This window comes from Pristis pectinata, chromosome 9, assembly GCF_009764475.1.
Source record: "Pristis pectinata isolate sPriPec2 chromosome 9, sPriPec2.1.pri, whole genome shotgun sequence".
In the NCBI taxonomy this organism is placed as follows: domain Eukaryota; kingdom Metazoa; phylum Chordata; class Chondrichthyes; order Rhinopristiformes; family Pristidae; genus Pristis; species Pristis pectinata.
Window position 1 is genome coordinate 10477356 of NC_067413.1, and position 62948 is coordinate 10540303.

Sequence of the window (62948 nt, forward strand, 5' to 3'; positions counted from 1 at the left end):
TCACATACACTTCAGACTACTAAAGCAAGTTCAGTATACAAGGGAAACAATCTGAAACCAAAAATCTGTAATAAAAATTGAAAATACTGTAAATACTCGGCCGATCGGGCAGCGGCTGTGGAGAGAGAACCAGATGACGTTGACACTTCATGACAGGGCGGTGGTGCAGTGTCACCATCTGGTCCCGCGGGTGGCGCTGCAGCGTCCGCGGTGGGCGGGGCTCCGCCTTCCCGCGGGCTTTATCTTCCCGCCCGCCTCCAATTGTTCGGTGCGGTTGGTGCGATGGGAGCTGCGCGGCGGCCGGGGGAAGTGACGACAGCAGGGAGCGGCGCGGAGGCTGTGAGAGACGGTTAGGACCGTTGGATTTGGCGGGAAGGGGAGCTTGCTGCTGGTGTGAATTGACAGGCGTTCTGTGGACCTGGATTAAATTGCTGAACAGATTCTCTTAGATGATAAAACCCTTAGATACTCAGTGGCTTCTTATTATAGTTTAATGCTATAATTCTAAAATGCATTTAAGAAGTTATAGCATCCATGCATTATAACATCCAACCAAAAAACACGTTTTGATGTTAATTTCATTGTTGGCCACTTTTTTTTGGCTACAAATAGCTGGTTTCCTTTTTAAAACCATATTTTGGGTGTGGATACTGAATGCACAAGGCCAATGTGTTAATAAATAACTTTGTGCTGTATGAAGGGTCTAGCTGCAATTTTAAAAGCAAGGATTTATTGCAAAAGAGCATTGACTTCAGGAAGATTCACCTTGGATCCCAGTTGGCTTTGGATTGTAGAGCACCCATGAGTGATAACCAAGACCCAGGTTAAACTCATCTCAATTTTTTTTTAATTTCTCCTGTTTTTCAATGTTGTGGTGACTCCAGGATTTCACTTGCGATGCAGGGAGTTGTACACTTTATGAATTTTTTTGTGTTGTGCATAGTGTTTATTTGGGTGTGGATGCTCTATGGAGATCTCAGTTTTGTCATTTGGAACTGGAAGTTTCTCATGTCCTACTTAAAGTTTGAAAGGTTATTCAGTTTGAGTGTTTTTTTTGCTTTAAACAACCGGAAAAAGCATGTCAATTCCTGTCAAGCTTTCCAGATATTCCAAACTAATTGTCTCCCATGTTTTCTCTGCCTAATAAAGTTTTGTATTTCTAATCTAAAAGATTGTGGTCACAAATTTGCATTCCTGGAATTTTCAAATCTTCGATTATTTTCACTTGAGTTATAGAGTCATACAGCACAGAAACAAGCCCTTTGGACCAACTCGTCCATTGCTGACCAAATTGCCTGTCTAAACTAGTCTCACTTGCTTGTGTCTGGTCCATATCCCTCTAAAACCTTTCTTAGCCATGTACCTGTCCAAAATATCTTTAAATGTTGTTCCTGTACCTGCCTCAACCACTTCATCTGGCAGCTCATTCCATATACACACCACCCTTAGTGAGGAAGTTGCCCCTCCTTTTAAATTTTCCCCTCTCACCTTAAATTTGTGCCCTCTACTTGATTCCCTTCCCTGGGGAAAAAGACTGTGTGTGTATTCACCCTATCTATACCCCTCACGATTCTATACACCTCTATAAGGTTAATTAATTCAGTTTAACTGAGATTAGTCATCCTTCACTTCTGGGAACAGTTTAGAAAAGGATAACTGTGTTCATTTAATTGTAATGAAATGTCTGTTTACCTGAGTTTTATAGTGGGCGTGGATATACTAGCATAAAGAACAGGGCAGCCCTGATCTCTGTACTTAATTTACCTTGAGTAAGAGGTTAGTGTTCTTAATTGTATATTGGTTGCTCACAGTTGTAATGGCTGAGCAGCTAATTGTAGTGGCAGCTGCTGCAGTAGTTTATTGGCCTGAAGAGATTACCTTTAGAATTTTTATATAACTAAATATCAAGGCTTTTTATAAGGATCTGCAGAGCTGTTTAATTCTGACTTGGAGAATTCAGGATTCTGGGAAATTAAATATAAACAGACATTAAAAATTTGCGACAGGAGTAGGCCACTAAAGTGTAAAAGCAAAGGAATAGGAGTAGCTAGATGGCTGTACCACTTGCTGGAATATTGAGTAATTTTTTTGCCAGACAGATCAAATTGTCACTGGTCGTGCAACTATGCATTGGCTGCTGATTTTGCATGTATAACAATATTGTGATGCTTAAAATATAAATAGATATTATACGTACTGAAGCCTGCTAGAGGTGCAACAGGTGCTACCTAAATGCAAGTCTTTGTCTATGATAATACAGAGGGGAAAGGAACTGAGGTTGCATCTGCAGTATTGAATTAAGCCAGCAGGAAGTTGAGCGATGCAGTCCCAAGGGTGCCAGGTTTTAGTAGCTTTTTTCTCAAACATATACTACATGTATTGCATTCATAAAAAATTTCCAAATTATGTCACTGTTCATACATCAAGACTGATATTCATTCTGCACAGTACAAAAAGGGTGCCTTATTCCACTTGCAAAATTAATTTTACACCAACATGTGTTACTTGCTTAGCATGTACTCCTCTATCCTCTATTTCTTCCCCTCCCAACACCCTCTTTCTTCAACCCTCCCACCCCAGGTGTTTGCAGCACCTCATTGTGCGATGGCAGGAGGATCTAAAGCTGTGTATTTTCACCATTTATTTAATGTGTCCATTATCAATAGCCCATAGTCCTCGGTTGTGGGATATACCACTCTGTAGCACAGTTTGGTCTGGAAAAGCAGCAAGTAACGGGCAGAGCAGAGAATGCCCTTCATAGTAATAATTCTCCAACAGCATTTGATGTTTGTCTTGGTGTGTGTCCTTAGGAACAGCTTATGCAGTGTGTAATTGTTGAGGAAGAACCTTGCCAAGGCACCATCTATTTCCAGCCCTCACTTGGCAAACACACACTCAATGAGGGTCGATGGTTTCAGTTACACTGGGGCTGCCCTGGAGACAGCAACGATGGTATTGAATTCTAGTCGGGCTGAAGAATTTAAGGGGGGTGGGAGGCTGTTCTCGTCACCAGCCAAGCCAAGTCTTTCTGCTTGTTTGACAGCTCTGAGGCATTCTGCCAATAACTCTGACAATCTGCTCAAGGAAGATCTAACAGGATCCACCATCTCCTTTTCCCACAAGGGCAAGAGGACATTCAGTGCAGACCTTGCATGATTGACTTGTCATCAAAGGTGTGTTGCTCTGCAAACTTTACTTCAAGGAACAGTGGGGCAACATTCTGGCAAAATGACTGAATTTATCCTTTCCGACACTAGGGATACAGAGAACCTCAGCCTGTTGTGCATGCAAACAGTTTCATACAAAGTAGCTGTCAGAATAAGGGGTCAGACTGGGTGCATTTTCACTAGCAAAATCTGGAAATTTTACACAATTCATTTTGTATCTCCAGATGAAGTAGAAGATGGCTTGCAACAGTGTGGGATATTGCTGCATATACAACAGAAACCACTCTACAAACCCGATGACCAGGTTCTTTCCTGCAACTGAGAGGGTATTCCACCCCCACAATCCCTACTTCTGCTTTACTTTGGTTTTTTGTCCCACCAGTGCTTGATGCATTTGGGCTCCTCCAAATTCTCAGCTCCTTTCAGTCGTTGGACCTGACGTAGTGGATTAAAGGATCAGTTGGCTCTTGGCCTTGTTTTTCCTTGATTAACTTGTGGCCGCAAGGTTTATTCAAACCGGTTGCTGGTCTTCAGTCTGCAGACCAGTAGTGGATCCAAGCAGAAGATGACCAAATCATTTATTTACAGGAAGGCTTTAACCTGCTGCATGGGATCATTGCTTTCTATGCCTTTGTCCTTCCTGGCGGCCTTGGCAAAAAGCTCAAAACGGCACACAAGAAAGACAGATATAGAGAGCAGCCTTGCTCAACTCCAGGCTTGATTGAGAAGCTTTCTGACTTTAGTTTTCACCTAGTGATTAGGATTTGTGACTGATGTCTTTGTAGAGCATTTGTATTGAATTGAAGATTTGCTCCTCAAACCCTAATTTGGAGAAAATGTTCATATTTGAGTGTGACATTCCATCAAAAGTCTTCACCTGGTTGAAGCTGATTAATCAAAGTGTCCACCCCACCTAGAATAGAATATATCTAATGTGCTGAGAAATTGAAAGAGGTTTTTTTGTTTAGAGGGACCTAGGTGTTTTAGTCACTGAAAGTTAATATGCGGGTTCAACAAGCAGTTGGGAAGATCGGCAGTATGTTGGTCTTTCATTGCAAGAGGATTTGAGTACAAATGGGTGTCTTACTGCATTTACCTTGAACCCTGGGAAACTGCATCTGAAATATTATGTACAAGTCCCTACTTGCAATTGAGGGAATGCTGTGAAGGTCAAAAAGGATTTCTGGCGTGATGGGTAGGTTGTATGAGGAGTTTAAGCAGACTAGGCCCATTCTCCTTTGGTTAGAAGAATGTGAGATGATCTTATTAAAATATACAGAATTTTAATGGGGCTTGATAGAATAATGTGGGAATTGAGTTTGGCACAGATGTTGTGGGCCAAAGGGCCTGTTCCTGTGCTATACTTTTCTATGTTCTACGATGTACTCCCCTTCACTTAAATTTGAGGAAGTCTGGAGTCCATTTATTCAGTATTTCCATATGATATAACCAGACCATTTTTGAATCCCTTTCAATAACCTTTGAATATAGAGGAGCGGAGCTGACGACATAATATTTTTTTTAACCGAAGAAATATCAGTCCAGCTTTTTCTTTGAAGTTTTTGGTTTACTTTTGTTTATTTTTGTTTTAATTTGGGAGTTCTCTTTTCATATAATTAAATTTCTTTTCAAATTCTTTTGTATCATCTTCACTTAGTAAGAGATTGGGAGGTTCAGATTGTATATTTTACTCCCTGTGAGTGTATATATTAACAGTTATTATTGTTATCCAGATCTCTTCACTAATGTTATGTATATTAATTTGAAATTAATTTGAAACTTAATAAAAAGATTGAAAAGAAACATGTTACTCCCCTGTCTGAGGTATCTAGGACTATGAATCACAGTCTCAAAATGAGAACCATTCAGTACAAAGATGAAGAGAATTTTTTTTTCTCTCCAGAGCTCCCTTTATGAACCTTCTAGAAGTCTAGGTCTTGCCCTGCTTCATGGAGCAGAACATGGATCTTGCAGCATAGTCTTGTTATTTCCCTAGGATCACTTCCCAGCAGGGAATCGGTGCTTTCAGTTATTCGGCAACCACAATCCCAAGTTTTCTGGGATCATCAGAAAAATCGTCCATGTCCTGTCTGCCAATAGCTAACAGGCAATCAACGTCAGGCAGTGGTCTGAGAAGATCTGACTGCAGACATTTGGAATACAGAATTGGAAGTCTATCTTGCAATGGACTGCTCTATCAGGTCTGACCAGGTGAACTGCCATGGTGTTCCATCTACAGGATTACTGAAGATTTTGCATAATTTGGCATCATTTCTAACAGGAGTCTGACAGTGTCCAGTTTGATTATCCAGTTGTATCAATGAACCCAGGTATACATCTTGATGAGCTGGAATGGAGTATTTTTGTACATGGTGTTTGCTATGAGGAGATAGCCAACAGCATCTTTGACTTCAGTGATGAAGATGCCTCCCTCCAACCAAATCCTCAAAAGAACTGCAATTATTCTTTCCTGAGCAGATGAATTGCCTGTGGGACCACCATTGCAATTAACCTTTTCCAGCTGATGTCAAGGTTGTCTTTGGATTGCAACAGATGGCCTCCTTTCTGTTGGGTGGGGAAGGATGTCTCCACCCTGATTAATTTTTCCAGGATTTACTGAGGGACGTACCTGATTACATGTATAAATGCAGTTTATTTCAAAACACTTAAACTATAGTGCCATAAAATAAATATACAATCTATTACTGATTTTTGCTTCCATACAGTTTACAACGTACTAAAGACACCAAACCTCAACCAGGCTATCTATCAAACTAGAAGATCTGCATCGACTGATCCAAATGATACAGAAGACTTTGATTCATTTTCATCTTCCCTTGGAATGAGTCTTTGTTCAGAAAGGTATTTGCACAATCAGAAGTAGCAGTTCAAAATTTAGAATTGGAATAATTGTTAATCATTTGTTTATGTAAATTTGTTGAATTCAGTTCAAATCTGGGGAACTTTTTGTTTGGTCTCATTAGAACTATTCTGTAAAATGATCTGATTCTTTGTTTTTTTTTCGTTGCAGTGTGCTTGGAACTTCAGAAAGGGATCCTCTCGATGCCATGTTGGATGCTCATCCAATGAGAGAACTACAAGGCTTTCCATCATTTTTGCATGCTTCAAATCAAGTACAAAACCAGTCACTGAAACCAAGGTCATGGACAGTGCAGCCTGAGCATTTAATTCTTACTGTACCATCAGTGGGTGAGTAATGGGCCAATGTGGTTTTCTTGGTTAAACATGGAAAAGTGCACTATTTGGAGACTTCTGATGTTAACAAGCATCACTTAACAACTCGTTATTGAATACATTCTTCAATATTCATAAAACACACCTTCCCCTTCCAAGCAAAATTAAGGAGAAAGTACTCCAGGTTCTGTGAATCTGAAATGATCAGAGAGTATCTGTGCTCAGATGGTTAACATTTTGGCTCAAAAGACTTTCATTGGAATATTTCTTTTGAAGGGAGTTCAAAAGTGGGGAAATTGTAGAATGGAGTAAAACAAAGAAAAAGATGATGAAAGGCAAGGAGGGATTGAATGACTAAAGGGGAATGATCATAAAACACAAGTTTAGGGTTTGGGTGGGGTGGGGGAAGATGAGCCTGGTCTAACTGTAAATTTCAACAGCAGTGTGATGACTAGTGTTGGGAGGGTGGAGTTGAAATGGCCAAGTCCATTGTTTGTCATTTATCTCATCAAAAGATGTGCTGCTCTTTGAGCTTCTGAGTTTCAATAGGACGAGGCTGAAAACTGATTGGGGCAAAGAATTAAAAAGGCAAGTAATGGGAAGTTCAAGATCACACATGGTAACTGAATTAAAGTGTTATTAAAAGTGATCACTTGATCTTCAATTGAAACACTAAATGCTTGGGATACTCAGCAGGTCAGGCAGCAGCTGGGGAGAGAGATGGTTAATATTTCAGGATATCTGTAATGTTTTAAATTGTGGAGAATGGGGTGAACACAAGGAATGTCTCTGATAAAGTGGAAGCCAAGAGAAAGTGGATGATGCAGGTGGAGAGAGAGCTTGTTAATGGCAGCTCATCTGTCTAGAGAAAGAATAAATAGAGGGACAGCGACTCTAAAACGTAATCTGTACTGGATCGTAGAATACAGAACACAATAGTTGGTGGAAATCTGAGCAAGTGCTGGGAAGCCCAACAAGTCAGGTAGCATCGTAGAGGTGGAGAAACTACAATTTAATGTCTCTTGGTCTTGCTTCTATTACAAACATTCCCTTTTTTTTTCTCCACCTATTCTCCTATTTGTATACAGCTTAAAACATTTTTGATTTCTAACAACTTTTTATCTTTGAAGTTATCAACTGGAAATGTTATCTGTTTCTCTTTCCACAGCTGCTGCCTGCCCTGAGCATCCCTGATTTTATTTCTGATCTCTAGTATCTGCACTTTTTGGTTTTGATTGCAAATCGGCTACTTAATTAAATCCCCTCACATTTAATCCCATATGTATTCTGAACTCTCATGAAGCTTGTAAGCATCGATTGTCCTGCAATGGTGGCCCAAAAATATAACTTGTTAGGCAAAGTTTGTGACCTTTAATTCTTCAATTAGCAAAAGGAAATTCCTTATTGTAGCCCAGATTAGAAATTCTGACAAAATGCGCACATTGATTAAAATATCATCCATTCTTGTGGATTTGATAGCTACATTGACCATGATAAGTGACTCTTTGGAAATTGCACAATCTCTCCACTTGTTCTCCAAGAGAACTATTGTACCAAGTACATAGATTTCAGTTAAGAACTGACAATCTTAACTACAGTAGATTGATAGAGCTAATAGGATGTTGCAAATGTGAACGACAGCTTACTTTGGAAAGTAATGTAATTCTAGGCATTCCTTCTGTGTTAAATACATATGCTTGTGTGAGCACTAAGACATTCTAGCGGTGTAAGATTGAGAACTGGATACAAAACATTTTAATAACCTTTTTTCTGTAATTATTTTCTCTATTTATAGACGGATCTGCAGAGAGGGTACAGATTATAAATCACTCCACTCGATCTTTGTCTTTTGAACTTTCCTGGCCAGCACACTCATTAACAGTGACACCTCAGCATGGAGTTCTTGATCCAGAGTATGTATAAGGTCATTTATTTACCAATGAAATGCATCTTAAAAGGTTTATCTTTCTAGTTTATGATATTAATCAATACTAATGATTAATATCATAAACTCCTTTCCCCCATAGTATCTCTGTGTTCTTTTATCAACTACTTCAGACTATTTCTAGCAGTGGTTGAGTGGATTTAAAATAAAAGTATACTATGTACTATATTCACAAAACTGAGATTAAAGATGTTGAGAAACCAGGCACTGGGGAATGAAATATCCTTTTTATTTCGGGTTACATGCAACCATGTAACTACAACTGGATTGTTACTTCACCGATATCCTCAAGGGAAGGCAGTCTGCTGTTCTTTCCCTCTCTGCCTTTTATATGACTACAGCCACTGGAAGTTATCTGATTTACACCATAGTGTGAGCAAATCCTCATGGCCTCGATGCTTTTTCTATCTCAAAATCTGGTCCAGTGTTTAATTCCTGTTCTTTCAACAATAGGTTTACTTATTTGTATTTGGTCACAGCGACCTGTAGCCTTGGTTGAGTATTGTAATTATTATTTCTAGTATTCTATGTTCTTTGGCATCAATTTTTTAAATTTGATTTAAGTAAGCAACTGCAAAATGATTTTAAAAATGGCAAAATATATAAACTGAAACACTGATGATCAACATAAGGATTGTGAATTTTGTTTTCCTCTCTGCTTTGAAAACTTATCTCGTTTTTGAAGGCTACCATTCAATCTTTATCCATAACTTATTGTTATTCCATTTCAAATCCTAACCAGTCAAGTAAGAAATGGATTTTGTTCTTTAACCGCCTGATTTAAAAAGTTTGTCCCTAAATTGCACTGTTATTTTCTGCACCTATTAGCATATCAATCTACCTCGTCATACCCCTGCACTTTATTGTCTACCTGCACTGTATTTTCTGTAACTGTAGCACTATATTCTGCATTCTGTTATTGTTTTTCCTTTTGTACTACTTTATGTACTTGTGTATGGAATGATCTGACTGGATGGCATACAAACAAGCTTTTCACTGTATTTTAGTACATGTGATGACAATATAAATTTTGCATGAAGTTATGGATTAGTGCACATCAGAATTAATTTTCCCCAAAGATGTAGTTCCCAGTTCCTGTGGAAGCTATAATGCAGTGAGCTTCTCCCATAAAAGGGGGAAATTATCATTGGGAAGCTGTTTTGAGAGCTAAGCATGTACTGCAAGCAGATTTTTTTATTTGTCATTTACAGAGAAGGTCTAATATTATTTGTTGGGGAGGTTATTCATTGTCTGTGTCTCGTGCTGCGGTTGACCACACCATATATACATTGAAAGCAATTATTTGATGTTCCATTACTTAGAATTGTCAAAATTACTTAAAATTTGAACATCCTTTGATTTATTACAGTGGAAAATAAACTTTATTTTTCCATCAGGAGCCACTTGTTAATTCTTGTGATTCTAAAACCTCTGATTGCTAAAGCTTCTGTGCCACGGACTGGACACATTTATGTGCACTGTGATAACATGGAGGAGGTAGGAAATAATCTCATTTGGCTGTTAACAATGGTTTCAACTAGGATTTAATCTTGTAGGAAACCTTTTCCTGTAGACCGATGTCTGCTCAGGTTAAAGTTAGCAATTTGACTAGCTACGCACAAGCAGATTTGATGAGAACCTTAATGCTGTAGAGATTCCTGGCAGGTAATATGTTTGTATAAAAATCAATTGTATATTTACAAATGGTTACATATTGTTTTATTTAAATTGTATAAGAATTGCATGGTTCACCAGGATGTTGCCTGAATTAGGGTATTAGCAATAAGAAGAGGTTGGACAAACTTGGATTGTTTTCCCTCTAGTGTTGGAGGCTGAGGGGAGACCTGATAGAAGTTTATAAAATTGAGAGGCATAGATAGGGTAGACAGTCAATCTTTTTCCCAGAGTGGAGATGTCAAATACTAGAGGGCATAGTTTTAAGGTAAGAGGGGGAAAACTTAAAGGAGATATGTGGGGCATGTTTATTTTTACACAGAATAATAGGTGCCTGGAATGTGCTGCCAGGGGAGGTGGTAGATATTGCAGATATAATAACATTTAGGAGGCATTGGGCAGACACATGAACAGGTGGGGAATAGAGGGCATAAAACCAACAGCAGGTAGCTGGGATTAGTTAGACTTTGTTCTTTTTACTGTGGTCAGCGCAGATGTGGTGGTGAAGGGCATGTTCCTGTGCTGTATTGTTCTATATTCCCAGGTTATTTACAGGTGAGATATTACCTTTCCTGGGTAGCTTGTGCATCCCTGGAATTCTATCCCTTTCTTAAGAATCTCCTTAAAACAAACAACATGCAAAGTTTTTAGTCACCTCTCCTGATAATCTTTTTGTTTTGCCTGTTTTTATCTAATTACACACCAATGAAATACCTTGGGGTATTTTCCTATTGGTATTTCTACCTACAAGTGCAAGTAGTTATCAAGCAGTTTTGTCTACCTGAACAGGGGCATCAAAATTGGAATCAAGGATGTGACTAAATAGATATTTGCAGAAGTGACGATAACAGGATCAAAGGGTGAATAGTAGAAATTGCTGTTGTTGGTGACTTAGTGGAGATTTTCCTTTCTCATATAGTCGTAGAGCACTACAGCACAGAGACAGGCCCTTTGGCCCATCTAGTCCTGTTTTTTCTGCCTAGTCCCATCTACCTGCACCAGGACCATAGCCCTCCATACCCTTCTCCTGCATGCACCTATCCAAACTTCTCTTAAATATCACAATTGAACCTGCATCTACCATTTCTGCTGGCGACTCATTCCACACTTGCACCACCCTCTGAGTGAAGTAGCTCCCCCTCAGATTCCACTTATATGTCACCTTTCACCCTAAACCTTTGACGTCTAGTTCTAGTCTTGCCCAACCTGAGGGGGGATAAAGCCTGCATGCATTCACCCTGCCTATACCCCTCACAATTTTGTATACCTCAGGAGAATGAGGGGACATCTTACTGTGCTCCAGGTAATAAAGAGTTCCATTGAAAAGAGCTGGAAGGGAAATATGACAGAGGAATGTGTGGTAATGGTAGATAACAATGGGAGCAGGGAGGCTATGTAAGGTGGCAGAGTTGATGGGATGATTGTGAATACTGTATGAAATTTTTATTGAGGGCCAGAGGTTGGGAGGTTTGGAAAACATTGTAATGAAGATTGAAATCATCTGTCACAAAGGGTTCTCAATTCGGGGCAGATTAGATCACCTTGGAAATGAGAATGCTGAAGATTACAGATTAATGGCAGGAAAATAGGTGATCTATTGATTTTTTTTATTACTCAGTGCAGCAAAGATGTAAAGCAATAGATTTGAGAGAGATTTGTGGAAGTAATATTCCTAGTGAAAGGACAAGAGCCTGGGGTGTAATGTATAGAATTTTGAAATATGGACTAAAAATGTAGTAACATACATTTTAAATTTAAAATCAGAAGTAAAATTTAGTTCACTCAGCACATTGTGTGCACTCGTGCTGTTGTGGACACGCCAATGTTAGAAGAAAATTGGCATCTTTTTTCGAAGGCTCCATCAAGTTCCCAAAATTGGTAAAACTAAAGGGTTGTATAACTCCAAATGAGGACTCAAACAGTAGGGACTCTTTTCCTTCCTCCCCCATTTTCTTTCATCCACCCTGCCACCCGCCACCCCACCCCCCCAAACAAATTGGGTTAAGGTAAGAAAATGCATTTTTAATATTGAAGTATTTGCCTACTGTGTCCCAAGGGAAATGTGTGAAATGTGTAAATAAATCAAACTCCTCAGTTTTGACACATTACTAATGAGGTCAGTGACTCAGGATGAGCACTGAAGAAAGAGGGCCCTTGAAGTTTTTGTCACAAGTCATGGGGGCATGAGCTGCTTTGTAATAAGTAGTGGAGGCAAAGGTCTTAAAAGTTGGAAGAGTTCTTCGAAAGAAGGAGCAACAATGAAGAAAATAGATGGCTTCAGCTGCAGAATAGGTTAGAACAAATTTCATCCTTCTGCCATGCAAATCCAGATTTGAATATTGTGTGGAATGTACATTTTTTAAATTTGAGACAAATATCACTTGCATTTTCTCATTTTGGTACTTCTGTAAGGCTGAAACTTCCATATTTCTCAGAGTGAACACCATTAGTTCAGGTTGGTTATTGCTGTCTGTACTATCATTGCCAAATTGTTTCAGTTATGTTGTTTCTGTAAATCCAGTGTGGTTTTTCAATTGTATAGAAGGATTTTGCAGATACCAATATCTTTTATTACAGTATTAAATGTTACCTGATTTCGTAACTTGGTTTTCATTTTCTCTTCAGTTAATTAAAGTAGAAATTCAAGGTGCTGTGATGAACAATTGTACAGCTATACAAAGCCCAAAAACAGCACTATGCATGGAACCTTGGACACCTTATCGCCGTTCATCGAAGATTCCATTACAGTCTACACTTACCAAACTGAAGATAAAGAACAAAACTATAAAATTTCCCTCAATATCACCTGGGTCTAGTTCAGGTAACTTGAGGAGAATTTAATTATATTGTTATTTTTTTATTTGTATAATGTTTGTAGATAATTAAAAGACTGCAAGTTATCTCTTTACACATCATTCCATAATTTTATCTTCAAAATCTGACTTCAAAAAGTTAATTGTTTTTTTAATGTTGATTCAAAATATCCACACAGATGCATTAACTCATAAAGGTCTAAGATTTCCATTGCCATATGCTTTGGCAAGTTTAAAACTAAGTTTCATGTAAGATCAGCATGAGTTTGGGGATGTGCAAGAAATTGAAAGACTTTGGAGATAGGGTGTTAGTTTCTGAAGGTGGATTGGTGAAGTGTTAGTTTTTGAGATGAGGGTTCAAAAAGGAGATGTGCACATGTGAAAAGAGTTACTGATGTCTAACCTTGGATCTGGAAAGTGAAGTTGTCTGGTTAACAGCTCCATGGGAGAAGGGTTGAGAGAACAGGTAAGATCTCATCAGTAAAGTGAGCTTGAATGAGGCACGAGGGGGATCTAGAGGAGAAACACAAGAAAATGCAGACTCTGAGTACAAGACTAAAATGTCAGCCTAAATTTAAATACTCTGGAGCCTAGGCCAACATGGCAGGAAAGTTTTTTTTTGTTTTGGCTTGTTTTTAAATTTACAAATTGTACTTTTGTTGATCTCAACACAGAATCATTACTGGAAATTGAAAATGATGGCAAAGAAACTGTACAATGGTTTTTATCATTGGAATCTCCATATGTAAAGGTGAGCTGTAATGGTTTTTCAGACAACTAATGTTTGTGACCTTTATTGAAATGCTAGGTTTTGTCGTTTGAAATTTGTTGTAATTTTCATCTGTATGATCTTGAAAGTGCTGATATAGCCAATGGTTGAAGTGAGTGGGTTTTTTTTCTTCCCTGAGCAATTTTACCAAACCTTGTCTTTCTCTCTGGTAGCAGAACTAAAGCAAGTAACTTGCTGGGAAGGATAGTAATGTGTTGGCAAGGTGGTTCTTGCACACATCTGCATCCCTTGTTTGGAATGCATCTTCCTAAGGAGCTGGTATTAAGATAGTCTTCCACACATGCTGACCCATCAAACCTTTTCTGCTATTCAACACCAAGTTAGTGTCCTTCAAGTCTATTTCTGGCTTGACTGCCACGTCTCTTTTTAATGATCTATCTCCATCTCTGGTGCTTAGACATGGTTCCCCTCAGTGAACATTGTTGCAAAATATTTAATATTCTGGTGTAAGTAAGGACTCTTAATTTGGAGGACTGCTCTGGAATTAATGGCTATCATTTGAGGACAAAATCCTTTTTTGTTGCATCTGTTTTTTTTGTATTAACAACTGTTATATTTCCATTTATATATAGTGGGTGGATGGGAAAGAAGACATTTACGGAGCAGTTTATCCAGTCTTTAAATGCTCTAGGTTGTCTGGAACACTGCTAGGACACAGTAAAGAGGAGGTAAGAACTCATTTGAATACAAATGTTATTTGCTTGAATGCTTGCTTTTGTGATGGTAACTTAAAAATATGCCTACAAATTCTAGTGTACGTTAATGGGTGCTTTCAAAGGGTACAGCAGTAAACAATCAGCAAACCTGGGTGCTGACTTTCATTGATCCAAAAATGTGTGAATCAGTGTACCTTCCCGATGTCTTCAGCAGCTTGGGTTGGAGTGCCCTCCCTGGACCACGCAATCTTAATTGCACAACTTCAGATGAAGGTGATCAAATTTGCCTTTGAGTCCTGAGCAGCACCCAGATCGCCCATCCCTTAAACCATCGATGCCCATTGCGCCCTGTTTGGAAAAATCCTGTCTCCATCCCACTCCAACCAAATGCAGGATTCCAGTGCCTTCTGTCCCATCTCATCCAAATTTCAGGCTATCCTCAGAACAAAGCCCAAGTTTACTGCTAATGTTCTAAAGGGAGTATTATGTATTGAATAATGTCATCGTATGCACCCTGACAGAACCATAAAAAGCTACAGCATAGTAACAGGCCCTTTGGCCCATCAGGTCTGTGCCAACCATCAGGCATCCTGTTTTTTTAAATTAATCCTACCCTAACCCACTTTATTCTCTCCACATTCCGATCAACTTCTGTCGGATTCTATTGCTTATCTACACATTAGGAGCAAGTTACATTAGCTAATCCACCCGTCTTTGGGATGTGGGAGGAAACCAGTTCATCTGGGGAATCTCATGTGAATCTCACTGAGAATGTGCAAACTCCATGCAGAGAGCACCAGAAGTCAGGATCGAACCAGGGTCACCAGAGCTGTGAGGCAGTATCTCAGCAAGCAGCACCATTGTATTACTCTACAATGTGAAAATTTGATCAGGGTTGCAAGGATGACTGGCCTGAAATGTGGGGTTGACTTTCCGGAGTGATACAAATGGGTATCATTGTGTTTAATTTGGGGTGGAAAGGAGGAATCAATTCTGCATAATACTCCAGGTGGCATTTGCTTTTATGGAAGTCTTGAACCCCAGCATACATCTTTGAGAAGGGGTAGTGAAGTAAAAACTTCTGACTTCATTGGACCAGAGTGGCAGACACTAGACAGAAGTGGTTATTTTGTGAAGAAACATTTAAATATCAAGTGGGAATTGTCTCAACAGGATCAATTTATTTGAACATGCAACATACAGTATAATCTGCCTGGATCAAACTTTCCAATTTCTTATTTGCCATTGTCAGCACAAGAGTGCAATGGTGAAGGGCAAAGGCTGGCTGACTAACAGCCATTAATGTCTTGAGGAGGAAAGGGGAACTGAGATGTATCATTTTACCAATGTAATTTACCTGTGAATGTTCAGGGTGAGGAGGAGACATTGAGATCCCATATTGCTTGATTTAAAACTTGCTCTAATGAAACAACTTTGTATTATCTCTTGCAGTTGCCAATAATATTTATGCCAAGAGGTAGGGGAGAATATGTTCAATTCTGGGATCTGGAATATCATCTGTCTGCGCAGCCACACATGAAACACAAGATTCAGTTTCAACTTCACGGTGTGGTAAGAGCAATTTCCAGATTCATCTTGCAGTCTTAATTTATCTGGAAATTGGTGGGAGGGAAAGAACTAGCTGCTATAGCCAATGCAGCACTAAATTTTCTGCAGCAAGACGTACATGTCAACAATTTGAATAAAAGAACATGATGAATTGAAAGTGGATGAGTGGATAGATTTGAACAACATGCAAGTAAATATAAAGTAGTCAAGTTTGTCATAGGCTTATATACCCAGCATATAAAAGCTATTAAGTTAGCTTTTTGCAGCAGAGTATATTACAAAAGTTAAGAGACATAATTTTACATAACCTGCATGTTATGTAAACATAACGTTAGTGCAAGTTGAGAGGGGAAAAAAAAATGTAGTCCAAGGTAGTATTGGTTTGTCAGGTTGGTTCAAGAACCTGATGGCAGTGGGGAAGAAGCTGTTGTTGAACCTTGAGATGTGGGTCTTCAGGCTCCTGTACCTCCTGCCTGATGGCAGCAATGAGAAGAGGGCATGGCCTGGGTGATAGGGGTTCTTAATGATGGGTGTCACCTTTCTGAGACATCACCTCTTGTACAGTAGATGTCCTCAATGGTGGGGAGAGCTGTACCCATGATGGAACTGGCTGAATCTACAACCCTCTGCAGCCTTGTGTTCCTGTGCATTGGAGTTTCCATACCAGGCCATGATGCAACCAGTCAGAATGCTTTTCATCATACATCTGTAGAAGTTTGTCAGAGTCTGCTAAGAAAGTAGAGACACTGGAGTGCTGCCTTCATGGTTGCATTTATGTGCTGAGCCCAGGAATAGATCCTCCAACACGTTGACACCTGGGTGATTCCTTAGGAAAAGAACAAAATGGAAGTACTAATTTTGTGGTAAAAGTCTCACTGAAGAGAACTTTAGCAATGCAGATGTATCTTGAATCTCAGAAAACAAATATATTTGAGGTTTTATGGGCAGTAAACACCAAGCATAGAAACTTATTAATCTGTTTAAGACTTTGGTTAGATAGTGCTGTGGCAAAACTTCAGTATTTCAGCCTATCATATATAATTTGTTAAAGATGCTTGGAACTTGGAGATCTCAATCAATTGGCATACTCTGGATTGTCTTGTTCACTTCATTCTTACTGTTAGGAAACACAATGGGGAAATGCTGGTCAACCTGTGGTTTAAGAGAATGTTCAGTAATTAATGTATAGTAATCAATGTTTTTTTGGCTACTGGTTATAAATGTTTTATTATCGCATTACTGATTGAGACTTTCCTTAGTTGTGTGTCAATGATCAGCCTGTAAGGAGGTATTGGATGGTGGTGTTTAAAATGCAACCTAACAGAAGTGTTGGTGTGCTTGTCTGCTCATAAAAGCTGGACTTCAGATTTCCCTCTTGCCAATCTCCCCTTTATCCATCAATTATTCCTGTCTAAAGGGGAGAGAAAATGTAAGTGATTATGAATGTTCTCAAACAACCACTATATTACTTGTCATGCCAGCATTGTCCTGGGATGTTCAGAGGGGCCAAAATTCCTATTGAGTTGGTTTAAACTGAAAACAAAAAGAAAATGATTTAAATATAAAGAGGGGAAAAAGATGGAATAAAATATAATCTGCATACCTTTAATTTTCTATAAGCCAAGATGTGTTTTTGTTTCCTTGAAAATAATTGTGCAACAAATGCCACTCTTCTCTCTTCAGGGAACAATACCCACAGTGAACTCCAGGAGAACTGATTCGGCCACGGAACTGGTAACTTGGTCAGTAGGAAATGTTTGCAATGTTATTAAATCAGTGAAACAATTGCCACATGCAACCTTCTATGTTTTTGCTTAGTTGTGGCAATTTCTTTTTGCTCAATTCAAGATGCTGATATAGACCAGAAGTCGCTGGAAAAAGCTGTGGAAATCAGGAGCAATCTCTAGTGTCCTTTGAGAAAAGAAACCTTTCTTTCCTTTACTTGGTCTGACCTGTGTGTGAATCCAGGCCTTCAGCTCTGTAACTGAAATGAACTAGTAAGCCCCTAAGTTCAAGGCCAATTAGGGTTGAGTAATAAATTGCTTAGATGCTCACATCTCATGAATTGGAAAAAAAAATCTGTAGAGCGACTAATGTTTGATGTTTTGCATTGTTGACCAAGCATTTCAACTGAATTATTCTGAAACCTCAATATTTCTTCTCTCTCAACAGATGTTGCATGGCCTGCTAAGTATTTCCACTACATTCAGCTTTTATTACACATTTCCAGCATCCAATTTTGATTTTTGCAGTGATTTACATTGTAGATTTTGTGGTGAATTTGGATTCCTCAGGCAGTAGCAAAGTTCACTGCACAAGTGTGTGATCGTGTATGCAAATCATCTCTGCTCAAGTGGACATTATGACCGATTCTGATCTTATTTTTGCTGAAATTAAAGAATTACTTTTGCTTCCCCTTGGCTGTGACCTCTTCCTCGATCATGAGGGTCCCTGAGCACTAACTCAAAGTGGAGGTTCCCTGGTTCTTGTACTGTTGGTCATTGAATAAGCTCAATCAGGATTTTGATTTGGAAAATTACTGAAAGAATGCAGGGGAAAAAATATGTGAAGATTTATTTGAACTGATGTTGGGTCATTACAATGTAGCAGCTGTTACATTGGCCCAAGCCAAATCTATTCATGGCTAAGGTCAGTCAAGTTTTGGTTACAGGCAAGTGATAGTTCTGAGGTAGATGGACTTGGTTTAACCTAGCTACATTAAATTTTGTATGCAGAAAGCCTAAATTTAGAATAGGGATCTACATCTTAAATTTCCCTGCATTTCTACCCGAAGTGTTAACATTTTTCCCTATAACGTTAACAATCATCGTAAAGCCTGCTGAGTGGGGAAGTCTCTTCGTTCATCGGAATGTAGCTAAAAAATTTAAGAGCAATTGCTCTTAACCCAAAACCCAAGTGTCTTGGGGCAACAAATTGAAGTTGTTGGGCTAAGGAGAGCATTGCTGCTTCCATGATTCCTTCATGGATCAGACGTTTTAAATCCCTTTGAGATGAGCTTTTGAACAGTTCCATTCTGAAGAAGCAAGTTAGAAGGTAAAATTATCATGCAGAATTCTGCAAAGTTTTAATTGATGGCATCTCTTTGATCTCTAGGTTACATGTTTCCATAATGGAAATGCTGGAAATAGCAGATCAGGCAGCATCAGTGGAGAGAGGAATAGAATTAACAATGGTGTAGTTTGGCACTTCAACTTGAATTCTCAGCCACCATTCCATGAATGAAAAGAATCTTTCTGACTGCAGTGATTGCAACTGTATTTGTGAAAGTAGTGATCCAGAATGACAATTGAGTAGTTTGGAACCAGAGTATCTAATCCAAATTGACCACATTCAATTAAACTCAAATTTTAGGTACTTGCACCAGATTCTTCAAATGCAGTATAGTAAAGAATGTCATAATCTTTATGAAGTGTGTAAATAATTGGCTTGTTTAATTCAAGGTCTCATCAATGTCTAGAAGGGACAATGGCAATTTCAGAGAAAATACGTCCAGTAAGAATGATGCAATTAATCCATATGATGTGCATGTGGCTGATTCTGTGCTATAAGTGCAAGTCTGTTTTGAGGATGTTGCAAAATGAAACAATCCCAGTAGACAGGTGAAGATGAAACTAGAGAGATCTGGAATGCCCTTACCTACCTGCTTATCCTTTATGTCAGTGTATGGTGCATAACATAGAGGAGGAAATATTAAACTATTTTTTAATTGATAAGGACATTTTAAAATGCAGACTGGAAGCTTTTCCTGTTCAATTTGCTACATCCTTTAATTAAGGCAAAATTCTAACTGCTATTTCAGATAATTACATCTAACAGATTTAGTTTAGGCAAATTTGTGTTGTATTGACAAAATTTCCTAATTTGTTTTCTTTGAATCATAAAATATTTTAAACTGTAACCTAAATGGAGGAATAATTCATACCAATAATGTACATTTTGTTTTCAGTCAAGAAAAGGCATCCTACAATTGCGTGTTTGCAGCTGAAGATTTTTACCTATTCCCTGCCACTGCAGTGGGGCAAACCAGCACATTAAAGGTGAACTTGCGTAATAGTTCCTCTGTTGCACACAAGGTGAGATTTCTTTTCTGATTACATTGAATGTATTATGAATGAATCTGCAGATTTTTATATTCTCATGCTCTCAAAAGCTATCAAAAAATTCATTACATTCTATTTTATAAAATTAGAATTATAGTGCATTACACCACTTAATTATGAAGGCACTAAAGATCTAAGTACCATATTCAAGCATGGCAAAGTTGCTCTGTCCAATCAACCTTGCAGTTCTTCTTGCAAAATCCTCCTTGCAATCATCTGGGATTGGTACCTGAACTGGGGAGCTGTCCCACTGACTAGTCAAGCTAGGAGTAACAAATACGGTGCTTGAAGAACTCAGTGGATCGAGCAGCATCTGTGGGAGGAAAGGAATTGTCGACATTTCGAGTCAAAACCCTAATTTTGATGTAGGGTTTTGATCCCAGATGTCAATGATTCCTTTCCTCCTACAGATGCTGCTTGACCTGCTGAATTCTTCCAGCACATTGTTTGTTTGTTCCTCCAGATTCCAGCATCTATTGTCCCTTGTGTCTCCCTGATCAAGCCAAAGCTTGGCATGGCAATACTCATAGAATTGTACCTTGCAGTCAATGTGCTGGACTCTTCCATCGCAATCCCTGGGCACATTCTGGCCTATTGTCAGAACCCACACACAACAATAATAGTGGCCTGGTGGTATACAGGTGGGAGGGAATAGTCCTTGAAGTCCTTGGCATTGATTCCAGATGTCTCATGGCACCAGACTGGACATGGGTAAAGACATTTCTGCTTGATTATCACCTACTGTCCTCCTTGGTTAATGAATCCATGCTTCTTGTTGAACAACACTTGGAAGAAGCACTGAAAGCAGCAAGGGCTCAGAATATACTCTGGAAGACTTCAATATCTGTGACCAAGAGTGGCTTTGTAATACAATGGCTGACCAATGTGGTGAAATACTGAAAGATATAGCTTCAAGATCTGATCTGCAGCAGGAAGTGTGCAAACCACCTCAAGGGATAAACCTACCTGACCCCCACCTCACCAGTTTACCTGAAGCAGATTCATTTTTCAATGATGGCATTGGTAGAAGTAACCATAGTAGTGCCTTTGTGTCTTCATACAGAGGATGCCCTCCATCGTGCTGTGTTACTGTTCAGTTGTGCTAAATGGAATAAGCTCAGAGCAGGGAATGACAGTGGTGCAGTTACTAAATCTGCTGCCTTGGTTCTTGTGACCCATGTTCAATCCTGACCTCTGGTGCTGACTGTGTGGAGTCAGCACATTCTGTCTGCAACTGAGTGGGTTTCCCCTGGATGCTCCAGTTTCCTCCAACTTTCCAAAGATGTGCAGATTGGTAGGTTAATTGGCCATTAATTGGTAGAATCTTGCATGCTTGCACATTGAGACCTAGATCAATCATTGAAGTGTTCAGTCAAGCATGAGAGGATGCATTTTGCACCCAACATTTGCAAAATAACTATCCTCTTCCAACTGGCTTCTGTTGTTCCAACTGGCACCTTCTGACAATAAAGGTTTATGACAAGACCCTGGAAAAACAGGAACCACTTTCCATATTTTGAGAGCCACCTCTCAGCGAAGGCAGGCAGTGATAATGAAAGGCACCGTTGCCTTCAGTGCACCAGTAGTGTTTATTCAACCTAAGGGAAAAGGTGTTTGAAGGTCAAGTCCTCAAACTCAGCACAAAACTGAGACTTGTTAATGTAAAGCTGCTACTGTATATAAACAAAGTGATTGATGTGCAAAGGATTGTGTAGTTGAAGCTGGATATGATTGAATTGGTAAGTCTGTGTGTGAAGTAGAGGCATCTAGGTGTTCTAGTACATGAATCCTAAGGCAGGTCCAACAAGTAGTTTAGAAGGCAAATGGCATTTTGGCTTTCATTGCAAAGGGATTGGAGTTTAAAAATAAAAAGATTTTGTTGCAATTGTACAGGATGTTGTCAAGGCTGCACCTGAAATACTGTGTACAGTTTTTGTACCCCTATCTAAAAGAAAGATGGAGTAACGTTGGTGGCAGTACAAAAGAGATTCACCAGGATAATTCCTGGGACAAGAGGGTTGACCTACCAAGAGAGACTAAATAGTTTGGGTCTTGAAGAACCTTAATCAAACAAGAGGGCTTGACAGGGTAAATGTTTGCACTAGTGGGAGAGTCTTGAACAAAGGACGTAGCCACAAGAAAAGGGGCTGGATATTTAAGACATTTTCTTTTCATAGAGGGTGGTGAATCTCTAGAATTCTCTGCACCAGTGGGTGGTGGAAGCTGATCATTAGAAGTATTTAAAGTGGAGGTGGATGAATATTGGCGATGTTAGAATATAAATATTAGATTGAAGGATATGGAGAAATGACACAGGAATTGAGGCCAGCATAGATCAGCCATGATCATTTTAAAATGGGGGTGGGGGAGTGGGGGGGCAGGCTTGAAAGGCCTGATGACCTACTCCTATTTTGTGTTCTTGTGTGTGCTGCTAGGATATTTGTTCAGTTTTCAACTCTTGGTCTACAACTTCCACTGTTCTCGTACTGAATCTCAATCGTCATACCAGAAATTATGACATTTATTTGCAATATCTTCCAGAGAACACAATGGTATCATTTAAGAAGCACTTGGATGGTATATGCAGGGGCGGGGTTTAGAGGGAAATGGGCTAAACGCAGGAAATTGGGACTAGCCAGGTGGCACCTGGTCGGCATGGACTCGATGGGCCGAAGGGCAATGCAGGCTCTATGACTTTGTTTTTACTGTTCATATACCAGCAAGTGTAGCAGGAATTCGAACATTGGAGTAAAACCATGGAGAAACTTAAACAAGATGCTTTTTGACTCCCAGTTCCCCAATGCTTCAAAATCAATGTAATTTGATGGTTGAATAAGATGTGGGAGGTTGAGTTTAGAAGATTAGGAGCAGTGGAATAGTCAAGAGTGGCGAGGCAAAAAGGCATGTATTCTTGTTGTCACAATAGCAGTGACAGCAGCTGTTGTCATGGCAATTTCATGTGATTTAAAGTATTGCATAACACTTTAAATCAGCTTCTGGGACATGACAGAAGGTGAGGTTTTAGGCTTTCTATTATTGCTAATTCCTCTCCATTTTCTTTCCATTTCTTTCTCTGTTAAACTGAGTTGGCTGTGCAAACAGTGGGACACTCAGGATTTCTTTTGTTTTGGTGAAAGTGGTCTTCACCCCAATGAACACACTGTCAGACGTTTAGTAGAGGTAATACACTATTCAATGAATAAAAAAAATCAGGCAGATGATATGGAAAGCTGACCTTTCTATTTGTTGTGATGCCTTGGTTGGGAATATGATTGTGTATGAGCAGGTTTCCAATAGTGCTATAGAATTACAAATAGTTGTCATACACCACTAAATAAAGCCACATTAGGCAATGGCACACAACCTAAGAACATAAAAGCAGGTGCAGGCTCTTCAGCCCCTTGCTACCTCTGCCATTCAATAAGATCATAGCTGATTTTTTTAAATCTTGGCCCTACTTTTCTGCATTAAACCCATGCCCCTTGGTTGCTTTAACACTCAAAATTATCTATCTCGCGCGCAGAGGATTCCAAAGCTTCACCATTGCTCTATTGCTACTTCAGTCAAGACATGACACCAGCTGTTCTGAAAATGAAAGATTTTCAATCTGTAGAATATTTTGAGATGTTATAATATAATTGAAGCTAGATTTTTATTTCTAAGGTCTTGTTTTCTGCCTTTATTTATTTGACAATTTCCATACAGCTGCTATTTTTGCTTTTATCTCCATTTCCTTGAATTGATGATGCTCAAAAATCCATCTTGCAAATATTTGTACTTGTCAACTTGCCTTTCATAACTTTCTTGGGTGAAGAACGCCAAAGTTCACACTGAGGTGAAGCTTCTCGACCCAGTGCTAAATGGCTGATCTCCTATCTTGGTCATGGCCAGAGTTCCACACTTTGCTAGCACACAAAAACTGCTGGTCAGGCAGCATCTGTGGAGGCAGAGGGATAGTTGGTGTTTCGGGTTGAGAACTGGCATTGGGACTAAGAGTGTAGAGGGAAGATGGCAAGTATAGGGAGGGGTGATAGGTGGTGAAGAGCGGTAGAATTCAGAGGGGGAGCAGTGAGAAAGGGCCTTGCAGAACTCTTGTTAAAGGGAGGAGGAAGACTTCAGAATAGAACCATAGAACCATACAGCACAAAACAGGCCCTTCGGCCCACCATGTTGTGCTGGCCATCAAACCACCCTCATACTATCTAACCCTTTCCTCCCACATATCCCTCTATCTCACATTCCTCCATGTGCCTATCCAACAAACTCTTGAACCTGTCCAATGTATCTGCCTCCACCACCACCCCAGGCAGTGCATTCCATGCACCAACCACTCTCTGGGTGAAAAACCTCCCCCTGAACCTCCCACCCATAACCTTAAAGCCATGCCCTCTCGTCTTGAGCATTGGTGCCCTGGGAAAGAGGTGCTGGCTGTCAGAGTAGACTATCTATTCCTCTCAATATTTTATATACCTCTATCATGCCTCCTCTCATCCTCCTCCTTTCCAGTGAATAAAGCCCTAGCACCTTAAGCCTGTGCTCATATTCCATACGCTCTAATCCAGGCAGCATCCTGGTAAATCTCCTCTGCACCCTCTCCAATGCCTCCACATCCTTCCTATAATGCAGCGACCAAAACTGAACACAGTATTCTAAGTGTGGTCTAACTAGAGTTTTGTAAAGCTGCATCATCACTTCGCGGCTCTTAAACTCAATCCCACGACTTATGAAAGCTAACATCCCATAGGCCGCCTTAACTGCTCTATCCACCTGTGAGGCAACTTTCAGTGAACTGTGAATATGAACCCCCAGATCCCTCTGCTCCTCTACACTGCCAAGTACCTTGCCATTTACCTTGTACTCTGCCCCGGAGTTTGTCCTTCCAAAGTGTACCACCTCACACTTCTCCGGATTGAACTCCACCTGCCACTTGTCAGCCCAGCTCTGCATCCTATCAATATCCCTCTGTAAGCTCCAACAGCCCTCCACACTATCCACAACACCACCGATCTTAGTGTCGTCCGCAAACTTACTAACCCAGCCTTCCACCCCCTCATCCAAGTCATCTATAAATATCACAAAAAGTAGAGGTCCCAGAACCGATCCCTGCGGGACACCACTAGTCACTGCCCTCCAATCCGAGGGCACTCTTTCCACCGCAACCCTCTGCTTTCTACAGGCAAGCCAATTCCTAATCCACACAGCCAAGTTTCCCTGGATCCCTTGGCCTCTGACCTTCTGAGGAAGCCTACCATGAGGAACCTTATCAAACGCCTTACTAAAATCCATATAGACCACATCCACCGCACTACCCTCATCAATCTTCCTCGTCACCTCCTCAAAGAACTCTATCAGGCTTGTGAGGCAAGATCTTCCCTTCACAAAGCCATGCTGGCTGTCCCTAATCAGTCCATTATTCTCCAGATGTTCATAGATCCTATCCCTTAGAATCCTTTCTAACAGCTTACCCACCACAGATGTAAGGCTTACCGGTCTGTAATTCCCTGCACTATCCCTACTATCTTTTTTGAATAAGGGGACAACATTCGCCACCCTCCAATCCTCCAGCACCATCCCCGCGGACAACAAGGACTCAAAGATCCTTACCAGCGGTTCAACAATCTCCTCCCTCACCTCTCGAAGCAGCCTGGGGAAAATCCCGTCAGGCCCCGGAGATTTATCTGTCTTGATATTATTTAACAACTTCAACACATCCTCTCTTGATATCTACAACCTCGAGAACATTACCCTTACCAACACTCCCTTCTGCGTCATCAAGACCCCTCTCCTCGGTGAATACCGAAGAGAAGTATTCATTGAGAACTTCTCCCACTTCTGCCGCCTCCAGGCACACTCTCCCACCTTTGTCTTTAATCGGACCTACCTTTACCCTAGCCATCCTCCTACCCTTCACGTACATGAAAAAGGCCTTAGGATTTTCCTTAACCTTACTAGCCAATGCCTTTTCATGTCCCCTTCTAGCTCTCCTCAGCCCTTTCTTAAGTTCCTTCCTCGCTACTCTATATTCCTCACGGGCCCTGTCTGAACCTTGTTGCTTATGTATGCTACCACCTTCTCCCTAACTAGTCGTTCCACCTCTCTCGACACCTACGGCTCCTTCACCCTGCCATTCCTTCTCTGCCTCACCGGGACATATTTATCACTAACATCCTGTATAAGATCCCTGAACATCATCGACCACATCTCCATGGTACATTTCCCTTCAAAAAGGACTTCCCAATTTACACTCCCAAGTTCTCTCCTTATAGCCTCATAGTTCACCCTTCCCCAATTAAATATCTTCTTGTCCTCTCTGCACCTGTCCCTGTCCATGACAATTTTAAAGGTTATGGAGCAATGGTCACTGTCCCCCAAATGCTCATTCACTTGTCCCGGTTCATTTCCTAAAACTAGATCTAGCATGGCATTCCCTCTAGTCAGCCTGTCGACATACTGCGTCAGGAATCCCTCCTGGACACATTTAACAAATTCCGTCCCATCTAAACCTTTGGCACTAAGCAGGTTCCAATCTATATTTGGGAAGTTGAAGTCTCCCATTATAACAACCCTGTTATTTTTGCTTCTCTCCAAACACTGCCTGCCAATCTGCTCCTCTATATCTCTACTGCTACCGGAGGGCCTATAGAATACTCCTAGTAGAGTAACTGTTCCTTACTTCCACCCATACGGACTCTAGAGATGATCCTTCTACAACATCCATCCTTTCCACAGCCATAACGGTGTCCCTGACCAGTATCGCCACCCCTCCTCCTCTTCTCCCCCCTTCCCTATCCCTCTTAAAACACCGAAAACCAGGAATATTCAATATCCACTCCTGCCCTGACTTCAGCCACGTCTCAGTAATAGCCACGATATCATAGTCCCCCGTACTTATCCAAGCCCTCAGTTCATCTCCCTTATTCCTGACACTTCTTGCATTTAAGTAAACACACTTCAGTCCATCTACCTTACTACTTTTAAAGCCTGTATTCTGCTTCTCCTTCCCCAAAGCCTCTCTACCTGTTTGATCTAACTTTTCCCCATCCCCTTCTTCCTCTGACCTACTTCTCCGGTTCCCTTCCCCCTCACAAACTAGTTTAAACCCTCCCGAGCCACCCTAGCAAACCTAGCCGCAAGGATATTGGCCCCCTTCTGGTTCGGGTGTAACCCGTTCTCTCTGTACAGGTCCCACCTTCCCGAGAAGAGATCCCAATGATCCAGAAATCTAAAACCCTCCATCCTGCACCAACTTCTCAGCCACGCATTTATCTGCCACCTCCTCCTGTTCCTGCCTTCACTATCGCGTGGCACCGGCAGCAATCCCAAGATTGCTACCCTTGAGGTCCTGTTTCTCAGTCTTCTGCCTAGCTCCCTGAACTTGCTCTTCAGGACCTCATCCCCCTTCCTACCTATGTCATTGGTGCCAACATGAACCACAACTTCTGGCTGCTCTCCCTCCTGCTCAAGATTCCTGTGGACCCGATTAGTGACATCCCAGACCCTGGCACCTGGGAGGCAACATACCATCCGGGATTCATGCTCACTGCCATAGAACCTTCTATCTGTTTCCCTGACTATCGAGTCCCCTATCACTACCGCATGTCTCTTTCCCACCCTTCCCTTCTGAGCAGCAGTACCAGTCCCAGTGCCAGAGGCCTGGTTACTGCAGCTAGGCCCCTGCAGGTCATCCCCCTCAACGGCCTCCAAGGTGGAAAACCTGTTACTGAGGAGAACAGCCTCCAGGATTCCCTACTCTGTCTGCCTGCCTGACTTCTTCCTCTTCCCTCCCCTGACAGTCACCATTCTATCTGCATCCTGAACCTCAAATGTACCTGCTCTAAGAGGGGTGACTGCCTCCTGATGGACCGTGTCTACATAACTCTCTCCCACCCTCGCAGTGTTTGTAGCTGCGACTCCAGCTCATCAACTCTGAGCTGAAGTTCATCCAGCCTCAAGCACTTACTGCAGATGTGGCCATTGTGGACCGGAGCAAGGTCCACGAGTTCCCACATCAAACAGCTGCAGCATATGATCATGTCCTCCATCTACCTTGTTTTATTTTCCCCCTAGTTAATCCCACCTACAAATCTATAATAGACAACAGGTAAACCTTACCTTTACCTACTTACCAGCTACTTACCCTCCTTGCCCCTTTACGCCGAAGTCCCTTGAGCCAAAGCCCGACCACTCTGCTGCCTCTCACTCAGCTGCCCGCTCCGACACTGCCCAGTCTATAGGCTGTTTGCTTTTTTAAGCTGCCTGCACCGTGCCTGCGCAGTCCAGCCCCCACTCGACTAGTTAGAAAAAACTTTTAAAACACTTACTAAAGAAAGTTATAAAAATCTAATCATTACACTTAAAACCCTAATAAAGGTGATAAACAGAAGAAACTTAGCTGCTCCAAATGGGCATGCCTTGAAGAGACTAGCCAAGTTAATAGCCTTCCAACATCTACACTGTCAGACCTTTAGGAATATTACATTTTGATGAAATCTATTTTTTTCCTAAACTCCAGAGAATGTAGGTCCACTCTAATCCATGCCTTTTAGTGATGTATTGGACTGCGTCTAGTACTCTCTAAAGCTTTTTGCATTCCTGTGCATTTGAATTGCCATACCAGATCATGATGCAACCAGTCAGGATATTTTCAATGCACATCTGTAGAAGCTTTAGTGATCAGTGACAAGCCAAACCTCCTTAATCATCTAAGAAAGTAAAGATGCTGGCACACCTTCCTTGTGATCACATCTATGTGCTGGGCCCAGGACAGCTCATCTGATATGTTAATGCCCAGGAATTTAAAGCTGCTGACCCTCTCCACTGCTGATTCACCAATGTAGACAGGTGCATAGTTGCCAATTTCACCCCCCCCCCCCCCCCCCACCGCCCTCTGAAGTCAACAATCAGTTCTTTAGTTTTACTGATTGTCCAGCGAGAGGTTGTTGTTCTGACTAGTGGTGTACAATGGGAATTGGTGGTGGGACCCTTGTTGTTTGTGATATACTAGTGACATGGATATGAATATAGGGAGGTATGATTAGTAAGTTTGGTGTGTATAGTGATCAAGGCTACAGCAGGGTCAAGATTAGGTGGAAAGTTGGGCTAAGCATTGGCAGAGGGAATTTAATCCTGCTAAGGTTTAGGACATGTGCAGTAATGGTAGTTCGAACAACAACTTTCATGTTCAAATCCATAGTTCCCTGAAAGTTGCAACATGGGTAGATAGGCTCGTCTTGAGGCAGATGGCATGCTAAACCTAATAGGCTGGTGCATAGAATCTAAAAGTTGGGATGTTATGTTGCAAATTTACAAAACACTGGTTAGATCACACTTGGAGTTTTCTGCAGTTCTGGTAGTCACACTATAGGAAGGATGCAGTTGTGCTGGAGAGAGTAGAGATGTGACTAGATGTGGTCTAGATTGAAGGATACTTGTTATGGGGAGAGATTTGAATAACTGGGTTTGTTTTCCCTAGAGCAAAGAAGGTGAGGGGTGACCTGATTGAGAGGCATAGATAGGGTAGATGGTCAGAATCTTGTTTTTAATTCCCCTACTAAGGGGGGGGGGGGGAAAAGAGGGCATATCTTTAAGATGAAAGGTAGGAGATTTTAAAGGGGACTTGAGAGGAAAGTTATTGTTAGTGGCTGCTAGAGGAGGTGGTGCAATCAGATTTTTGTTTAAGAGACATTTAGACTCCTTCACAAGTAGGAAAGGCGTAGAAGGGTATGGACCTAATGCAGACAAATGGGGTTAGTGTGGATAGGCAAAATGGTCGGCATGGACATGGTGGGCCGAAGGGCCTGTTTGCACTGTATAAATCTGACAAAGATCAACTTGCCATCCCAGGAATTGATCTGGTGAGCCTTTTGTTACACATCCACTATCACAAGTGTGTACTTCCTTGGACGGAGAAAACAGATGTGTACCTAATATTCCAGATGTGGTTTTGCTGGGGCACTATATAATTAGAGCAAGGTGTATGTAATCGTTCGCTCTAATCCTCTTGCAATAGAGACCAACATACTGTTTGCTTTCCCAACTGCTTGCTGTACCACTGCAATAAAGAGTTTGGCATTACCCCTCTTGTATGTGCCAGAGAAGGGGCTAGGGAATTATTGTTGAAGGACTGGACCAGAGTGACACTGAACTGAGAGCATAAATAGCTGGACTTTCCAAGGCCCTTGCTCCTTCAATCCTCTACCCCACTCCTAAATCCTTGGCTGCTCATAGGATTCAAATGAACTTCATTTTGAAGAAAAGCATCTCACCTGTGCTAGAAATGCACTACAACTATTTACTTTTTGTGAGCAGTAAACAAATTTTTTTTAAAGCTGCATTAAGTAAACAACTTTTTTTTAAACAATGATTTTTAAACCATATTATTTTGTATCATACAGAACTGTACTTGGGTTAATGATAGACTATGTAAAAGTTCACTGGGTCTCATCACTTCCTCTTGAGTTTTTTCATCAGTGATTCGGGAAGAAAATCATGAAATGATATTACCTCATGCTGTTGACTTGAAATGGTTCTTGTGACTTGAAAATTGATCTTTGCTTCATGCCATAAGATAAAATAGTGGTTAAAATTTCTTCACTTATGTTTGAGTGAGTTGGTGGTGATTTAAGTGAGTTGGTGGTGATTTAAAAGTACTTTTCAATCCAGTAGCTTTAAAAGTAGATTTTTTTCACTTGCAAGCAGCTATACTAATGCTTTTGTTGTTGATTTGCAGCTAAAGTTTAGAAACCCTAAAGAGCCATTTTATATCAAGTATTCCTATTATGCACTACGGTGAGTGGTAAATAAGAATCTAATCAGAAGGCAAATTCTTGTGAATGGAATTACTGAGCAAACTAAATTTCAAACTTTGGGTAAATGAAAGCACAGGAACTTGGAGGGTATTCTATTTGATTGTAAACAGTGTCTTTACTCCATCTAATAAAACCAAGGTAGATGATCTTAAGCCCCTTTTTATTATCCTTTTCCATCTGTTTTAATAATTTCAGTTTATTTCCTCCAGCCTTTTTTGTGAGGGAGTTGGGCTGGTTGTGGATAAATGTTTCAGATTTTGACTATCTTTCTGTGATTTTTTTTTTTCTCTCTGTTTCCTACAGTCTAGCTCCAATACTGAAGTGCAGCTTGTTCTGACTCCATAGGAAAAGTCTCTGTCTCTGTCCTCCCCACCCCCTGTATAATGTTAAGGGACAAGTGTTTAGGTTTTATCACTGGGGAAAAAAAATTGAATCCAATTTGGTTCAAGTATCTTCACTGATGTCTGTCTTTGTTCTAGGTCTCAACACTACATCAATCTACCTGTCCAGTTCAAACCAGAATCAGAGGGAAGATTTGAGGAACTCCTGGTCATACAAACTGACATATGTGGGAGGCTTCCTATTAAACTTATTGGTGAAGCTATTAAAAAGAGCAAATAAAACTTGAACTGTTTTGTCATACGAAATGTTGTATTGAACCCTGGAGGAAAATTGAAAATTACCAGCTTTGTGTTGCAATCTTGCAGCATCTTTTCTGTACATTTTTTAATGTATACATTTTGCATATCAAGCCAGTTTGATTTGACACTTCCTCTTGGAGTAAAAAATATTGTAATATATATTTATACATATTGAGTAAGAAAACCACCTTACTGTGGAAAGGAATTGTATGTTTCTACCCTTCCCTGCAACATTATTTAACTTTTTGTGACTGTTTTATGTATATTAGAAATAAAGTTAATTTTGTATATTTCTGTTTTCAAGGCTTTTGTGACTTTTCCTAAATTTGATTTGATGTTGAGCAGTGAACAGTTCAGCAGCTGAAGCAGCTTCAGTGTGTTATTTTGTGGTGTAATAGACCTAATCAAAAGGTGTTGGATATAGCAGGGATGTTGTCCACTTGTACCGCTTCCTGGAAGAACAACAGATTGTTGGGTCAAACAATTGAGGTCAAAGTCCTAATGCTTTACATGGGTTAGAATCCATGCTGTAGATCTTGGCCCAAAAAAAATGGTAGATGCTGGAAATGTGAAATAAAACAGAAAACGCTGGAGGTCGTGCTGCTTTTTTGAAGACAGTTAATGTTTTGGCTCCCTTGCCTTTTCGCCTAGATTGGGGGGGAAAGTTTAAATTTTAAATGAGCTTAAAGTTGTAGAAAAAGGACCAGGAGGTGAGAAGAAGACAAAAGGGTGGGTTTGTGAACAGGTGGGGGTCAGAGTGGGAAGCATTGATTGCAAGATGTGTCTGGAGAAGGTGTAAATGATGAATAAAATCTAAAATTTCCAGAAAAAGATGGTTGGAAAAAATTGAATGCTGGAAATGTTAAATACAAGACTGGAGTAGTTATTTATCAGAAATTGTTGAATTCAATGAATCTTGAAGGCAATTAATGTGCAAGTTGGAGAAAGTGTTCTTTGCTTTTGGTGAGCTTCATTTGGATATGGAGGCAGAGGTTGGAATTGAAATGGATGGGAGAAAGGAAGGACTGGATCACTGGAAGATCAGGATCACCCTTGGAATGAGTTGTTTGGTGAAGCAGCTGCCCAAGCAGCATTTGTTTCCCTGCCCATTTAGAGGAGATCTGGTTGTGAGCACAATACTAAATAGGGAGAAGTACAAATAAATCTCTGCTTCACCTGGAAAATTTGGGGTTCTGAATGGCAGGAAATGAGGAGGGGAAAATACAGGTATTGCATCCTGATGATGAGGGAATTTGAGTTTGTAGCAAAGTGGGGGAAAAATTGTTTTCAAGCTAAGCTACAATGGAATGAGTGAGATTTTTTAACCACAGTAAATTTGTTTAAAGTGCATTTCCTTTGTTCTTCCGTTTACTTTTGCTGTCTTCACCTGTTTTGACACAAAATTCACTATTTGGACTGTACTTTCACAATTCTTGTCTAGTTCCAGGTTCACATGGATCTGAGCATTCCTGTAGAGGGTGCTGTTTCTCATACACTCTTAAGGAACCTCAAGTTTCATGAAAAATAAATGGTCAAGGCCAAATCTAGTGAAAGATGTCATTTAATAGCTGCAATAGATTCTACACAAGCTTGGTCAATTTTAGAGCTTTACATATTAGCTAAAAGATCAATAAAATGCAAATATTCTTGTTTGTCAGAAGAGCAAGACTAATTAATGATAAAATGTACAATCAAATTCACTATAACTAAATTAAATTGTTTGTATGTCATAAGATGATTAGGTTAAAGATAATATAGGCTCATCTTTATTTTGTGGACACTTAAGATTGTAAATATACATGTTTTCTAGCAAATGATACTTATTAGATCCCAGTGGGTAGTTTTTAGTCTTTCATTTGATAATTATTTTGGGATGTTCTCACAGGGGCAGCTATTTGAAGGAATTGACACAATGATAGCACTTGCTATTTTCTGCAGATTCATAGGATGTGTGTGATCCTAACATTTCATTTAGGTTCTGGAAGTTATTTTGTTGGACATGTCCCAATGATGTGAGGGAAAAGTAAGAAGGCATTGATTTGTATCCTTGGTCAGTTAACCTTTACATTTGTCCTTTGCCTGGAAACCAAATCTTCAGCTTTGCTTTATTCAGGATATTGCAGAATGTAATTTTTCTGTATGCTTTTTTCCTCCCTCTTGCTCACCAACCCTCAACACTTCCCTACCAAACCCTATATTGTATCCTTACCTTTTTGCATTCATGAACGATTCCACAATGTATTATTGTTTTACCTTAATGTGCAAAACAGGCAGGTACGGTAGTGTAGCGGTTAGTGTAACGCTTTACAGCTCCAGCGACCCGGGTTCAAATCTGGCCTCTGTCTGTAAGGAGTTTGTACGTTCTCCCTGTGTCTGCGTGGGTTTCCTCCGGGTGCTCCGGTTTCCTCCCACATTCCAAAGACGTACATGTTAGGAAGTTGTGGGCATGCTATGTTGACAGTGGAAGCATAGTGACACTTGCAGGCTGCCCCCCAAATCACTACGCAAAAAGATGTATTTCACTCTATGTTTTGATGTACATGTGACTAATAAAGATCTTATTTTATCTTAAAACAAAAGGTGGAGTTCAGTTTTTGACCTTTAGGACATTTCTTTTCTTCAAGCCTGTCAAGTATATCTGTCTGTAAACACAGCCAAAATGGCAACTGCCAAAGAACAAAACTCAAGGTTAGAACATCTGGGTCATCTGCACACGCATCAAGGAATGTGAGTTGCAAAAAAAAAAAAATTTATTTACCTTTCTCCCCCATATCAATTCCATGAGAATGAATTTTATTTCATAATAGTGTTTTGTTCTGGTTGCCTCATTATAGGAAGGATGTGGAAGCTTTAGAGAGGATGCAGAGAATATTTACCAGGATGCTGCCTGGATTAGAGAACATGTCTTATGAGGAAAGGTTGAGTGAACTATGGCTTCTCTCTTTGGAGTGTAGGCAGATGAGATGCAACTTGATAGATGTATATAAGATTATGAGAGGCATGCATAGAGTGGTCAGCCAGCACTTTTTCCCAGGGTGGCAATGGCCAATATCAGAGAACATCTGTTTAAGGTGAGAGGAGGAAAGTTTAGGGGAGATGTCAGAGTTAGTTTTTTTTTACATAGTGGCGGGTGTCTGAAACGCACTGCTGGGGGTGATACAATAGGGGCATTTAAGGGACTCTTAAATAAGCAGATAGATGTAAGGAAAACTGGAGGGTTAGATTGATTGTGGGGTATGTTTACGTATATAGGTTGGCACAACATTGTGGGCCAAAGGGTCCATACTGTGCTGTACTGTTCTATGTTCTATCTTGGACTTTTTCTGCAATGGTGAATTTCCATTACCTGAACAGCCGTAACATGGGGGTTGCCTTTGTGTCCATAAATTATATGTACAACTGTATAAATTACATACATAACTACATATTCAGATGATCCATGATCAGCATTTGGCCCTGTATTCCTTCATAGCAATCATCTTTGGCACCAGAAGATGACAAAGTATCTGTGTTTCCATGGTATCTCTGTGCTCATGTTCACATACTCAAGGACAAGTCTCTGAACTTGTGGGGATACCATCTGAAAAACCAGCTTTATTTCATGGAACAGAGAATTGAGAGTTAGTGATCTCTGTCAATGATGATGTCCATATGTGCTTAGGAAATAGTTACACAGTGAACACACATTGGCTAAACCTTCTTTATCCAGCTGAAGGTACTATTTCTCTGCTGCTCTCCAGGTTCTGGATGTAAACCCTGTCAACTGTTCAGGACCATCTGATGGGGCAACACAACACCAACAGTGTTTGGTGATACGTCACCTGATAAAATCAGCTCTGTCTGAGTAATAGATTAGCACATCAGGAGGTTGTAGCAATTATTTGGAATGCACAATAGACTTTTCCTGAACTTCAGTTCACCTCCATTTCACATTTTTGCATCAATTAGTGCAAGTGCATTGCAAAATTTAACAAAAGTTGATTATAATAATTCAACAATCTCAGCTGTACCTTCAGCTCAGTTACATTAGTTGGGATAGCAGGAACAGATAAAACTCCAAAGGTAGTTAGCTATATGAGAACATGCCTTGTGTGTTGTCACTTCCTGGACTGATTCCCCAACACTACCTGTTGACTTGCACAACTCGTGTCCAACCTAGTGAACTGCTACATTCCAGACAAAACTGCTATTCTCGGAATGGAATGCTATTTCCAGGGATAAGATTTGATTAACAGTTATAATCTCCACATATCCTGAAGGTCCATCATGCTTTTACACTGGCAAAATAGGTACTCCCCATATAGAGTATCTCATGGTTTAATTACTTTCTCTATGAGAAGCCTGTCAATCGCTGCCTCCACTTTTGATTTCATTGCATAAGGCATTGACCTTGAAGAACCATGTTGGAGCATCAGGATCAACATGAATTTTGGCTTGGGTGCCCTTCAATGTGCTCAACTTCTCTGTGGAAAGCTCTCATGGCTCCCTAATGCCTCCTGTAATATTCTCCATTTCCTTCTCTTAACATCCTGAATGTTCTTCCAAACCAGGGGAATTTTTTTTCAGCCAGCTTCTTCACAACAGCTTTGGTCTCGACCTTGCAATAACTACTAGATTTCAACTTGTCTTTGCTATGTCACTGTCACATCAGTGGTTCCAATGACTGCACTGTATACCTGTATATATTTGCAGATTTATCTGGGCTACCTTAAACTTAGCTGTAGTGCTTTCTGGCCACCCAGAACATATTCACTCTGGTTCATCAGTGAAACACTGCACCTAATTTCAAGCTTGGGTGCCATATCTCTGTTGTTCACTTTCATGATGACAATCCGTGGTTCTACTTTTGTTAAGTCAGTCTCCTTTCCCCTTCCCATTACAAACATTTCTTCCGTATTAAACTATTCACTTGTTTCCTTTACATGAAGACTTTGAAAATTTTAAGCATCTTCCTTCATTCTCTTACTTTCATTTTGTTTACTCAACTTTACTTCATGTTATTCCTGCAATCTCTGACCATGTGACATTTCAAACCGTGAGTGTGGCACTTTCTTTTTCCAGAACCAGCATTAGGGCGATGTATGTTTCTCTCCACAAGTGATAACAGCCTTTGATTACCTTTTTTTAAAATGATGTACAATTTGCTTTGGAACAGTGTGCTTTGCAACTTGTCATGTGTGCATGCTATTACTTGGAACAGCTAGGTTCTTTTGCATGTCCTGTATGTTTTCATTTGCCATTTCCACTGTTGATGCAATTTTCAGTGTGTTCTCAAAGGTCAGATTTACTCCTGATAACAACCACTTCTGAGTCTGGTCTTCAGTGATTCTGCACATTTGCAGTTTTGTGATGACTTCCTCAGTTCAACTACAAACTCAGCCACTGTTTCATTAGGGTTTTCTTAACCATGAATAAAACATAAACCTTTACACAATCTTGCTTGGCTTTGGGTTAAAGCAATTCCTCAATAAATCCACAAATTCCTTAGTTTTTTTTATCACTGGGTTTCTCCAACTCAGGAGATTTTTTCCATTAAACCCCATGTAGGTGCTCACACTGCACCAGCTTAGATGGACCTCTGTTCATTCTCATTGTCGATGTAGTTTGCAGCAAAGAATTGCGACATTATCTCGCAATATTCCTTCCATATGTGACTTTGTGAGCTAAATGTTGCAATCTAGTCTGTTTTTATAACCATTTTCTTTTCCTTACTACCTTTTTTTAAAATCAGACAGTTGTTTGACTTTCCTTTTTGCCTCCCCTTCCCCCACTTTCTTGGAAAAAGAGTTTCTCGTGTCCTGTCTGATTTCGGGCAGCATTTTCCTCACCACTAACGCTAAAGTAGTGGAGGCTGTGTTTTATTATTTGGGAGGTTTATTTTCTTCAAGCCTGCTGAGTGCACATGTCTGCAAACACTGCACCAGTGATTGTACATATTGGGTGCAGCCCAAACGTGATGACTTCAAACATTAGTGTTGTTTCTCTCACCCAGAAGCTGCCTGACCTGCTGAGCATTCCCAACACTTTCTGTTTTTATTTCAGATTTCCAGCATCTGTAGGTATTTATTTTTGGTTTGCCAAATGACAAATTGTTTTGTGCTTGTTTTAAACCAACAAAATACCTACAGATTTCTACCATAGATGATCTGTTTTGGACAGCCAATTAATAGCCTTGAACCAGATTAATTACGTATTCATTAATGCACCAATTGTACCTTGCAAAATTAAAGTCAGCACGGAAAAAGGCCCTTCGGCCCATACTTGTCCATGCCGACCAAGATGTATATTCAAGCTAATCCCATTTCCCAGCACTTGGCCCAAAGTACCTATGCTTTTATTAAAGATTGGATTCAGCAGCATCCCTGGGTCATGAGTCTCCTCCAGCTGGGTTCTAAAATCCAACGATTCAATTGTTTTAACTATAGCTTCTGTGTGGTCCTAAAGCCCACCAACTAAATGATCAATGTCATCAACCTATCCTTATGTTAAATACCTTAGATTTTGTCATTTTGAAAAATTAATGGCTATTAGTTAATCACCATTTACAAAAGATTTAAAAATAAAATTTAAAATAAGGTCCTACCTATTGATTTTTGAAGTGAAGGGGGAACTTTGGCATGAATTTTGAGTTGTGAGGAGTGAGTGATTCTGGCTTCATGAAGAAGTTTCAGCTCAGTTTCCAATTTCCCAAGCCCTCATTGCTGGAGGCTGTACCTTTGTACACTGATCCCAGAAGGCTAGCAAATGGATATGGAAGCTGAAATGAAACCGATCTCACAGTGAGGAACTTAAAAGCAATTATGCAGGTTGGAGAACCAAGTTAAACCTTCTTTGATTCCCTGATGGAGTGATGGGAACTTCAGGAGGTTCTCCACTCTCAATGGTGTTCATAAGGTGAGCGTTAGAGGGAGACATCCCACCTCCAGAAAAGTTTGCAGAATCTGATCCTGTTGCTGGGAATCAATGTTCAGGAAGTAAACAATGAGCGAGTCTTTCTCTTTCGTATCTCCTTTTTTCTCATTCTCCCACACTCTTGAGAATATACGCCATCCCCACTAATTTCTCTTTCTAGGTCAATGGCCCCAATCTAGTGAGTCTGCATGGATTGCATTTGAGGCAAATGTATCCCTATGTAAGCACAGAACCAAGACTTCACATAGAACTCCAGATGTGTATGCATTTAAGGTGAGAGGGGGTAGGTTCAGAACAGATGTGAGGGATATGTTTTTTTGCTGAGAGAGTGGTGGATGCCTGGAGTGTGTTGCCTGATAGGGTGATGGAGGCAAATTCACTGGGGGCTTTTAAGACGGGCATGGATGAGCACTACAATTCCTCTGAACACCAATAATTACTAGTTTTTCTCCAGCAAAGTGAATAGTCTCACCCTTCTTTGTTTTATACTCCATCTGTACTCTCTTGCCCACTCATTGAGCTTGTCTACATCCTCTGCAGACCCTGCATTATCCTTGGGGGAGGTTGAAACATGCTCACACTTCTTCTAAAAGGTTCACCTGGAAGCTCTGATATCAGTAGCCTTTAAGGAAGTGATGGCTCAGTAATGTCCCCACAGCCAAACAAACTCTGTGTCCAGAGACTATCATTGAGCTTGTTTCCATAAAGAAATCTCCAGGCTGGGGAAAATTGTTCAGCCAAACAGAGAAGGGAGACGGTGGTTTCTATCCCGTCCACAGGAAGTGATGAGAGAGACCACAGGATCAAGGTGGTCTGTCTGTCCATGGAGCCGGGTCCTGGCAGTCCCCAGTAAGGGTCCACACTCATCATGCTGGCTAAGGTGCAGCAATCACACCTCTCACCAGTCCTCACAGGCAACCTCTCCACACGAAGGGGCGATCCGCTGTTGGGAAGGTGCTAGCGGAGGGCAGGTTCCTGGCACAGCAGCACTGTCAGTAATCGGGAGACACCAGAGACTGCAGACGCTGGAACGTGGAGCGAAAATGAGCTGCTGTAGGGACTCATAGGGTCAGGCAGCATCTGTGGAGGGAAATGGACAGTCGACGATTCTGGTCCAGATGAAAGGTCTCAACGTGAAGCATCAACTGGCCATTTCCCTCCCCAGATGCTGCATGAACCACTGAGTTCATGGAACATAGAACAGTACAGCACAGGAACAGGCCCTTCGACCCACAATGTCTGTGCCAGAACAATGCCAAATTAAATTAAGTCTCTTCTGTCTGCACATGATCCATATCCTTCCATTCACTGCATGTTCATGTGTCTATCTAACAGCCTCTTAAATGCTACTGTTGTATCTGCTTCCACCAGTCCCCCTGTCAGCCCATTCCAGGCACCCACCACTCTCTGTGTAAAACACTTCCCCGCGCATCTTACTTAAATTTTCACCTCTCACCTTAAATGCATGTCATCTGGTAGTCAACACTTCTACCCTGGAGAAAAGATTCTGACTGTCCAGTCTATGCCTCTCAGAAGTTTATAAACTTCTATCAGGTCTCCCCTCAGCCTCCGACGCTCCAGAGAAAGCAACCCAAGTTTGTCCAACCTCTCCTTATAGCTCATACCCTCTAATCCAGGCAGCATCTTGGTGAACCTCTTCTGCACCCTCTCCAAAGCCTCCACATCCTTCCTGTAGCTTGCTCTTTACTGTCAGTAATCACCTCTCTCTACATAACGTTCCCTTTTGGTGCTGATTCCATTTCCCCCTTGTTTCTGGAAAAGCATTGTAAGCACAGACCAAGGTACCAGTGTACTGTGAATGGTGACGCTGTATTACTTATTTGCAAATTCTGTGAATGCAATAAATTTCTGGAAAAAAAAACCCTGTTCCTAGAAATTGTTATTAAGATCAGCCCTACAAAACAATTTGGTTGGAGTCATCAGATTTTCCAGTGTGCAAATCCAAAACAAACCATTAGGCTTCATGTTACAACCTACTCAGAGAGTGGGTTGGTGTGGAACATTCACAGCGTCGGTATCACAGGGAAAAGGGAGGAGAGGGGAGAGAGAGAAGTACAGGAGGAGGGGGAGATGTAAAGACTGATGACAATGGAGTCTAGACTTAGCTTCATTGGTTGGTTGGTTGGTTTCATTCCTGACTCTGGCTGGGTCAGCACCAGCTTTGGGACAGTTTCCAAAAAAAAACCCCGCCCCCCCAACCTCCCCCCACAACCCTCGCATCCGAAGCCACAGCTCTGTCAGATATGATGTGGACCTGAATCTCATCTTTCAAACCACCCTTAAACCCAAGAGGTTGGACAAACTTGGGCTGTTTTCTCTGGAGTACTGGAGGCTGAGGGGGGACCTGATAGAGGTTTATAAAATTATGAGAGGCATAGACAGTCAGAGTCTCTTTCCCACGGTAGAAATGTCAAATACTAGAGAGCACAGCTTTAAGGTGAGAGGGGGAAAGTTTAAAGGGGGATGTGTGGGGCAAGTGTTTTTACACAGAGAGTGGTGGGTGCCTGGAACACACTGCCAGGGGTGGTGGTAGAAATGGATACGATAGTGGCATTCAAGAGGCTTTTAGACAGGCACATGAACATGCAGGGAATGGAGGGATGTGGATCATGTGCAGGCAGAAGGGATTAGTTCAAATTGGCATTGTATTTAGGACTGAAGGGCCTGTTCTATGTTCTATGTTCTATGTTCTAAATTGACTGGATCAATCATCAAATACCCTGAGGAGTGGAGAGGGAGGGATTGATCTAACCTGGTCTTCACTGCTCATTCTCAGCTTCCTGTTCCTCTGCCAGGGTTCCTTACCCCTCTCCCCTTACAGCATTTCATCCAAAAGAGAAACTCTTTTTAGTGTTTGAGATTAGCAATGAGTGTAACCAATTGATTGAAAAAATGGGCTGCACAGTCAGCAATAATGGGGCTAAGAATGTCGAGACTGGAACAAGGCAGAAAGTTGTGGGTTTTAAGACTGGAGGAAGTTACCATGATGGGAAGAGACAGACTTATGGAAGGAATTGAACATCTTATGAAAATTAAAAATACTGCAGATGCTGGAAATCAGAAATAGAAGAAAAAAATTAGAAAATGCTGGAAACACCCAGCAGGTCAGGCAGCATCTGTCTTTGGTCAGAAAACGTTAACTGTGTTTCTCTTCCCACAGATGCTGCCTGACCTGCTGAGTGTTTCCAGCATTCTATGCTTATCCTGACACAGAGGAGATCATTTAGCCTGTACAAGCTCTCAGGGTAGCAATTCCATTAATCACATCCCCTTTCTCCTTAGTTCCCTGCACCCCTGCAACCTATTCTATCTCATGCATGCCCATCATAGGGTCACAGAATCATAGAGTCACACAGCAGTGAAGCAGGCCATTCGGCCCAACTCGCCCATGCCGACCATCTAAGCTAGTCCCATTTACCTGTGTTTGTCCCATATCCTTCTAATCCTTTCCTATCCACGCACCTGTCCAAATGTCTTTTAAATGTTGGTATTGCTCCCTTTCTTTGATTCTTTTTGCCATGAACCTGCACTAATGGGTAACTTACAGCGGCTGATTACTGCCAGTACATCTTTGCAACGTAGGGTGAAACTGGAGCACTTGGATGAAACCCACGTGGTCATAGATCTCTGCACGGACGGTACCCCGAGGTCAGGATTGAACCCAGATCCCTAGAGTTGTGAGGCAGCAGCACTAACTGCAGCGTGCCACCCATGATGGGAATCTTAAATTACATTGTTAGATCATTAGAGATTAAAAAGGCAAAGCTTATTCCACTGGACCATTCACAGTTAAAGGCAAAACATTCTCCAATGGACTACTCCAAAATATTTGTATTCTGTTGTTGTTCAACAGAATGATGAAAACAGTAATTATCTTGTGTTTTTTTAATGAGTCAATGGTATATTCACAAATACAGTACTTTCAGAATATTCTTTGAGGGTGTATTGACTTTTGAAAACAGCACTGGTGTGTTTCCACAATGAATTGGTTGGTATGTACGCAGTGTGTTAGAGGAAGCAGATTGACCAGAAAATCCCAGGGTTTGATCACTAGTCCAAGAGAAGCTGATGCCAGCCAAGACTTCAGTTTCTCCATTCCAGGCAGCCAGAGAATGGTACAATTACTGCTGTTCCTGAAAGCTATCCGGTGACCCTAACCTGAAAACCTTAGAATATTCAATACAGACAGTGTTGATCTCAGTTAAAATGCTGCCATGGTAAAGTTTTGGCAGTATTCACTGTCTAGACATGCATTTGGATAAGTAGGGCTGATGTATCAAAGGACTGGCAGAGTAATTGGAACGGCACCCTGAGTCATCATGTTCAAAATGCAAGGCAAAATAGAACAAGCTAATTTATAGGTTTAAAAGAAAAAGCAAAGTAATGAAATAAGACAGGAAATGCTAAAAGTACTCAGCAGAGCAACCTGCAAATGGCTTTCACATGTAATAGACTTAAAGCATTAAATCTATTTCCAATGTATAGATGCTGCCTAACTAACTGAGCATTCCCACTATTTTCTAGCTATTACTTTGGCTACTTTACACCTTTTGCAACTCCGGGAAGATTCTTGGTGGATAACATTTAAAGATATTTTATCATATTCCACCAGTAATATATGGATATCCAACTATCTGTTGCAATTCATGAACTGAAAACTCACCATTCATATCTTGTGCAGAATTCTGACCAGCCAGAAATTTGAGAAGATTAGAAAATTCTTATATTTAGCAACCTTGACGGCCCAAAGTGCATCTACAACCAATGAAGTACAGAGAAGTATTTAAATCTGTGCTCAGTGATATTGTATATCTGGCATCCATTTTGTGCATCACAAGTTCTTATAGCAATGAGATAACAACCATAGAGCGAAGAACAGTCAGCATGGATTAGTGAGGGAAAGTCATGACTGAATAATTTGATTTAATGTTTTTTAAGAAGGTGTGTTGACGAGCATGGTGCATTTGATGTTTCAAGCATTGTGTCAACCATTCATTTGGAAATGTTACCCCCCCCCCCCCCGCCCCCCCACACACACACACACACACCCATGTCTAAGTCTGTGTTGTAGAACCGTGGCCGTATTGCTGACCTTGGGGAACACCACTGATTACTTCCCTCCGGTCTGAAGATTAACCATCTATTAGTACTCTCTGCTTTCTGCCCTTAAGCCAATTTCCTCTTCGGGCTGTTATGATCACAGGCCTTAATTTTGCTAATCAGCCTTTTTGTGTGGGATTTTATCAAATGTCTTTTTGAAGACCATGTTGAGGACTTCTCTCCTTCTCAAACAGTCCCTCAGGGTTGAGGCTGACCTGCTTGTACGCCAGTTCTGTGGGTCCTGAGGTGGTTGATCAGATCAATGTGGGACCTGCAGACTCTGCCATCTGTGGGTCAGGATGTATTTGACAGGGTCTGCACACCTTCCATTATTTACACTGGGCTTCTGATGAATGGACTCAAAGGTCTAAATGCAATCCTGAATGCTCTTCGCCACTTTGAGCAGTCAAGAATTCCCGTCACTTAGGAGAAATATCATTCATTCTCAAGGAGGTTTTGAGCGCCATCCTTGGGTCTTTTCCTCTGTCCACCTGGTAATTTTTTACCGTTAAAGTGTTCTGAACAGAGTATCTGTTTTGTAGGTCCGATGTCAGGCATGCAAACAATATGGCCCGTCCATCGGAGCTGAATGTAATTATGGCCTCAGTGTTGGGAGAGGATGCTGACGTTGATTTGCTCCTCCTGCCATGGATTTGGGGGATTTTATGGAGACAGTGTTGGCAGCACACCTCTGGTACTCTGAAGTGCCTCCTGTAAGCAGTCAATGTATCAGACACAAATAGAGAGCAGGGATCGTTGCTGCATGGTATAGCATGAGCTTTGTGCTGGGTCTGAGGTTTAATCTTAAACTCGTCCTCAAGTGGACAAAGTTGATGCACCGACGGCGATGGTGAATTTCATCATCCGTGTCAGGGCAGAGGGGAGTTGTGGGGGCGGGGAACCAGTGGGACGAACAGATAGAAAGGGGGGAGGAGGGGAAAGAAGCATGGAGGTGGGAGCCGGGTAGATCAGGATGTCATTATTGACAAGTGGCTCCTGAGGTATGGGATGTAGACTTCTTATGGACTATTACAGTCAGGGAGACGGTGTTTTACATGAGGGTCACATTGGTAAAGGACATTTGTTCTGCAGATGCTTAACATAAGACCCATCCTCCCAGTGATAACATCCACACAGCTTTCCGCTGAATGTGTGTATATGCCACCATCATCTCTCTACTCCAGCTCAATGAATGAGGTTGGTGACCTTGGTTTAGGAGTGGAGGCAGCGTAGATCGAACGGTTTCCCATTAGCTCTGTTCCAGCGACAGCTTTGTTGGAAGTGAGTCAGAAAACATTTCTGTCCTATTGAGATTTCTGCAGCATCCCCTTCCTAGCAGAGACCCACACAAAGGACTCATTCATTGCCTCAACTCTCTGTATGGATCACATTCTGTATTGATCCCTCTTTAATCAATGAGTAGACTCAGAGTTGTTACAAGGCAGAACCGACTTTTTTTAAAAAGGTAAAGTTACAAAAAAGACAGAATTGAAGCAGTGCCAGACATATTTGTTTGCCATCTCACATTAGCACTCTCTGGAACAATAGAAATACCAGACCAGATCCTGTGACCTCACTGATTAAAGCCAAAGTGTTTATGCAGTGATGTTGCACATCTTGTTACATTACTCGCCTCTGAAAGAAATAAGATATTATTGTTTGACTAAAACAAACACAGAGAACATTGACAATAGACACCTTAAATGCACATTGTCCTTCCATTACTCTGGGAGCTGGGACTGCCATCTGAGTCTACAGTCAGTGATTGGTGTTCGACTTGTGTGATCCACACCTGTTGATTTAATTAATGTACCTTGTTTTGCAGATTGTGGACAGTTCAGAGAAGGTGGAAGCATCTGTAGATAAGGTGGTGAAGAATGTATACAAGACACACTGAGACACGAGAGACTGCAGAAGCTGGAATTTGGAGTGACACAAAAGATGCTGGAGGAACTCAACGGGTCAGGCAGCATCTACAGAGGGAAATGGACAGTCAATGTTTCGGGTTGAGACCCTTCATTCGGAGATAGCCACTATAAAAAGCTGGAAGGGTGAAGCAAGAGCTGGCAGGTGATAGGTGGATCAAGAAGGGGTGGGGGGATGGAGGGTGGTAATGTTGATAGGCAATTAGGGGAGGGAGAGTGGGAATAGTGCCAGAAGCTGGGAGGATGTCATTAGGAGTGACAAAGGGCTGAAGATGGTGCAATCTAATAGGAGTGGAAGGTGGAGCATGGAATAACAGGAGGGAGGTGGGGCGGGCAGAGGGGAGTTGTAGGCGAGCGGAACCAGTGGGAGGAGTATGTGGGTGATGGGCAGATGAAAAGGGAGGAGGAGGGGAATGAAGCGGGGAGATGGGGTCCAGGTAGTTCAGGAGGGGAGAGAAAGGAGATGGAGGGGGAGGAGGGAGCAGTTATGGGAAGTTGGAGAATTTACAGTATACAGGACACCTGGCTTCATTAGCTTGGGCATAGAATAGGGCAGTTACAGTACAACTTTATGAAACTTTGGACAATGAACACAGCTGAAACACTGTGTACAGTTCTGGTCACCGCACTATAGGAAGGACGTGATTGTCCCAGAGAGAGTGCAGAGGAGATTCATCAGGATGTTTTCTGGGATGGAGTGTTTCAGTTATGAGGAGGGACTGGATAGGCTGGGCTTGTTTTCCCTGGAACAGAGATGGATCCTGATAGGTATATGAAAAATTGTGAAGGGCTTAGATAGGGTAGAAAGCAGGAAATTTCTCCCCATAGCAGAGGTGTTTAAAACTAGAGGGCATAGGTTCAGGGTAAGTGACAGAAAGTTCAGAGGGGATCTGAAGAAGAACATTTTCCCCCAGAGGGTGCATAGAATCTGGACTGCGCTGCCTGAGTAGGTAGTAGAGGCAGGTACTCTCACGGTATCACCTGGGTGTATTTCTTGAAGTGATTTTGCATTCTTCTTACTGTAATATTCTCAATAATACTTCATGCCAATCAGCAGACAAATGCTTTCTTCTGTGGAACACCAAGCGGTGCTGTACCTGCAGTGGGAAGTGGAGAAACAGGAGACTGCAGCTGCTGCAGTATGGAGCCAGAATCAAACTGCTGGAGGAACTCAGTGGGTTGAGCAGCATCAGTGGAGGCGGGACCCTACCTCAGGACTGAGAGTGTAGAGGGGCGATAAGCAGCATAAAGAGGTGAGAGGGAGGCATGAGGCAGGGGCTGGTAGGTGATGGGTGGAACCAGGTGAGGGGGGAGATGATGCGCAGAGAGATCCAAGTTGGGAAAGGGGATGGGTGGGCTTGGGTGACAGCGGCTGGTGGGTGATAGGTATAGACAGATAAGGAGAGAGAGAGGGAGCAAAAAAAGGATGGAACCAGGTGGGGGGAGTGGAGGGAGGAGGTAGGGATAGAGGCTGGAAGGTGATAAGTGGAGACGCAAGAGGCTGCAGATGCTGGAATCTGATGTAAAGAAGGTGATAAGTGGAAACAGATAAGGGAAGGATAATGGGCAGAGCGAACCATTTGAGGGAGGGGAGAGTCCATGTATTGCCTATTGATATATATATAGAACATAGAATATAGACCACAGACCATAGAACACTACAGCACAGTACAGGCCCTTTAGCCCACGATGTTGTGCTGACATTTTATCCTGCTCTAAGATCTATCTAACCCTTCCCTCCCACATAGCCCCCCATTTCTCTATCATTCATCTGACTATCTGAGAGTCTCTTAAATGTCCCTAATGTATCTGCCCCCACAACCTCTGCCAGCAGTGCGTTCCACACACCCACCACTCTCTGTGTAAAAAAAACTTACCCCTGACATCCCCCTTGTATCTTCCTCCAATCAGCTTAGAATTATGCCCCCTCGTGTTAGCCATTTTTGCCCTGGGAAAAAGTCTCTGACTATCCACTCGATCTATGCCTCTTATCTCCTTGTACACCTCTATCAAGTCACCTCTCGCCCTCCTTCTTTCCAAAGAGAAAAGCCCTAGCTCACTCAACCTATCCTCATAAGACTTGCTTTCCAATCCAGGCAGCATCCTGGTAAATCTGCTCTGCACCCTCTCTAAAGCTTCCACATCCTTCCTATAATGAGGCGACCAGAACTCAACACAATACTCCAAGTGTGGTCTAACCAGAGTTCTATAGAGCTGCAACATTACCTCGTGGCTCTTGAACTCAGTACCCTGACTAATGAAGGCCAACACACCATATGCCTTCTTAACAACCCTATCGACCTGCACAGCAACCTTAATTGATCTACAGACATGGACCCCAAGATCCCTCTGTTCCTCCACACTGCTAAGAGTCCTGCCATTAACTTGTACAGTTCAGACAACACTGGAAAACACAATTGCAGAGTTCCTTGATTTGTGCAGATCTCATCTCTGTTTCTATTAATGCCTTTGTTGCATAGGAAATAACTTGTCTATTTTGCTCTGCCCATACCTCAGTGCAGCAGGTTGTAAAGTTACCTCCTCCTTAAGATTATAATTTTTAGGAACTGGTGTGCAAGTGGCCACTATGCTTTTGCAACATAACTTCTTGGAATTCTCGCAGAGCTAATCTGTAACTTCCCACTATCTGAACAGCTTCACCATGTCTAATGCATGTGGAAGAAACTGACTCAAGTATTGAGGAAATCTAACTGGATCCCTGTCGCATGTGTTGGAGTTAGCATCTCCAGAGTCACTTTAACTTTGACCGGATCAATGCAAAGAACTTGGCCCATGGCAATATGTTCAAACTTCTTGCTTCTAATGTTTTACTTTATCTCTAGTTAGTATTCCTCCCTGCTCACTCTACTGAAGAAGAAGTGCATCTAGATGGTTATCATGCTCTTGAATTGCTGCTTCTAGCTTTTTTCCAAAACCTGCTGCCACAAGATTGACTGCAAAGATTTCTCTTCCTTTAAGTCTTTGCACCTACTCCTTTAGAACACTTTTGATGCAGAGCTGCTCCCCAGTGGGACTGCCCAAAAGGTCTGTCAAAATTAGTTAAACATGACAACCATTCAACTGACTTTGCATGTCGAAGCCCGTTTCAAACATATAGAATCATGAAAGCATTAGCACCATGCAGACATGCAGCTTAATCCTCAATTGTTGGCAATGGCTGATGCTCTATTTAATAACTTTATTTCAAGTCTTTAGGATCTAAACATAAATGTAGTAACCCATCATTTTAGCTATTGAAATGGTCCAAATATTCAGTGTTTTTGTCAGAGCCAGACTACCTTGTCTGACCATATTGTCTGGTTTTTCTTTCAGCTGATCCTTTGCAGCCACTTTCACCTGATGGTGGATCAGATCTACTGTTTTATCAAGCTTTTACCACTAAACAACTGTTATTTCTGCATTAAACACTCCCTGGTTACTGTTTATATTCAGTTATCATGTACATCATGACCCTCACTGGAAGGTATTCTTTTCCCTTTATTCTAACATTGTTCCAACAAGACTGAGGTAATTGAAATCACCCATTATCACCACTTTATAGCTTGTGCACGTTTCTGTGATTTCCCTCTCTTTGAATGGTGGCATGAGGAAGGGGGAGGTAGCAGTTTTCATCACATCCAATAGGAGGTGATGAGAGAGACTGTCAGATCCAGGCATGAGAAATGGTGTTCAGGTCTGCACCTTGACCAGTGCCTAGCAATGGCCTGTGCTTACCATGCTGGCCACAGTGCAGCCCTGAGTCCTACTTCCCTGCACACTGCTACCCAGGTCCAACCAACACCAGACTTCACAGGCAGCCTCTGGACAATGCCTTGAAGGTTCACTCCACACCAAGCTGTGTGGAAATGATATCACCGTGGGAGTGCCAGTGGGTGCAGAGTTCACACCAGGTCCCAGGCACAGTAGTGCACAGCATGCAGCCTGAGCTGATATCTTTTTTAAGGTGGTGGTTGCAGTTTATACCTGTACATGCTATGACTCCAGGACCTAGTGAGCTATAACAAATCAGCGTTCTATAGATTGGTGCTAAGCAGGGTCCCAGTGTACCTTAATTAGTACTGCCACTCCACTTCTTTTTTTTATCTTTTTATGAACACCTTGTATCCTGGAATATTAACTGCCCAGTGCTGTGCCTTTTTGAGCTGTTTCAGTGATTGCAAGCATTATGATGTATGATTTCATTTTTATTTTTAAATTAGATTGGTGGAGGGACAATTATTGGTAAGGATGCCAGGGACAATGCTCTTGTTCTTTGAAAAAGGCTGGAAAATCTTAATGTCCATCTGTGGAAGTAGACTACAGGACATTGAAATATGCAGCATTCTTTCAACATTGCAAGGAAATGCTGGTCTCAATTATGGGTGTAAGTCTCCTTCTGACTTGGATGAAAGTGTTACCACTGAACCAAGGCTGAAGCCTATCCACAAACTTAATTTGAAGCAAGAGTGTTGGTGAAGGAAGACTTATTTTTGAGATTACTCGTCCATGCAAAAAGTTGATAGTTTACCTGAAAAAGATCTTGAAATATTAAGAAAAGATTGTTAAACATAAACTATTTAGCTGCTAAATCAGATGTAGAACCATTAGAAGCTTCTCAGCAGTTTCCTTTTGAGTCCCTGAAAGTTACAGGAAATATAGAAGTTGGAAGAGTTTTCAAAAATTCTAGTCGGTGTTTCTTCATTGTTGCATTTTCATGATATCATTAAAAAAGTAATTTGTTTTCCAGTCTAGTAGCTGCAATGCACACAGATTGTATAAAAATAAATTATTCCCAGTGTACTTCTGTTTTACTGAGAATGTAAAGTTAAAGTAGGATCCACAATTGGTCAAACGGCCACTTGAATATCTGCCTATCACCCACACACTCCTCCCACTGCTTCCCCACCCCCACTGTTCCCATATGCACTTCCAACCTCCTTCACTTGATGCCACGCTCCATCGTCCTTTCCTATCAAATTCCATCATCTTCAGCCCTTTGTTGCCTCCACCCCTCACCTCTCAGCCTCTGTCACTGTTTCCACTCCCCCCTCCTCCTCCATCTGCCTATCACCCTTGCTCAGCTGGATCCACCTGTCACTTGCCGCCTCTTGCTCCACCCTTTCCCGTCACCATTATATACTGGCTATCTGTCCTCTGTTGTTCAGTCCAGATGAAGGGTCCTGACCCAAAATGTCAACTGTCCTTTTCCCTCCAATAGTTGCTGCCTGACCTGGTGAGTTCCTCTAGCATCCTGCGTTGCTCCAGGTTCCAGCATCTGCAGTCTCTTGTGTTTCTGTGTGGCCACTTGAACTTGCTCTGCAATTCAGTACAATTGAATCAACGTTGACCTGAACTCTACTTTCCTGCCCAAGCCCCTTAACCCTTGATTTCCTTAGACTTTAAGAACTTCTCGTTGTAGCCTCTAATGAATCTGACTATAAATTTTTTTTGCATACTTGTGTCAACTCTTATAATGCTTTTATAATTCTTGCACATTTACTCTATTTCTACTTTCTTTTTATTTTTAATTTTAAGCTATCTTTTACCTGTTTCCAATCTTGAGCCCAAGTACTCTTCTTATCAACATTACAAACCTATTGTTTAAATTGAATGATATCCTGAGTTAGCCATGGATGGGTCACATTTCTCTGGGAGCTTTCTTAATGTAATGCAAACTGATTTAGAATTATGAACTAGTTCTTTAAGTGCCCTGCCCTGCTTCACTACCATCAGAAAAGAAAGACTTTTTAATTCAATTACCTCAGATAATTCATTCCTATTAGCTATGAGACTGATTTTATTTAAATTAAGCTAGTTTACTGCAGTTTTGTGCTTAAGTACATCACTTTCAAATAATGCAAAATTCCAGAAGATTATAATAATCCTTAGAGGATTTTCTATGAAATTATTAATTAATCCAGTCTCTTTATACAAGACAAGATCTAAACTAGCCATTTCCCTGGTTGATTTCATACTATATGCTCTTGGAAATTACCTCAAATGTATTCTATGAACATATCTTCCAGACTACTTTTGCCAGTTTGATTTTCCTGGCCACATTGAAAATCTCCTGACGATTGTTGAATTACCTTGGTTATGGACTTTGCTTATATCTGTACTAATGCATTATCCAATAGCTACTGTTAGAGGGCCTCTGTTCTATCGCCATCATCTATCGTCTCTTCTCACACTGTTCCTATTGCAGAGATTCTGAAAATTTTACAATTTTCCCCTTTTCACTGACAAAACTTAGGATTTCTGCTTTGGTTAAAAGTCACAAAACAGAGCTATCACCAGATTTTATATTTTTGAGTATGCAAGCTCATGACTAGTAGTGGGAAGATGGACACTATCAGTTCAGCAACAAATGTGTGCAACACAAGCACTTCCATCTCTGCAAAAAATCATGTGCCCACTAATGCTGGTAGACAATAAATAGTTTATAACCTAACCTGACCTAACCTATTTAAACCTATTTATTTTGCATCATGCGGGATTGCCAACTTTTTGGAGTGCCCCTGGGTTTCCAGGAATTAAACACTAATCTCCAAGATATTGCTTTAAGTAACTTAATAGAAAAAAGTCATGGGCATTAAAAATAATGTGGAAGTAGATAGGTTCTTGATTAGCAAGGGTATCAAAGGTTATGAGGAGAAGGCAGAAGAATGGGGTAGAGACGGAAAAATAAATCAGCCATGATTGAATGGCGGAGCAGAGATGATGGGCCAAATGGCCCAATTCTGCTCCTATGTCTTATAGTTTTAGGGTAACTTGCTTTCTCTGTTTGTAGCAGAAATGGCCAGTTCTGCTGTAAGGCTATCCATTTACAATATTAACTCAGTTTTTTTCTTTCTCCACAGACACTGCCTGACTTGCTGGGCAATACCAACATTATCCCTTTGGTTTCGGTTTTCTACCGACAGCTCTCATTTGTATTTCATAGCCTTTTTCATAACTCTCTGAATTTTCTCTCTCTAACTGCCACTATTAATCTACCAATCAGATGGTTTTATAACCTGTGATCCATGTCTCACCCTCTCAGAGGTATTCCATCCCTCAACATCTCTGCAATTTAAACCCTTTTTTGTCCTCTATTTCTCACTTCTGATGAAGGGTCTTTGATCCAAAACGTTACCTCTGTATTTTTGGGAGTTTAGAAGAATGAGGGGTGATCTTATTGCAACATCAGGAAAGGTGACAAGTAATGTTGAGATGATTCCATTAATGGAAGAGTCTAGAATGAGAGACATAGTTACAAGATTAGGCGGCAATTATTTAAAACTGCATAAGAACATCTTCTTGCTGAGGGTGGTGAACCTCTTGTATTTTCTACCCCAGAGTCTCATCGAGGCCAGATCATTTAAAGAGGAAGTAGATACATTTTTGAAAGATACATTCAGAGACTTTTTCCCAGGGCGGAAATGGCTAACACAAGGGGACATAATTTTAAGATGATTGGAGGAAGGTATAAGGGGGATGTCAGGGGTAAGTTTTTTACACAGAGAGTGGTGGGTGCGTGGAATGCACTGCCTGCAGAGGTTATGGGGGAAGATACATCAGGGGCATTTAAGAGACTCTTAGATAGACACATGAATGATAGAAAAATAGAGGGTTATGTGGGAGGGAAAGATTAGATAGATCTTAGAGCAGGATAAACTGTTGGCACAATATTGTAGTATTCTATGTTCTATGTCATTGAATTGAGAGCTATGGGGAACAATCACAGAGGAAGAGATGAGGCCTGGGGCAGACCAGCTATTGAATGGTGGGGCAGATCTAAGGGGCCAAGTAACCTCCTTCTGTTCGTATTTTCTTTCCAGAGATACAGCCTGATCTGCTGATGACCAGCATTTTCTATTTTTATTTCAAATTTCCACATCTGCAGTTTTTTGATTTACAATAAAAAGTGATACATAAATTATCTCACCCCTTAATCTTAACTGTTTTCATTGTTTAGTGTTGTTCTCCCAAATACACATTTTCTCCACTTGGTTCTTGTTTTATTTTGCACCTCCTCATATTTCCCTCTGTCACAGACTGCTCTCCAACCAAAACAGAAAGTGGGTGGCTGACTTCTGCTGCTGGTTGGCAAGGCAACTTTCTTCATTGGGTTGGAAGTATTTAGTTTATGTTCTTGACAGCACCAACCTGATTACTTAAGATCTGGGGATCGCCCAAAGAAGAAACCAATATGCTACCATCATGGAGACACGAGAGACTGCAAATGCTGGAATCTGGAACAAAAAACAAGATGCTGGAGGAACTCAGCGGGTCAGGCAGTATCTGTGGTAGAAAGTGGACAGTGGGCATGGAGATGAAGGGTCTCAACCCAAAATATCACTATCCATCTCCCTCCACAGGTGCTGCCTGACCCGCTGAGTTCATCTGGCAGTTCTTTTTGTGACTCTGCCATGCTGTATTTGTGCTGTACTACATGCTGTATTAACAAGTGCAAGGCTGTCCGCAAAAGCATGTTTTTAAAATAGTGACTTGGGTACAGTTTGATCTCCAGTTTTTCCATGAGGAACTCTAACATTATCCATTCAGAACCTACACCTCAGCAGTGAGTGGGATGAAAATTTGAACCTATCTCAACAATTTCCACTTATGTATAGCCTTTAACAAAATAATCCCAAAGCGCTTCACAAACTATGAATAATAAATTAGGAGGAGAGCTTGGTGATCTGCTGTCTCATGACCTCAGGATGTTCCAAAGCACTTTAATGCCAATGCAGTGCTCTTTGAAGCGGACTCACTTATGTAATGTAGAAAATGCAGCAGCAAGTTTGTACACAGCAAGCCTTCATAAAGAGCAATGAGATAATGATCAAGTAATATATTAATGATAATGATTGAGAGATATTGCCCAGAATTCCAAGAGAATTTCTCTGCTCTTGTGCCAAGGAATCTTTTATCTCCACCTAAGAGGGTTTAACACTTTATCTAAAAGAAATACAGATCGATAGTATGGGGACATGACAGTAGTTTGGGAGGCAGTTCTAAGTAGTCACAGCAAGGCATCTAATGAAAGGTCAAAATAAAGGAGATGATGTACAAAGTACTCAGGTGAAAGGAGTTGAGCATTTGCGTTTGGATAAAGGATTGGAAGAGTGTAAGGTCATCAGTGTACAATGAAATAGGTGTCCTTGCAGGTGTACCTAAGGCTACAAGAACATAAGTCAAGTCAAGTTGATTGTCATGTACATAAATAGGGTGAGGTACAGGTACAATGAAAAATTTGCTTGCAGCAGCATCACAGGCACGTAGGTACAGACAACACACAGAATATAAATTATACATAAAATTATACCATACAGTGAAAAAATATACTGCAATCACAGGACCTTGGTGCAGAAAAAAACAAAGCCACTATCAGATACAAGTCCATGGAAGTGCAAAGAGATGGTCGATAGTGTACCATTGCCGAGGTAGGGTTAGGGTTGTGCAGGTCAGTTCAAGAACCTGATGGTTACAAGAAAGTAGCTGTTCCTGAATCTGGTTCAGGCTTCTGTACCTCCTGCCTGACGGTAGCAGTGAGAAGAGGGCATGACCTGGATGGTGGGGATCCTTGATGATTGATGCCACCTTCCTGAGGCAGCACCTCCTGTAGATGCTGTCAATGGTGGGGGAAGGGGGGTATATCCACAACTCTCTGGAGTCTCTTGTGTTCATGTGTGTTGGAATTACCATACCAAGCAGTGAGGCAACCATTCAGTTAGAACATACAAGTACTCTCAATCCTGGCTCCCGCCACAGATTCCTAACCCCTGGTGTTCCCAATCCCGACTCCAACCCTCTACCCAGCTCCAGATGTGTACTGTACCCACACTTCAGAACTTTGGAATCTGGCTCCAGCTGCAAATGTAACTACACTACTGAACCTCAGTGTTGCCAACCCTGATTGCACACTGATTATTGAGACCTCACTGCATGCTAGCTCAAGACATCAAATGCAATTCATCTAATGGCAAAGAAGATTCACCGGACACTGTAAGAGAGGTCTCTAGAGGAACACACCATACTTACCAACATGTCCAGTAAAGCACAATCAATTTGACAAGTACACAGATCCAAGGATAGTAAATCAGTGAATAACAAGGATTTGATGTAATACTTTGCATTTCTGTTTTTTCTACCAAAGTGAACAACCTCACATTTCCCCGCATTGTACTCCATCTGCCATTTTCTTTTTCTAATCATTTAATCTGTCTTTATCCCTTTGCTTTTATTCTCATAGTTTACTTTCTCTTCTGTCTTTGTATTATCAGTAAACTTGGATATGTTGCAAACAGCCCCTCAATCCAGAATCTTACTCCCAAGCCCTTAGATAGAGATTGGAGGTGGTTACACAGTTGTTCCCTTGTAATTTTTATCAGGAACTGTGGTGTCTATGTTAATGTTTGTGCTCAGATTGTGGTTGGTGTTGCAAAACTTGTCAAGGAAGTTGTTATTCCCTAATGCCCTGTCTGGGTTTGAGCCAAATTGTCTCATGAAGATTAGTTGCACAGACTCATGTGTTAGCCTTGATTTCAGAATCTTAGTCATCCGGATAATGACAGTAATTATTTTTTTCTTTCACTCTCTCTCTTTTCTACTGCGCTGGCAAATTGCACAAACAAGCAAACATTTCAGAAACCTAAAAAAAACCAGAAAATGCTGGAAATACTCAGAAGGTCATACAGACAGATACTGCCTGACTTTCTGAGTATTTCCAGCATTTTCTATTTTTATTTCAGATTTCCAACATCCGCAATGCAGTAAAACACTGATAACCTGACGCTCTTGGAAATATGATAGTGCCAGAATAGCAGATTTTCTGGATTATTGGATCCCCAAACACATTTTTATTTCTTTTTTCACATGTTATACAGCAGTATAATAAATTTACCAGTGAACTAGGCTAGTTTAAAGGGCACAGGTAATATACAAGCATTCCGGACCCTGGTTCCAGCTGTAAACTTACCCACATTCTTGCCCTTGGTCATAGAATCATAGAGTTATACAGCACAGAAACAGACCTTATGGTACAACTCATCCAAGCCGACCTAAATAAATATTGTTTATTGACTACAGCTCCGCCTTCAATACCATAATTCCAAACAAACTCATCACCAAACTCCGAGACCTGGGACTCAACACCTCTGAGAATGTGTATAAGGTATAATGAAAGGTTAGGTGAGTAAAAGATTGTGAGCCCTGAAAAGAGAATTTAAGGGTACATCACTATGGCTGTAATAGACTGCTTGAAATAGCTGTGCTTCGCTTTGTAGTGCCTTGCTTCAGAGATTTTGCTTGCTTCAGCTAGTTTTCTTCAGCCTTGAGATATGATTATACAGTAAAATCAGTTCTTGTCTCAGCAAGTCTGCAGACTTGACTCTTGCTCCACTAAACTGACCCTGAGCCCACCATGAGAAACCTTATGTATACAAAGATAACTGGTGGAACAAGATGGTCTGAAAAGATTAAGGAACTATAGCTTTAGTAACTTTTTTACTTTTCCTTTGTCTGTAACCAATCAAGATGTAGAAAATAAGTGCCATGCTGCCTGACTAATGCACGATCATTCCTTGTATGGTAATCGTTTGCACCTCTGAAAAAGTATAAGAATGTATGTAGATCAATGTATCTCAGAGACCACCCGGTCCAGGACGTAGATGCCTGGCTTGGTGCTCTCTCCTTGGATCAAGTAATAAAGAGATTGAACGAGAACAGTGGTCTTTTGAGTCTTCTCTCTGACCTTGATCCTTGATTTTCTGACCAACAGACCGCAATCAGTGAGGATAGGCAGCAATACCTCCAGCACGATTATTCTCAACACTGGTGCCCCACAAGGCTGCGTCCTCAGCCCTCTACTCTACTCCCTATATACTCATGATTGCGTGGCCAGACTCTGCTCTAACTCCATCTACAAGTTTGCAGATGATACCACCGTAGTAGGCCGTATCTCAAATAGCAATGAGTGGGAGTACAGGAAGGAGGTAGGGAGCTTAGTGACATGGTGTCATGACAACAGCCTTTCCCTCAATGTCAGCAAAACAAAAGAGCTGGTCATTGACTTCAGGAAAGGGGGCGGTGTATATGCACCTGTCTACATCAATGGTGCTGAGGTCGAGAGAGTTGAGAGCTTCAAGTTCCTAGGAGTGAACATCACCAATAGCCGGTACTGGTCCAACCATGTTGACACCATGGCCAAGAAAGCTCACCAGTGCCTCTACTTCCTCAGGAGCTAAAGAGATTTGACATGTCCCCTTTGACACTCACCAACTTTTATCGGTGCACCATAGAAAGCATTCTATCTGGATGCATCACAGCTTGGTATGGCAACTGCTCTGCCCAGGACCACAAGAAACTACAGAGAGTTGTGGACACAGCCCAGTGTGGCACAGAAACCAGCCTCCCCTCCGTGGACTCTATACCTCTCACCGCCTTGGTGAAGCAGCCAGCATTATTAAAGACCCCACCCACCTGGGTCATTCTCTCTTCTCTCCTCTCCCATCAGGCAGAAGATACAGGAGCCTGAGGGCACATACCACAAGGCTCAAGGACAGCTTCTATCCCACTGTGATAAGACTATTGAATGGTTCCCTCATACGATGAGATGGACTCTTGACCTCACAATCTACCTTGTTATGACCTTGCACCTTATTGTCTACCTGCAATGCACTTCCCTGTAGTTGTGACACTTTACTCTGTACTCTGTTATTGTTTTTACCTGTACTGCCTCAATGCACTGTGTACTAACTCAATGTAATTGCACTGTGTAATGAATTGATCTGTACGATTGGTATGCAAGACAAGTTTTTCACTGTATCTTGGTACAAGTGACAATAATAAACCAATACCAATACTAAAAATACCATTGTCTGAGGATCTGCAAATGGAAATGAACTCCATGCAATTATCAGCAAACATTCCCACTTCTATGCTGGCAGGGAAGTGATTGTTAAAGCACCTGAAAATAGTAGAGTTTAAGGCAAAGCCCTGAGGAACTGCTGCAGCGAGGATAACTGTGCTCCTATAATGACAACTATCTTCCTTACTGATAGATATGACTCTAGACAGTTGTTCTGGTTTTCTTCTTAGTTCTCTTTGACTTCATTGTGGATCACATGTTTGACAAAATACTGTTAAGGTCAGGCCAATCATTCCCACTTCACCTCTGGAATGTACAGTACAGCTCATCTCTAGTTGGCCACATCTCCCTTGTCACAGTAACAAGTTTCTTTCTTCCATTGCTGGGCAAGAGTATCTCACTTCTGCACCTACTTCCCTCAACAGTACTCAAGTGAACCATTGTAAAAGTGGAGTTCAGTCATTTAGTCCACGTTTGGAAATTGCTGAGTCTGTCCATCTATGAATTGATAATTAGGATCTATATAATAAGTGAAGACCATTTAGACCCCTCAATCCATATATAAGTACTGGAAATTAAAACATGTCGTGGATTCATATTTCAGACACAGCCATGCATTCAATGGTAAACACAAGAGGTGGCATGTTTAAATACCATGGACAGAATATAAAACCATAGAAAGATACAGTATGGAAACAGATCCTTTGGTCCACTGAGTTCACACTGACCATCAAGCACCCATTTACACTAATCCTCCATTAATCCTCATCAACTCTCAACAAAGTCTGTATGTTGAAATTATCCACACTTCACTTTCATCATTGAGTTTTCAATTTGATTTTATTCTGGGAAGTTCATGTGCATGTTAACTTTACCTTTTCCACATAATCATATCTTATGATAATTGCCCTCCTAGTTGGATTTTGTTACTCTGTTTAGCTATTCCTACTTAGACCATAAGATATAGGAGCAGAATTAGGCCATTCGGTCCATCAAATCTGCGCCGCCATTCAATCATGGCTGATTTCTTTATCAAACTCATTCTCCCGCCTTCTTGTAACCCTTAACCCCCCTTACCAATCAAGAACCTATCAATCTCTTTCTTAAATACAACTAATGACTTGGCCTCCACTGCCGTCATTGGCAATGAATTCCACAGATCCACCACCCTCTGGCTGAAGAAATTCCTCCTCATCTCAGTTTTAAAGGGATGTCCCTTTATTCTGAGCCTGTGCCCTTGGATCCCAGACCCTCCTACTAATGGAAACATCCTCTCCACATCCACTCTATCCAGACCTTTCAGTATTCGGTAGATTTCAATGAGAACCCCCCTCATCCTTTTGAACTCCATCGAGTACATGCCCAGAGACATCAAATGCTCCTCATAGGTTAAGCATATTTAAGCACTATTTAATTTTTTATGCACACAGATCTGGTTTATTTTGGAATGATTGCCTGCGTTTACAGTTCTTGCTTAATAATAAGCAATAACTGCAATGAGCTGTGTACACAACCAAACAATTAGTAGACATATATACAGTAAGTGCAGTGAGCAAGTAGTTGAAGAATAAATCATTAATGGAGAGAGTTACTTAAAATGACAAGCATAAGTTAAATGGGCAATTCAGGGTTCCACTGTAAATCAGTATTAATGATGATGGGCATTAATTTTCTCAGCGCCCAGAGTCCAAGGTTATAAACCGATAAGATTATTTCAAAAACCTGTTTTTCATATAGCTGACAAGTTAACAACGTGGAAAAGCCTGTACATCAGATAACTCATCTATCTTTGAATAATGTCATTCAGAGCTTACAAGACTACCTTCACAAGGAGGAAGATTGTGTTATCTCCACCCTTCCCTGGGTCCTGGAATGTTAAGTTTATTTTTTAAAGCATATTTAATAAATACTTCCTTCTTGATATAGGATATAATCAGGGGAAATTCTAAATAGATTGTATGTACAGGCCATTCTCGGGTTAAGAACACCCAACTTATGGACACCCCTTACATATGATCGAGCTCCCATAATATTATTAAATTCAAAAGTCTGACATATATACATACATTCGTACCTATGAGTGGCAGAACTAGTTTCCTCTCCTTCTCCACTTTTACTAATTGTTCTTTCTTATTAGTCTGATATGCTTTTGATGCCATTCATTACAATACTGTGGCAGTGTGGTCACCATATTAGGTGATTCTTGTGTATTTTCCAACTTATTGGACAAAATTGACCAAAGGACGTCTGTAAAACCGGAACCTGTTCATTACCTGGGGATGACCTATAAATTGTTGTCAAATAGGGAAGTCTGAAAAGAAAAATTTGTAATTTTACCCATCTTTCTCTACTTTTAATTTGCCCTATCTAAGACTAGAAAAACATCTTCTCTGTAAAAGATCCAGAACATCCTCTCATTGACTGTGAACATTGCATTGTGCTTTTGTGCAGAATATCATAACTCATAAGTGCAGTACGGGAGAATTATTGCCTTTTCTCACTCATGAAAGAACTGCTGTAACTGACATTCACCAGAGAGATGTTCCTTATTTCTTATGTTCCTTCCTTCTGCAACATAATGGATTGACTCTGTCTTCCCTGATGGAGACAGTAAACAATAATTATAGGATTACTGACATGCGATCAGGGTACTGTCATTCAAACAGAAATACATCTTATTACTGTGGTGCATCTTCATATATAAAATATAATTACTCCAGTTACTGAAGCTTATGAACCCATAAATGATATTGAATATATATCAGAGGATTTAATTTAGTGCAGAACTTGCAGGAATGCCAATGGCTTACACAGTCTGAAGAAACTTATGCCCGTAACTTCTTGGATTCTCTTGCAACAGGAAAGTGTACATGAAAAGCATTCAATTTGTCATGGAAAATATTCTACGGTAGGCATATAATCTGACTGAAATGAATGCATGACAAAGAAAAAGATATGAAGAGGGATGACCAAATAATCTGTGAAAGAGGGGATCTTTATGGGTGTCTTAGAGGGTGAGAGGAGGGTGAAGAGGCATAGAGGATTAAGGAGGGAACTGAAGAGTTTGGTGTGTGAATTGTTTTTCTTCATTTAGTCATTGCAGTCGAGCAATGAGAACTGGGAAGATGGTGGTAAATTTCCATCTTGATCCATTGCAGTTCACATGTGTCGATTATCCCACGCAATTGTTTGAAAGGGATTTCCAGAATTCTGCCCCATGCACAATGAAGGATAGTGTGTGGCTTCGAGGTAGGCTTGCAGCTGATGGTGTTCTGTGGCTGCCACTTGTGACTGCTATGTTTGTTCTTCATCATGAGACAAACTTGGCGTGGGTTTAACATCTGAACATTTATTAAAACAACAAAACAACAACAGGCTGCACAGACTTACAACAGGGAGGCTGGCTGCTTTTCCTGCTCTTTCCAGCCACTTCCTGTATCCCCATGTGACCCCTTGCATTGCCTGCTGGGAACTGTAGTTCTTTATTATAACTACATAATAACACATAATAACACATCTTCCCCCTTTAAAGAAAAAACAAACACAATACTTATAAATCTGCCAAGAACCCTTGTCCACTCAGCAGCTTTCAATCAGTCTCTGAGGTGGTTTTATGGTCCTTTTTGGTCTGGTACTTGTTTCCGCAGGTGTGTTGTTTTCATTTGCTGCATTAGTGTTTTCCTGGGGACTCTGGTCCACGTGTTCATTTTCTCCGTTTGCTGGCCCCTTTGGTGTACTGACAGGAGATGGGTCACAGCCATGGGTTGGAGCCATGGTCGTAGATCCATGCAGTTCCTCCTCAGAGGTATCCCTCGCTCCATCTGGATCTGGTATGAATGTGGATTTACTTCCTCTTGCACAGCTCATTGCATGGACCGTGTGCCAGAATCATGATCTCAGATTCGCACTTGATCCCCAGGCTTCAAGACTGGTAGGCTTTTCGCTGTCTTGTCATGATTCCATTTTTATTTTTCTTTCCCTTCCTCTTTAGCCTGTTTGACCTTGTGTGCTCCTTCTGGTGTCAACAGGTTTTCATGTATTGGAAGGTTAGTGCGTATGCGTCGACCCATCAGCATTTGGGCTGGTGAAAGGCCGTCCTGCAGTGGCGCACTTCTGTAAATCATTAGACTTCTATGGAAATCTTCTCGTCCATCTTGCGCTTTCTTCATGAGACCCTTCACCACCTTAACTGAACTCTCTGCTAGGCCATTAGATTTTGGGTGATGTGGGCTTGAGGTTATATGTCGAAACCCCCAAACATTGGTAAGGGATTCAAATTCACTGCTCGAAAATTGTGCACCATTGTCTGATACTACTTCACATGGAACTCCATGCCTCGCAAACACAGCTTTCAAGAACGTGATAACTGCTTTGCTGGACGTTGATTGTAGTGTCGCAACCTCTGGGTAATTGGAAAAGTAGTCTGTTACAACAATATGGCTCTTCCCATTACAGTCAAACAAATCCACTCCAACTTTGAAATATGGCCTGTCTGGTACAGGGTGTGGTGTAAGTGGTTCTGCTTGCTGCATTGGTCTGTAGGTAAGGCATATTTCACATGAAGCAGTAGTCTGGCTGATGTCTTGGTTCATTCTTAGCCAGTACATCACTTTACGTGCTCTACGTTTACATTTTTCCTCCCCAAGATGTCCTTCGTGTATCTTCTGGAGCGTCTCCTTGCGTAATGACACTGGAATCACAAACCTGTTCCCTTTGAAGACCATATCTTTCACTACTGACAGTTCAGCTCTGCATTCC

General features: G+C 41.2%; 1 protein-coding gene across 1 annotated transcript; it reads left to right on the forward strand.

Moving 5' to 3' along the window:
• The first annotated feature begins 276 nt into the window (after positions 1-276).
• LOC127574579 (centrosomal protein of 192 kDa-like) lies at positions 277-31668 on the forward strand. Its single transcript, XM_052023697.1, has 13 exons — positions 277-349; positions 5894-6029; positions 6199-6377; positions 8158-8275; positions 9705-9804; positions 12607-12802; positions 13469-13545; positions 14157-14252; positions 15693-15812; positions 17493-17551; positions 19777-19903; positions 30660-30718; positions 31218-31668. The coding sequence occupies exons 1-13, from the start codon at positions 283-285 to the stop codon at positions 31357-31359; spliced, it is 1476 nt and encodes a 491-aa protein (XP_051879657.1). The 5' UTR covers positions 277-282; the 3' UTR covers positions 31360-31668.
• The last annotated feature ends 31280 nt before the right edge of the window (positions 31669-62948 follow it).

Excerpts from the sequence above, each read along its gene's own strand:
- LOC127574579 (XM_052023697.1), top strand. The coding sequence starts at position 283 with ATGGGAGCTGCGCGGCGGCCGGGGGAAGTGACGACAGCAGGGAGCGGC. Across the intron at positions 6,030-6,198 it reads ATGAGTCTTTGTTCAGAAAG|TGTGCTTGGAACTTCAGAAA; the intron begins GTATTTGCACAA and ends TTTTCGTTGCAG. Across the intron at positions 30,719-31,217 it reads TATTCCTATTATGCACTACG|GTCTCAACACTACATCAATC; the intron begins GTGAGTGGTAAA and ends TCTTTGTTCTAG.